This window comes from Zea mays, chromosome 6 (assembly GCF_902167145.1).
Source record: "Zea mays cultivar B73 chromosome 6, Zm-B73-REFERENCE-NAM-5.0, whole genome shotgun sequence".
In the NCBI taxonomy this organism is placed as follows: Eukaryota; Viridiplantae; Streptophyta; class Magnoliopsida; order Poales; family Poaceae; genus Zea; species Zea mays.
Window position 1 is genome coordinate 40,997,669 of NC_050101.1, and position 67,169 is coordinate 41,064,837.

At 50.2% G+C, this 67,169-nt stretch overlaps 2 protein-coding genes and 1 non-coding gene across 3 annotated transcripts; all 3 read right to left on the reverse strand.

Moving 5' to 3' along the window:
- Window positions 1–31,559: 31,559 nt before the first annotated feature.
- LOC100282909 (nudix type motif 22) lies at window positions 31,560–35,401 on the reverse strand. Its single transcript, NM_001155815.2, has 10 exons — window positions 35,226–35,401; window positions 34,568–34,642; window positions 34,429–34,485; window positions 34,095–34,183; window positions 33,908–33,966; window positions 33,466–33,614; window positions 32,743–32,880; window positions 32,413–32,571; window positions 32,223–32,327; window positions 31,560–32,062 (listed from the first exon to the last, which is right to left on the reverse strand). The coding sequence occupies exons 1-10, from the start codon at window positions 35,301–35,303 to the stop codon at window positions 32,054–32,056; spliced, it is 918 nt and encodes a 305-aa protein (NP_001149287.2). The 5' UTR covers window positions 35,304–35,401; the 3' UTR covers window positions 31,560–32,053.
- Window positions 35,402–39,073: 3,672 nt separating this feature from the next.
- On the reverse strand, window positions 39,074–39,147 carry TRNAR-UCG (transfer RNA arginine (anticodon UCG)). The gene has a single exon. It is a non-coding gene; the product is annotated as a tRNA-Arg (tRNA).
- Window positions 39,148–51,765: 12,618 nt separating this feature from the next.
- Window positions 51,766–52,193, reverse strand: LOC100193868 (uncharacterized). The gene has a single exon (NM_001328647.1). The coding sequence runs from the start codon at window positions 52,133–52,135 to the stop codon at window positions 51,866–51,868; it is 270 nt and encodes an 89-aa protein (NP_001315576.1). The 5' UTR covers window positions 52,136–52,193; the 3' UTR covers window positions 51,766–51,865.
- Between the last annotated feature and the right edge of the window lie 14,976 nt (window positions 52,194–67,169).

Here is a 67,169-nt window from a genome sequence, read left to right on the forward strand (position 1 = left end):
TTAGGAAAGGCGCGTGAGTGCCGCCGGAGCCTCGGGGGCCACAACCTCGAGCAAGATTTCGCCATGGTCGCGCCACAGGGCCCGGGAGATGCCCGATTCCAGACGAGCATCCCGTTGGCCGGAGTAGGCTACGTCGCCCTAACGGACCAACTCCGCGCGGCAGCGTGGCCAACCAAGTTTTGTCCACACCTGCTAGAAAAGTACGACGGTACGACAAACACGTCAAAATTCCTACAGGTCTACGTCACCACCATTACAGCGGCAGGTGGAGACACCACCGTAATGGCGACCTACTTCCACGTGGCTCTGACTAGGCCAGCCCGGACTTGGCTCATGAACCAAGCCCCAGGGTCCATATACTCTTGGGAAGAGCTCTGCGTGCGGTTCATGGCAAACTTCACCAGCGCCTACCAGCAGCATGGTGTAGAAGCACACCTCCATGCAGTAAAGCAGGAACCCAGGGAAACCCTCCGGGCGTTCATTTCCTGCTTCACCAAGGTACGTGGGACAATCCCCCGTATCTCAGATGCTTCCATCATCACAGCTTTCCGCCAGGGGGTGCGTGATGAAAAGATGCTGGAGAAGCTGGCCACACGCGATGTGGACAACATCAATACACTCTTCGCCCTGGCTGATAAATGTGCCAGGGCCGCTGAGGGCCGTGCTTGGCACTCGGCGCCACAAGCTGGGGTCACCCAGACGGGCGGTTCGGATGCTGACGCCCAAGGCGATGGCAAAAAGAAAAAGAGGAACAAGGGTCGCGGCCGCGAGAAGCAACATGTTGCTGCTCCGGTCATCGCTGTCGTGGCTGGAGGCCAGGGTAAGCGCTCATGGCCCCAAGAAGGCAACGACAGCACATGCCCAGTGCACCCCAACAGCCGCCACAGTGTCGCAGACTACCGGGAGATTATCAAACTCGCAAGGCGCGTCAGCAAGCGGCGTGAGCAGTCCTCCAAGGACGGCTCGTCGCCTCGTCGCTGGCTTCACAAGGAAGAGGCCGACGAAAGGGCTGCGGCTGTGGGGGACAGGACCTCGGCTACCAGTCGCCCGAGAGAAACCTTAAGGACATTTTCACCGAAGAAACCGACTCCGGCAACGACGACGACCGCCGCAAGAAGTTGTATGTCATGTACGGCGGAAGCTGGGAGCTCATCTCACGCAGGAGTGTCAAGACCCTGCGACGGGAGGTCCTGTCGGCAGTACCAGGAGTCCCCAACGATGGAGGAGCACCACCATCTCTTTCGGGGCACTCGACTGCCCCGACAACATGGCGGGGGCCGGCGTACTACCGCTCATCACCGCCCCCATTGTCGCCAATATGTGACTGCATCACGTGTTGATCGATGGAGGGGCTGGCCTCAACGTAATTAGCCATGCGGCGTTCAGGCAGCTGCAAATCCCGGGGTCCCGGCTGGGGCCCTCCCGCCCATTTTCCGGAGTAGCCCGCAGCCTGTGTATCCCCTTGGGAGCATTGCGCTCCTAGTTACATTTGGGACGGAGGAAAACTTCCGCACGGAGAACGTCCAGTTCGACGTCGTGGAGGTCAACCTCCCCTTTAACGCCATCATCGGGAGACCGGCTTTGTATCGGTTCATGGCCATTGCCCATTATGGGTACTTGGTCCTCAAGATGCCATCCCCCGCGGGAGTCCTCAACGTGCGGGGCAACCGCACCGTCGCGCTGGCGACCGTTGAGAAGCTACACGCCCTAGCGGCTGAGACCGCTCGGTCAGGCGGTGGAGGGAGAAGCCCCTCAGCCTCCGGTGCCAAAGCACCGAAGGTGCAGCCAACTGAAGCAGACGGCGGGCCCGCAAAGACCATCCTGGTCGGCGCAGACCCATCCCGGACCACCCGCATCGCGGGAAATCTGGGAGAGAAATAGGAACTCGCGCTCGTCACCTTCCTCCAGGCAAATGCCAATGTGTTCACTTGGGAGCCGTCGCAGATGCTTGGGATCCTCAGGGAGGTGATTGAGCACCATCTAAAGATCTATCCGGACGCCAAGCCGGTAAGCCAGAAGCCTCGGAGGCAGTCCGTGGAGCGGCAGGACTTCATCCGTGAGGAGGATCAGAAGTTGTTGCGCGCCGGCTTCATCGAAGAGGTCCATCACCCCGTGTGGCTGGCCAACCCGGTCATCATGCCAAAAGGAAACGGGAAACTCCGGATGTGCATCGACTACACCAGCCTGAATAAGGCATGCCCCAAGGACCCATATCCACTTCCACGAATAGATCGGATCGTGGACTCTACCTCGGGGTGTGACCTTTTGTCTTTCCTAGATGCCTACTCCGGTTTTCATCAAATCCGAATGTCTAGGGAGGACAGGAAGCACATCGCTTTTGTAACGGTAGATGGGCTATAGTGTTATGTTATGATGCCCTATGGTCTAAAAAACACCCTGCCAACATTTGTTCGGGCGATGAGTAAGACCTTCGGGGATCTGATCCGGGACAAGGTGGAGGTTTACGTCGATGACATCGTGGTCAAGACTAGAAGGGGGTCGACCATGGTGGAGGATCTGACCCTGGTTTTTGACAAGTTGTGGGCAACCCGCACCAAACTAAACCCAGAGAAATGCATCTTTGGCGTCTCTACAGGAAATCTGCTGGGTTTCCTGGTTTCATACCGGGGCATTGAAGCTAACCTAGAAAAGATCAAGACTATCGAGACAATGAGGCCTCCCGCCCGTGTCAAGGACATCCAGAAGCTTGTGGGATCTCTAGCTACCCTTAGTCGCTTCATTTCAAGGTTGGCTGAGAGGGCACTGCCTTTCTTCAAGCTTCTACAGAAATCTTGCCCTTTTTCTTGGACCAAAGAGGCAGAGCAAGCCTTCCAAGAATTGAAACAACACCTAACTTCTTTGTCGATCCTGGTCGGCCCAGAGCCAGGGGAACCACTGTACCTATACATTGCGGCGGCTGCGGAAGCAGTGAGCATGGTGTTAGTCGCCGAAAGGGCGACACCAGAAGGGCAGGGACCTGAGAACTTAGAACCAGCGTCGGGCGCCTGGACTATCCAGAAGCCGAATTATTACGTCAGCGAGGTCCTCCATGAAGTAAAGACCAGGTACCTCGAGACACACAAGCTCCTCTATGCTGTCCTGGTTGTGTCCAGGAAGTTGCGTCACTATTTCCAGGCACACAGAGTTGTGGTGGTGACCTCCTTTCCATTGAGGGCCATGCTCCACAACTCAAACGCCACTAGCAACATCGCCAAATGGGCAGCAGAGCTCGCTGAGTTCCAGCTGGATTTCCATCCCCGCCACGCTATCAAGAGTCAGGTCCTGGCCGACTTCATTGCAGAGTGGACTCCACCCCCATGCGCCCCTGGGGGCCTGGACCCCGATCCGGGCCCCACACCGGTGGAGCGAAGGAGTCGGGTCTTCACCGAGCCCCACTAGACGCTCTTCTTCAACGGGTCCGCCCGCCAACAGAGTGCTAGCGCAGGAGTGGTCCTCGTGAAGGGGGACTCTCAGCTAATCATCAAGCAGGCCCGCGGGGAGTGTAGCTGCAATGAGCCCAGACTCGCAGCTTACCTCCTCCATGTAAAAAAGCTGGAGAAGGACTTCGTAGCCCTAGAACTACGACACGTTCCCCGGGCCGACAACTCAGCGGCAGATGACCTCTCCCAGAGGGCATCAACTCAAGCACCCGTGCCTGAAGGCGCCTTCGAAAGGCAGTTGCAGAGACCCACCGCCCAACCTACTGAACTAGGCGAGGGGGGGCGAGACCGGCACCTCGAAGCCGGCGGTCCCGGTGGCATCCCAGGACCCACCAAAGTCTGTGTGTGCACTGGGGGGCTTCACCGACCCCCCAGCACCACAACCGACAACTCAGAGTGGTCCCGATGCATGGATCTCCGAGATCCGGGACTACCTGAAGGAAAATATCCTTCCTGAAGACCATGTCTCCGCAGAGCGCATAGTACGGTTGGCTAAACGCTACACAACTGTAGAAGGCGATCTCTACCGCCATGGCGCCAATGGTATCCTTATGCGGTGCATCACCCAGGAAGAGGGTCGTGAGTTACTCACGGAGATCCATGGAGGGGAGTGCGGAAGTCATTCTTCATCCCGCACGCTGGTCGGTAAGGCCTTCTGACATGGTTTTTACTGGCCAACCGCCCTCCAGGATGCGGCTGAGCTAGTAAAGTCCTGCGAAGCGTGCCAGTACCATGCAAAGCAGATACACACACCGGCTCAGGCCCTGCAAATGATTCCGCCCTCCTGGCCATTCGCCGTATGGGGGGTGGATATCCTGGGACAGTTTCCCAGGGCCGTCGGCGGCTACCGGTACCTATTTATCACCATCGACAAGTTCACGAAGTGGCCAGAGGCCACCCCTATGGTCAGCATCACCCAGGGCGCTGCTGTCGCCTTCCTCAAATCGATCGTCTGTAGATTTGGGGTCCCAAATCGTATCATTACAGACAACGGGACCTAGTTTACAAGTCGGATCTTTCAGGAATATTGCAAGGACATCGGCACCCAGCTCTCTTTGCATTCGTGGCTCACCCTAGGAGTAACGGACAAGCGGAGAGGGCAAATGCAGAGATTCTCAGGGGGCTCAAGACATGCACCTATGACTGCTTAAAGAAGCATGGCGCAAATTGGGTCGGTGAGCTCCCATCCGTGTTGTGGGGGAACCGGACCACGCCCAGCCGAGCCACCGGGGAGACCCCATTCTTCCTGGTGTACGGGGTTGAAGCTTGCCTTCCCCCGGAAATCATTATGGGCTCCCCGCGGGTCGAGTCTTTTGATGAGTCTGTGCAGGAACAGTAGCGGCGTGAAGATGTGGACTTCATCGACGAGCACAGGTGGCAAGCAGCAATCCGAAATGCACGATACAACCAGGCGCTCAGATGCTACCACCAACGGTTCGTGCATAGTAGGAAGCTTGAGGTCGGGGACCTGGTCCTAAGGTGAATCCTGAACCGAGAAGGGCTCCATAAGCTCTCTCCCAGCTAGGAAGGACCCTTCAAAGTGACAGAAATATGTCGTCCCAGATGTGTCCGCCTCGCCACAGCTAACGGAGTACCTCTTCCCAATCCTTGGAACATAGAGCATCTCCGTCGGGTCCCAGTTGGGGGTACCCCTTGGGGGGTCACGACACCAGTTCCTCCTTATGAATCCTGGCATCCAACCTCGACGCGTCAAAGCCATATCCCAGGGGGGCCGAGTACCAGAGAAGACGTTGGTAACAATGCACACAGCAAGGGAAAAGTGGCGTGCAGATAAGTTGTAATATCACCCGATAAGTAGTACCTAAAGAGTACCTTACGAAATCAAAAATATATTACAACCCGCTCTCCAGCGGAACCATCGTTTTTCTCCACGCAGGCCTGGCTACTCATCATCAGTGGGATCCCGCTGGAAGCGCCCGACCACCGCGTCCACAACGTCCTACACGCCCTCCCGGGCAGCATCTTCAGTATCGGCCACTGGACCTGCGATGACTGGCCCCAAGGAGGCAGCCGGGTCATGACTCCGGAAGCATGTCAAGACGTATTCTATCGCCGACCGGCAAAGTCTGCTGCCCTCGGCCTCCAAGCGGGCGCCAAGAATCTGATCCAGACGTTGAAGACGCTCAGCAGCGGAATCCAGTACCGGGAGCGTGTCGGAGATGGACGCCGGCTGCACCAGCGCCGGGATGGGGCTCACCCCCAACGGCACCAACGTTGTGCTTGCCTCACCAGCCTAGGTGGCAATGCGCTGGGCCCCGGCGCGTTGCTCAGCCTGGAGGTCATCGAGTGTATTCCTCATCACCTCCACCGCCTGGAGGCCTGAGCCCGTCTGCGTCGCCTGGGCAGCTTGCGCTGCCTGGAACTGACGGACCCGCTCCTCCAGTGCCCACACTTTTCCCTCCAAATGCTCCCTTCTCTCCTCCGCTTCGAGCTCAAGCTCATCCAGCAGCTTGTTCCGCCTTGCCCACATCTCCTCCCTGAAGGCAAGGTCCTCCTCCTGCCAGGCGAGATCAGTTGCCCGTTTCGCTAGGGAAGCTTCCCTCACCTTGAGGCTTTCCTCGGCGCGAGCAATGTTGCGGGCCTTGTCGGTGAGTTCCTGCTTCAGCTTCTGCAGCTTCACCTCAGCCGCAGCCTGCTTGTCCCGCTGTTTCTCTAGCATCGTATTGTAAGCTTTCAGCTTATCATGGAGTGCTGTGACGGCCTCCTCCCTTTGGTTTAAGCATACCTCCTTCCTGGCCAAACTTTTCTCCTTTTGGGTCAGCTCTTCCTCTCGGTCAGACACCTTGCGGATGTCCTCCTTGAAGTCCTCGCGCTCCTGCTCAAATTCGGCCCGCTCTGAGGCGAATTGGCAGGACACTGCCTTGGTGTGCTCCTTCAGTTGGGTGCACCAGTCGCCAAGGCGCTGGTGCTCGGTCTCGAGCGCCTCCCACTCCTGCCGAATAGCCACCTCGGTTTCCCGGAGAGCCTGGTGAGCGCGGGACAGCACTTGAGGGAGGGGAGTCAACGTTGCTTCAGGTTCGACGCCACATTGGAGCAGTCGCCTGAGGATAACCTCCCGAGCCTTTGGACTTGGCGGTGGGACAGAGCTGGACGCGCCTCCCACACCTGCCACCGATGGTACAACCGACGGTATCGCCGCCTCCGAGTCTGCAATAGCCGTTGGCAACGTTGCCACCTCCGGACCCCTAGCTGGAACTTGGGAACCCAAAGGCGTCGCCTCAGTGGTAACAGACGGATCCTGGGGGTTTGACGGCGCCACCTCAGCGCCAGCATCACCCTGCACGGTGGAGGCAAACGCAGCGGGAACCTCTTCGGCCACTGCCAATGCTGGGCTTGGCACTGACGCTGATGAAGCTGCGGTAGCCGCTGATGGATCGCCGGCGACGTCCCTAGCAGATGCATGCTGCTGGGAACCAGGCCCACTGGCGGCCACGGCAGTCGAAGGGGGACGAGCGTCCACAGAAGCTGAAGAAGGGGCCCTGTCAGGGAAAGGACGGGTCAAGACCTGTCGATGTAAAAGCTATGCTCGAAATTTGGCATTTGGAAGAGCCTAAGCTTACTTGGGACCGTGAACCTTCCAGTGGCCTTGGAAGTGGGGCGCCCGTTGTCGTTGTTGCTGTTGCTGCCATCCCTGCTGCCGCTGCTCCTGCGGTGACGGCGGCCGGTCTGACGTAGGCGGCGGCGATGGTGGTGTCGAACCTGAAGGAGGTGGCGGCGGAGGGCTCACGCCCCTCTGCTCATCCTGGACCCGAGGATCGACCTCCTTAGCCCCACCGGCTGTCTTCTGACGCTTCTGGGGGGAGTCCGAAACGAGGGGAAAGTCCGAGACAAAGGACCCATCGGCGCGACGCAGTCGGTGTCGCCTTACTCCCTCCGACCTCCCGGCGACGCCCGGAGTGGAGGAGCTGCATGCAGGCCCCTTGCCCTTGTCCGAAGAACTGGGGCCCGCAGGTGGGACTCTGGGGGCCACATCAGGAGGCTGGGGGCCTCCGACTGGTGCACCGGGAATATGGATCCCCCGGTGGGGGTCCCGGCCGCCGGTCTAGCGGACCGCCACCCCACTCTCATCAAGGGTGGGCAGCCGAGCCAGCACCGCTGACCGCAACCCTGGATTGTCGCAGAGCGGCGAAATGCCCTGGGGAGGCATCAAGGATTCGGGGATAAAAGCCTCACCAGTGATCCCCCTCACAAAAATTTCCAACTGCTCCCAAGTCAGGTCAGTCCCAAGCCCGCGCTGGATCCTGCCAATGTCGCTGGGGCCAGTAAACCAGCAACACAGACACGGCCTCCCCTGTAGTGGCATGACCCGGCGCTTCAGGAAATCGCCGAGTACGTGCATTAAGGTCAGGCCACCAACCGCCAGTTCCTTAATCCTGTATAGGATAGGCTCGAACTCCGGCACGAGGCATGGTTTTTCCTCCACTGCTTCCGGCCGAGTCTGGGCCCATCACTTGGAAGGGCAAGGCGGTCGCTGACCTCAGTAGTGGCAATCACCTAGTCGTGCTGCCAGTTCTCCCACCTCGCACCGCCGAGGGAGGCGATGTAGGTCACCGTTGGATCTGACCTTGTCTGGAAGTAGTAGGCCCCAAGGTGGTCTTTGCCCTTCCCAGACCTCACCAGTACAAAAAACTGGCGAAAAAGGGAAGTGCAAGCTGCCACCCCCACGAACATCTCACAGAAATGGACAAAGATGGCCACCTGGAGGATGGAGTGGGGCGTGAGGTGCTGGAGTTGGAGTCCAAACTCCTCCAGCAGCAGTAGGAAGAATGGCGAAATCGGCAGCGCCAACCCGCAGAAGAGGTAGGAGACGAAAAGCACAAACTCCCCGGCGGCGAGATCACCGAGGGGAGTAGTGTCGGCCCAGATCATCCCGGCGAACGCAGGCGAGCCCCATCCAAGCATGCAGCACACCGAATCGAGCACCTCCTCGGTCTAGTAATGATCGGGGTGAACCAGCATGGCCATGGCAACCACGGTGGCGGAAAACTGAGAAGCGTGAATGCGGAGAGGCGTGGAAGGCTCGGAGGCAGAAGGACAGAGCAGTTGGGGAAAATGCGAAAGCAAAACCACTGCACGTGGAAACCCCCTCTTTCAAGAGATGGCTCCCCACGCACCCTGGAAAAATCCTCCTAGCGCATACCTAGCGCCCGATCAACTCAGTCGCTGATAGAGGGACCCGGACCCGCAAGTCGCGTGGCTGGGGCACTGGTCTCCATGCGCAGGAGGAGCAAACCTCCACGCACGCTCCCACGTCGCCTCGGGGCCGCTGCCGGAAGATATTCTTAACATAGGCGGGGCCAACAGGGCGCCCCACGCACGCGGGGCACGACCAAACTGCCATGCGTGGGGGCCACACACCAGTCCGCCGCGAAGACGGGCACGACGGTTGGTATGACCAGTAGCAAACTGACAGCATGCTCGCACTGGGTTAGTGCGGCGCGCGCCAAAAGGATGCCCCGATCCCCGGTCACACAGAGCTTACGTAGGATTCAGGTTATGGCTCCACCTGCAGGCTCGCGCCCTCCCCTGAGATAGGCCTGAGGGCCACTGTCGGTACCTTGAGACAGGGGTACCCCTGTTTACAAGGTATAGACGTCGTGTCGGCGGTAAAGCCTCTAGTTGCACGGCAAGCGGCTCATCGTCGTGCAACATCAGCCGCCTTGGGGTCGCCACGCGGCCAAGGGAAAAAGCGTGCTCCGGACACACGTAGTAGGTCCGGGCCTGCCACGTGGAAAGCACCGGACCCCATGCATAGTGGGCGGACCTTCGAGAAAGATCTAGGACCCTTCCGTGTGGGGTCTGGACATATCATCACCGGGTCCCAAGATTCTGGGGCAGGGAATACCCAAGCCCCGCCCTGGAAGGGGTCCGGTGCTGGCACGTGTCCGGGGATCGCACCACGCTCCCCGCTCGGACAGAAACCTGCTGCTACCGCATGGCTTGTGGCTCATGACATAAGCCGACCAACGGAGTCTGACGTCAGGCCACTGAGGTCGTGCGGTCTCCGCATTTATTGCGGAGAGGATGCGCCGCCTGCCACCAAGCCGACGGACGATGTGCCCCCTCGGCATTTAATGCGTCCAGTCTACTCCACTAGCAGATGGCGTCAGACGGCGCGCCTGCCCAATCTATCATCGAACAATGCGCCCGTGCCATGTGGCGCATCGTGCTCATTATCCCTTCTGCAAGAAGCTTCCCCTGCACGCCGAAGATACACAGATCTTGGACGACAGGACACAAGAGGATTGCCCCGACAACAAATATTTATAGTCCCAAGTGTCATATTCTCTATGTCCCTGGGCCCACATGTCGGGGCCCAGTGCCTTTGTGCATGCCCCCTTAGCTATAAAAGGGGAGGCATGCGACGTTACAAAGTAGATCCAATCTCAGACTCACAATACATTACACAGTGGAGTAGGGTGTTACGCCCCGGTGGCCCGAACCACTCTAAACCCTTGTGTGCTCTCGTGTGTTCATCCACCAACCTCGTAACAAGCAAGACGCTTAGGCCCCTCCTCATTTTAGGAATTAGGGCGGGTGCAATCCGCCACCCGGCCAGAGAGATTTACTCTCCGACAAGCGTCATTTCCTCGTTGTCGAACTTGGAGGCGTCGATGGGGAGCCTACTTGATGTAGACTCTTCTTTCTTTTCCTCCGTCGCTTTGAATGCGACGGGTTGCACCTCGGGTGTGGAGGTGCCGCCTTGCTTGACGATTTGTTTTGAGCCTTTGATCATCAACTCAAAGCTCACAAACTTTCCTATCACTTCCTCGGGAGACATTAGCTTATATCTAGAATCACCACGTATTAATTGAACTTGAGTAGGATTACGAAATACGAGTGATCTAAGAATAACCTTGACCATTTCATGGTCATCCCATTCGGTACTCCTTAGGTTGCGCACTTGGTTGATCAAGGTCTTGAGCCAGTTGTACATTGCTTGTGGCTCCTCTCCTTGGTTGAGGATGAATCGACCGAGCTCCCCCTCGATCGTCTCCCGCTTGGTGATCTTGGTCACCTCATCCCCTTCATGCAGTCTTTAGTACGTCCCAAATCTCTTTGGCACTTTTTAGCCCTTGCACCTTATTATACTCCTATCGACATAGAGAGGCGAGGAGTATAGTAGTGGCTTGGGAATCAAAGTGTCGGATTTGGGCGACCTCGTCCGAATCATATCCTTCATCCCCTATGGATGGTACCTGCGCTCCAAACTCAACAATGTTCCAAATGCTAGCATGGAGTGAGGTTAGATGATGCCTCATTTTATCACTCCACATACAATAATCTTCACCGTAAAAAACCGGTGGTTTGCCTAATGGGACGGAAAGTAAAGGAGTGTGTTTAGAAATGCGAGGATAGCGTAGGGGGATCTTACTAAACTTCTTGAGCTCATGGCGCTTAGAAGTGACGGACGGAGCGTCGGAGCCAGAGGTGGATGGTGACGAAGAGTCGGTCTCATAGTAGACCACTTTCTTCATCTTCTTCTTCTTGTCGCCACTCCGATGCGACTTGACGCAGGGAGGTGATTCCTCCCTTCCTTTGGCGTCGGACTCTCTTGATGGAGCCTTCCCGTGGCTTGTGGCCGTTTCCATCTCCCTCTTGGCGGATCCTCCTGACATCACTTCGAGTGGTTAGACTCTTAATGAAGTACTGGGCTCTGATACCAATTGAAAGTAACCTAGAGGGGGGTGGATAGGCGAAAACTGAAATGTACAAACTTTAAGCACAACTACAAGCCGGGGTTAGCGTTAGAATAAAATCGAAGTCCGAAAGAGAGGGTGAAAAACTAATCAAGGCAAATGAAGCGGATGACACGGTGATTTGTTTTACCGAGGTTTGGTTCTTGAGAACCTACTCCCCGTTGAGGTGGTCACAAAGGCCAGGTCTCTTTCAACCCTTTCCCTCTCTCAAACGGACACTTAGACCAAGTGAGCTTTCTCCTTAATCAAATGGTCACTTAGACCCCACAAGGACCACCACACAATTAGTATCTCTTGCTTTGATTACAAATGCTTGAAGAACAAGAATGAGGAAGAAGAAAGTGATCCAAGAACAAGAGCTCAAAGAACACGAGCAAAACTCTCTCTCTAGTCACTATTTGTTTGGAGTGGATTTGGGACTTGGAGAGGCTTTGATTCTATTGAATTGTGTCTTGTATTGATTGCACTAACTCTTGTATTGAATGAGATGTCTAAAAACTTGGATGCTTGAAGTGGTGGTGGTTGGGGGTATTTATAGCCCCAACCACCAAACCAACCGTTGGGGAGGCTGTCTGTCGATGGGCGCACCGGACAGTCCGGTGCGCCACCGGACACTATCCGGTGCGCCAGCCACGTCACCCAACTGTTAGGGTTCTGACAGTTTTGACCGTTGGAGCTCTGGCATCTTAGGGCACCGGACAGTCCGGTGCCGCACCGGATAGGCACTATTCACTGTTTGGTGCGCCTTCTGGCGCTGCTCTGACTCTGTGTGAGCTATCCGCGCGCTGTTCACGTTGCAGGCGATCGTTGGAGTCGACCGTTGCGCTCACTAGCTGTTGCTCCACTGGCACACCGGACAGTCTGGTGACCCACTAGACAGTCCGATGAATTATTGCGGAGCTGCTCCCCAGAAACCCGAAGGTTAAGAGTTTGAGTCAATCACCCCTGGTGCACCGGACACTGTCCGGTGCACCAGACCAGGGTTCTCTTTGGTTTCTTTTGCTCCTTTCTTTTGAACCCTAACTTTGATCTTTTTATTGGTTTGTGTTGAACCATTAGCACCTGTAGAATATATAATCTAGAGCAAACTAGTTAGTCTAATTATTTGTGTTGGGCATTCAACTACCAAAATCATTTGGGAAAAGGCTAAACCCTATTTCCCTTTCAGCCTTTCTGATGCGAAATGTATTTTTGTACCAATGTGGCTGCAAAAGGTTTTGAATGTTTCAGCATCAAACTGAGTTCCGTTATCAACGGTTATAGCTTTCGGCACGCCGAAGCGACAAACAATATTTTGCCAAAAGAATTTCTATATTGTGGCCGAAGTTATTGTAGCTAAAGGCTTTGCTTCGATCCACTTAGAAAAGTACTCCACTGCCACCACAACATATTTCAAGTTGCCTTGTGTTGGTGGAAGTGGACCTAACAAATCCAAGTTCCACCTTTGCAGTGGCCAAGTTGGTTGTATTAGCTGGGTTAGAGACGAAGGTTGTTTCTGGTCTCTGGCACATATTTGGCAATTTTCACATTTTTGAACCAAATCTGATGCATCCAAAGATTCCTTCGGCCAGTAAAATTCTTATTTGAAAACCTTCCCCAACAGAGGCCTAGACCCAATATGAGCCTCACATAATCCTGCATGTATTTCCTTCATCAATTCTTGACCTTCAGCTCTGGACAAGCACTTGAGTAATCGAGAGTAGACTCCGTGTTTGTATAGGTCCCCTTCTATGATTATATATGGTCTTGTTCTTGCTTCCATTTTTTATTGTAAACCTCATCATCCGAAAGACAATTGCCTTGGAGGAAAGATACAATCTCAGTCCTCCAATCTTCACTATGTACTAGTGAAATTGTGAGCACCGCTCTTTCCATGAGCTCGATCGAAGGTGCTTTTATTGTTTCGAAGAAAAATTCTGAAGGTAACGGAAGCCCCTGTGCCGCTGATTTAGCTAGCAAATATGAGTGCTCATTTTCTACTCTTGGGATATTTTTTACAGAAAAACCTTCGAAGGAAGCTTCCATCCTTCAGACTGCATCCAGATATTTTTTCTATCTTCGGGTCTCTTGCTTTGCTGCTTTTGTCAACATGACCTGAGATGACCTGTGTGTCGGATTTAAGTATTGCCCTTCTTATTCCCATTGCCTTAAGCTTTTGGAGCCCCAAGAGAAGGGCTTCGTACTCTGCAATATTATTTGTGCAATTGAAGTCCAATCTTGCTGTATAGCAGGTTTTGATTTTTTGATGGTGAAATCAAGATAGCTGCTTCTCCTGCGCTGAAGGTTCCCCAAGACCCATCAAAAAATATTGTCCAGGCTTCGGCATCGGTTGTTTTCTCTTCGTCCTGAGCCCCTGGCGTCCAATCAGCAATGAAGTCTGCTAATGCTTGGGATTGGATCAAAGATCTATGAACAAAATCGATAGTGAATTCGTTTAGTTCTGCAGCCCATTTTCCAACTCTTCCTGTGGCCTCTCTATTTCTCATTATGTCCTTGAGAGGTTGTGAAGAAGGTACTATGATGTGGTATGCTTGAAAATAATGCCGAAGCTTCCTGGAAGCCATTAGTACAACATATAGTACCTTCTCTAACTCTATAATTTTTCTTTGATGCACTAAGCACTTCGGAAACAAAGTAGACTGGCACTTGTTTTCTTGCCTGGCCCTCCTGCTTCTCTTGCACCAGTGCTGCACTAACTACAGCGTGGGAAGCAGCTACATACAGCAGCAATGGAGTTCCTGAAGAAGGTGGAGTTAAGGTTGTCAGCTCTATCAAATATTGTTTCAGTTCTTCGAAGGCTTTTTGCTAATTTGGTCCTCATTGAAAGACTTCGGCTGACTTCAACACTTCAAAGAATGGCAAGTTTCTCTTTGCTGACCTTGAAATGAATTTGTTCAATGATGCCAGCCTTCCTGTCTATCTTTGGGCACCCTTTCTTGACTTTAGTGGCTCCATTTGAAGTATGGCTTCTATCTTACCTGGATTAGCTTTGATACCCTTTGTTGATACCAAGCAACCAAGAAACTTGCCCTTCTTCACTCTGAAGACGCATTTCTCTGGATTTAGTTTAATACTGGCCAGTCTGAAGTTGGAAAATGTCTCTTGCAAATCAGCAACGTAGTTTTTTTGCTTTGTGCTCTTTACTATGATGTCATCAACATATGTCAGCACATTTCTGCCAATTTAGGAGTGAAGAACTTTGGCAGTCATCCTGCTGAAGCTTCCTCTAGCATTCTTGAGCCCCTCAGGCATCTGAAGGTAACAATAGGTCCCACTAGGAGTTATGAAGCTTGTCTTCGGCTCATCCTCCTTCTTCATCCATATTTGGTGATAGCCTGAGTAGCAGTCCAATAAGCTCATGAGCTCCAAAGTAGCTGCTGCATCCACAAGGGAATCTATTCTTGGCAATCAGAATTCATCCTTCGGGCATGCCTTATTGAGGTTTGTAAAGTCGATGCACATTCTCCATTTTCCATTAGCTTTCTTTACCATCACAGTATTAGCCAGCCACTCTGGGTATGTCACTTCTCTGATAACACCGGCACTCAGAAGTCTTTTTTACTTCATTTCGTGCACCTTCGGCTTTATCATCGGACATTTTCTGAAGCCTCTGCTTTCTTGGTCTAAAGGCTGAATCTACATTGAGTGAGTGTTCAATGATATCTCTATTGACACCACAGAGATCATTGGCTGACCAAGCAAAAACATCCTTGTTGTTGAACAGGAATCTCAGCAAAGTCTTCTCTTGTTCGTCAGATAATTGAGATCCCAATAACACTTTCTGCTCGGCTATGTCTTCACACAAAAGCATGGGCTTTGGTTGATCTGCTGAAGCATCCTTTTCTCTTTTATGCTTATATTGCTGATGAGCTTCGGATTCATCTATGTTATGGATGGCCTTTGAATCCATCCAGCTTCCTCCGTCTCTCCTGGCGGCCTCTTGACTTCCATGTATAGCAATGGGCCCTTGTTCTGAAGGTATCTTCATGCAAAAATACGCTGAATGAAGTATTGCTTCGAAGGCGTTCAGTGTTCCTTGACCAATGATTGCATTAAAGGGATACTCCATATCGACAATGTCAAAGACAACATGTTCTGTCCTTGTGTTATGAACATAGCCGAAAGTGATTGGCATAGTTATCTTGCCAAGCACCACGATCTGTCTTCCTCCGAAACCGCAAAGGGGGTGTGTTGCATCATGTATCTTGTCATCCGGCTCTTGCATTTGCCTGAAAGCCTTCGCAACGATGATATCTGTCGCACTGCTCGTGTCCACTAGGACATTGTGGACCAGAAATCCCTTGATGACACAAGATATGACCATTGCATCGTTGTGGGGATAATCCTTGAGCTAAAGGTCTTCCTGGGAGAAGGTGATTGGTATGTGAGACCATTTGGACTTGATGAAGGGTCCTTGCACTCCAACATGTTGTACCCTTCTCCATGCTTCTTTCTTTTTGCTTCTTGTTGGCTGGTTCAGAACTTGAGCCGCCTGTGATTGGGAGCACCAGCTTCGTAGCCGAAGGTGCCGCAGCTTGGTTGATTTGCGAAGTCATTATCGCAATTGTGGAAGTGAGTTCACCGGAGGTGGGCACCAATGTTGGATACTTGTTCTCAAGTGCTTTGGAATCAAGAACAAGACAACACAATTGTTAATCATTAAGTACCTTCGCCCTTCGAAGCATTATTTCCTCAGGGGTATAATGCTTCGTCAGACGAAGGTCGAGAAGGATAAACCTTCATCATAGTAATGTATGAAAGGAAGTACGAAGAAACGAACATGAAAATCATATTCATGATAATTCATTTATTCTTGCATTCCATAATATGTATATGAATATCAACAATGTTAATATTACATTGATACCTTCGATTTGCTCGAAGGCGATGATGCGAGAAAGTGAATACAATCCAGCGTGAACAGTACGAGGGTACTGTTCATCTATTTATAGGCACGAGACACAGCCTGGGTGAGATTACATCCATGACCTTGAACATTTGTTTACAAGAAACTCAAACTAATAAGGTCTATCTAATCCTTTTTCCTTCTATGCTTGGTCTGGGTCGAAGCTACTGAGCTTCGGCTTTCTACATTGTTGCTTCTACGCAGAGTCTTTGTCTTGAGGACCTTTGGCAGAGAAGAAGACCCTCCAACAGTTAAATACATCAAAACAATCATGTATGCTTAGAAATGCTTTCATTTCAAAGTAACTTATGCACATCTAGCAAAATGCAAACTAGTTATATTTCTACACTTTATATTTGCTTTGGTTTGTGTTGACATCAATCACCAAAAAGGGGAGTGTCGGTACCTTGAAACAGGGGTACCCCTGTTTACAAGGTATAGACGTCGTGCCGGCGGTAAAGCCTCTAGTTGCGCGACAAGTGGCTCACCGTCGTGCAACATCAGCCGCCTTGGGGTCGCCACGCGGCCAAGGGAAAAAGCGTGCTCCGGACACACGTAGTAGGTCCGGGCCTGCCACGTGGAAAGCACCGGACCCCGTGCATAGCGGGCGGACCTGCGAGAAAGATCCAGGACCCTTTCGTGTGGGGTCCGGACAGATCATCACTGGGTCCCAGGATTCTGGGGCAGGGAATACCCAGGCCACGCCCTGGAAGGGGTCCGGTGCTGGCATGTGTCCGGGGATCGCACCACGCTCCCCGCTCGGATAGAAACCTGCTGCTGCCGCATGGCTTGTGGCTCATGACATAAGCCGACCAACGGAGTCTGACGTCAGGCCACTGAGGTCGTGCGGTCTCCGCATTTATTGCGGAGAGGACGTGCCGCTTGCCACCAAGCTGACGGACGATGTGCCCCCTCAGCATTTAATGCGTCCAGTCTACTCCACTGGCAGACGGCGTTAGATGGCGTGCCTGCCCAATCTATCATCGAACAATGCGCCTGTGCCATGCGGCGCATCGTGCTCATTATCCCTTTTACAAGAAGCTTCCCCTGCTTGCCGAAGATACACAGATGTCGGACGATAGGACACAAGAGGATTGCCCCGGCAGCAAATATTTGTAGTCCCAAGTGTTATATTCTCTATGTCCCTAGGCCCACATGTCGGGGCTCAGTACCTTTGTGCATGCCCCCCTTAGCTATAAAAGGGGAGGCATGCGATGTTACAAAGCAGATCCAATCTCAGACTCACAATACATTATACAGTGGAGTAGGGTGTTACGCCCCGGCAGCCCGAACCACTCTAAACCCTTGTGTGCTCTCGTGTGTTCATCCACCAACCTCGTAACAAGCAAGACGCTTAGGCCCCTCATTTTAGGAATTAGGGCGGGTGCAATCCGCCACCCGGCTGGAGAGATTTACTCTCTGACATTTGCCGCGCCAGGTAGGGGCATAGGCTTTTAGATTTTTGCTTGTTACTCGATCGACACCATGGTCCATATCACCGAGCACCAAGATGAGACCTCCGAAGATTTCCTCTTGGAGGAGGGGACCGCATGCGCTACGTCGCAGAATTCTGACTGCCCAGCGCCCGGCGCCACAGCTGTGCGCCCCGCACGGCAGCACACACTGGTGCAGGTGTCCCGGACTCCATCGGGGGTCGCTCCCGCCGGACCACTCTCTGCGGCTAGGGAGTTGCTGCGTCACCCACCAAGCTCCACAGCCTCGCCGGGGGCTATGGGACAATGGCGCGACGACATGGATTGCCTCCTTGGCATAGCACACATTGGCTCGGTCAGGCCCAGGTCTCAATTGTCCCGACGCCAGTATGAGGCGTCGGCCTCGGTGCGCTCGCCCTCGGTGAGGGCTGCGCCGACCAAAGATCTGCGGGCAGAGCTCAATCGCAGACGAGCGGCAGAAGATACGCAAGTCCCCCCGGAGAGACCAGAAGACCTACGGGACGAGCTCAACCACAGGCGGGCGGACAAGAATGCACGTCTCTCTTTAGGAAGGGCGCGTGAGTGCCGCCGGAGCCTCGGGGGCCACAACCTCGAGCAAGATTTCACCGCGGTCACGCCGCAGGGCCCAGGAGATGCCCAATTCTAGACGAGCATCCCGTTGGCCGGAGTAGGCTGCGTCGCCCTAACGGACCACCTCCACGCGGTAGCTTGGCCAACCAAGTTTCGTCCACACCTGCCAGAACGACAAACCCGTCAGAATTCCTGCAGGTCTACGTCACCGCCATTACAGCGGCAGGTGGAGACACCACCATAATGGCGACCTACTTCCACGTGGCTCTAACTGGGCCAGCCCGGACTTGGCTCATGAACCAAGCCCCGGGGTCCATATACTCTTGGGAAGAGCTCTGCGCGTGGTGCATGGCGAACTTCGCCAGCGCCTACCAGTAGCATGGTGTAGAAGCACACCTCCATGCAGTAAAGCAGGAACCCAGGGAAACCCTCCGGGCGTTCATTTCCCGCTTCACGTGCGACTGCATCACGTGCTGATCGATGGAGGGGCTGGCCACAACGTGATCAGCCATGCGGCGTTCAGGCAGCTGCAAATCCCAGGGTCCCGGCTGGGGCCCTCCCGCCCATTTTTCGGAGTAGGCCCGCAGCCCGTGTATCCCCTCGGGAGCATTGCGCTCCCAGTTACATTTGGGACGGAGGAAAACTTCTGCACGGAGAACGTCGAGTTCGACGTCGCGGAGGTCAACCTCCCCTTTAACGCCATCATCGGGAGACCGGCTTTGTATCGGTTCATGGCCAATGCCCATTATGTGTACTTGGTCCTCAACATGACATCCCCCGAGGGAGTCCTCAGCGTGTGGGGCGACCGCACCGCCGCGCTGGCGGCCGTTGAGAAGCTACACGCCCTGGCGGCCGAGACCGCTCGGCCGGGCGGTGGAGGGAGAAGCCCCTCAGCCTCCGGTGCCAAAGCACCGAAAATGTAGCCAACCGAAGCAGACGGCGGGCCTGCAAAGACCATCCAGGTCAGCACAGACCCATCCCGGACCACCCGCATCGCAGGAAATCTGGGAGAGAAATAGGAACTCGCGCTCGTCACCTTCCTCCGGGCAAATGCTGATGTGTTTGCTTGGGAGCCGTCGCAGATGCCTGGGATCCCCAGGGAGGTGATTGAGCACCATCTGAAGATATATCCGGACGCCAAGCCGATAAGCCAGAAGCCTCAGAGGCAGTCCGTGGAGCGGCAGGACTTCATCCGTGAGGAGGTTTGGAAGCTGTTGCACGCCGACTTCATCGAAGAGGTCCATCACCCCGTGTGGCTGGCCAACCCAGTCATCGTGCCAAAAGTGAACGGGAAACTCTGGATGTGCATCGACTACACCAGCCTGAATAAGGCATGCCCCAAGGACCCATATCCACTTCCACGAATAGATCAGATCGTGGACTCTACCTCGGGGTGCGACTTTTTGTCTTTCCTGGATGCCTACTCCCGTTTTCATCAAATCCGAATGTCTAGGGAGGACAGGAAGCACATCGCTTTTGTAACGGTAGATGGGCTGTACTGTTATGTTGTGATGCCTTATGGTCTGAAAAACGCCCTGCCAACATTTGTTCGGGCAATGAATAAGACCTTCGGGGATCTGATCCGGGACAAGGTGGAGGTTTACGTCGATGACATCGTGGTCAAGACTCGACCGTGGTGGAGGATCTGACCCTGGTTTTCGACAAGCTGCGGGCAACCCGCACCAAACTGAACCCAGAGAAATGCATCTTCGGCGTCTCTGCAGGAAAGCTGCTAGGTTTCCTAGTTTCATACCGGGGCATTGAAGCTAACCCAGAAAAGATCAAGGCTATCGAGACAATGAGGCCTCTCGCCCATTTCAAGGACATCCAGAAGCTTGCGGGATCTCTGGCTGCCCTTAATCGCTTCATTTCAAGGTTGGCTGAGAGGGCGCTGCCTTTCTTCAAGCTTCTACGGAAATCTGGCCCTTTTTCTTGGACCAAAGAGGCGGAGCAAGCCTTCTAAGAATTGAAACAACACCTAACTTCCCTGCCGATCCTGGTCGCCCTAGAGCCAGGGGAACCGCTGTACCTGTACATTGCGGCGGCTGCGGAAGCAGTGAGCATGGTGTTAGTCGCCGAAAGGGTGACACCAGAAGGGCAGGGACCTGAGAACTTAGAACCAGCGTCGGGCGCCCGGACTGTCCAGAAGCCGGTTTATTACATCAGCGAGGTCCTCCATGAAGCAAAGACCAGGTACCTCGAGACACACAAGCTCCTCTATGCTGTCCTGGTTGCATCCAGGAAGTTGCGTCACTATTTCCAGGCACACAGAGTTGTGGTGGTGACCTCCTTTCCATTGAGGGCCATCCTCCACAACTCAATCGCCACTAGCAACATCGCCAAATGGCCAGCAGAGCTCGCTAAGTTCCAGCTGGATTTCCAGCCCCGCCACTCTATCAAGAGTCAGGTCCTGGCCGACTTCATCGTAGAGTGGACTCTACCCCCATGTGCCCCTGGGGCCCGGACCCTGATCCGGGCCCCACACCGGCGGAGCGAAGGAGTTCGGTCTTCACCGAGCCTTACTGGATGCTCTTCTTCGACGGGTCCGCCCGCCAACAGAGTGCTGGCACAGGAGTGGTCCTCGTCGGCCTAGACGGGGACCAGATGAAGTATGTGGTACGCCTCGAGTCAAAGCCACCAACAACATGGCAGAGTATGAGGCGCCGATCTTCGGCCTATCCGTGGCCCTATCCCTGGGGGTCCGCCAGCTCCTCGTGAAGGGGGACTCTCAGCTAATCATCAAGCAGGCCCGCGGGGAGTGTAGCTGCAATGAGCCCAGGCTCGCAGCTTACCTCCTCCATGTAAAAAAGCTGGAGAAGGACTTTGCAGCCCTAGAACTACGACACGTTCCCCGGGCCGACAACTCAGCGGCAGATGACCTCCCCAGAGGGCATCAACTCGAGCACCCGTGCCCGAAGGCGCCTTTGAAAGGCGGTTGCTGAGACCCACCGCCTAGCCTGCCGAACTGGGCGAGGGGGGCGAGACCGGCACCCTAAAGCCGGCGGTCCCGGTGGCATCCCAGGACCCACCAAAGTCTGTGTGTGCACTGGGGGGCTTCACCGACCCCCCAGCACCACAATCGACAACTTAGAGTGGTCCCGATGCATGGATCTCCGAGATCCGGGACTACCTGAAGGAGAATATCCTTCCTGAAGACCATGTCTCCGCAGAGCGCATAATACGGTTGGCTAAACGCTACACGACGGTAGAAGGCGATCTCTACCGCCGTGGCGCCAACGGTATCCTTATGCGGTGCATCACCCAGGAAGAGGGCCGTGAGTTACTCACGGAGATCCATGGAGGGGAGTGCGGAAGTCATTCTTCATCCTGCACGCTGGTCGGTAAGGCCTTCCGGCATGGTTTTTACTGGCCAACCGCCCTCCAGGATGCGGCTGAGCTAGTAAAGTCCTACGAAGCGTGCCAGTACCACGCAAAGCAGATATACACACCGGCTCAGGCCCTGCAAATGATTCCGCCCTCCTGGCCATTCACCGTATGGGGGGTGGATATCCTGGGACCGTTTCCCAGGGTCGTCGGTGGCCCGTTACCTATTTATCGCCATCGACAAGTTCACCAAGTGGCCAGAGGCCACCCCTGTGGTTAGCATCACCCAGGGCGCTGCTGTCGCCTTCCTCAAATCGATCGTCTGTAGATTTGGGGTCCCAAATCGTATCATTACAGACAACGGGACCCAGTTTATAAGTCAGATCTTTCAGGAATATTGCGAGGACATCGACACCCAGCTCTGCTTTGCATCCGTGGCTCACCCTAGGAGTAACGGACAGGCGGAGAGGGCAAATGCAGAGATTCTCAGGGGGCTCAAGACGCGCACCTATGACTGCTTAAAGAAGCATGGCACAAATTGGGTCGGTGAGCTCCCATCCGTGTTGTGGGGGAACCGGACCACGCCCAGCCGAGCCACCGGGGAGACCCCATTCTTCCTGGTGTACGGGGTTGAAGCTTGCCTTCCCCCGGAAATCATTATGGGCTCCCTATGGGTCCAGTCTTTTGATGAGTCTGCGTAGGAACAGCAGCGGCGTGAAGATGTGGACTTCATCGACGAGCATAGGTGGCAAGCAGCAATCCAAAATGCACGATACAACCAGGCGCTCAGACGCTACCACCAACGGTTCATGCATAGTAGGAAGCTTGAGGTCGGGGACCTGGTCCTAAGGCAAATCCTGAACCGAGAAGGGCTCCATAAGCTCTCTCCCAGCTGGGAAGGACCCTTCAAAGTGACAGAAATATGTCGTCCTGGATGTGTCCGCCTCGCCACAGCTAACGGTACCTCTTCCCAATCCTTGGAACATAGAGCATCTCCGTAAGTTTTTCCCATAAAAACAGAATTGGGGGTTCGGTCTCTTTCCCTGTAACCAAGGAGCGCATTTATATGCGCCAGCTTGGAGAGGTCTGTCCTCAATAAACCCGGTCTGTTGGCCTACACTCGTGTATATCCAGTTATAAGGAAGGGGTTCGACCCACAGAACTGTTTTTATGTCGATTTTATTTCTAAAGTTTGCGACCATTATTACTATCTCACCGCCCATGCAGTTTCCTTCCCTGGCTGGTGTAGCGACATCCGAATTGAGTAACCAGACCCGGCAACCAGACGGTGGGGTGGTTTGGGGCCATGAAGTCGCTTGGTATGGTCAAGTACCGTAAGCCTACATGCCCCACCGCCCTGTGGTCGGTCTTGTTGCGTGAATCAAAGGATAAGAAATACCAGCTGGCGGACCCTATGGGTGCGCTACTAAACATACCTAGCCAAGACTGTGTGCAGGTCGGGTCCCAGTTGGGGGTACCCCTTGGGGGTCACGACACTAGTTCCTCCTTATGAATCCTGGAATCCAGCCCCGACGCGTCGAAGCCATATCCCAGGGGGGCCGAGTACTAGAGAAGAAGTTGGTAACAATGCACACAACAAAGGAAAAGTGGCATGCAGATAAGTTGTAATATCACCCGATAAGTAGTACCTAAAGAGTATCTTACGAAATCAAAAATATATTACAACCCGCTCCCCAGTGGAACCATCGTTTTTCTCCATGCAGGCCTGGCTACTCATCGTCAGTGGGATCCCGCTGGAAGCGCCCGACCACCACGTCCACAACGTCATGCACGCCCTCCCGGGCAGCATCTTCAGTATCGGCACCGGACCTGCGATGACTGGCCCCAAGGAGGCAGCCGGGTCATGACTCCGGAAGCATGTCAAGACGTATTCTATCGCCGACCAGCAAAATCTGCTGCCCTCGGCCTCCAAGCGGGCGCCAAGAATTCGATCCAGACGTCGAAGACGCTCAGCAGCAGAATCCAGTACCGGGAGCGCGTCGGAGATGGACGTCGGCCGCACCAGCGCCGGGATGGGGCTCACCCCCAACGACACCAACGTCGTGCTTGCCTCACCAGCCCAGGCGGCAATGCGCTAGGCCCCGGCGCGTTGCTCAGCCCGAAGGTCGTCGAGTGTCTTCCTCATCACCTCCACCGCCTGGGGGCCTAAGCCTGTCTGCATCGCCTGGGCAGCTTGCGCTGCCTGGAACTGACGGACCCGCTCCTCCAGTGCCCGCACTTTTCCCTCCAAACGCTCCCTTCTCTCTTCCGCTTCGAGCTCAAGCTCATCCAGCAGCTTGTTCCGCCTTGCCCACATCTCCTCCCTGAAGGCGAGGTCCTCCTCTTGCCAGGCGAGATCAGTTGCTCGTTTCACCAGGGAAGCTTCCCTCGCCTTGAGGCTTTCCTCGGCGCGAGCAATGTCGCGGGCCTTGTCGGTGAGTTCCTGCTGCAGCTTCTGCAGCTTCACCTCAGCCGCAGCCTGCTTGTCCCGCTGTTTCTCCAGCACCGTATTGAAAGCTTTCAGCTTATCATGGAGCGCTGTGACAACCTCCTCCCTTTGGTTTAAGTGTACCTCCTTCCTAGCCAAACTTTTCTCCTTTTGGGTCACCTCTTCCTCTCGGTCAGACACCTTCCGGATATCCTCCTTGAAGTCCTCGCGCTCCTGCTCAAATTCGGCCCGCTCTGAGGCGAATTGGCAGGACACCGCCTTGGTGCGCTCCTCCAGTTGGGTGCACCAGTCGCCAAGGCGCTGGTGCTCGGTTTCGAGCGCCTCCCACTCCCGCCGGATAGCCACCTCGGTTTCCCGGAGAGCCTGGTGAGCGCGGGACAGCACCTGAGGGAGGGGAGTCAACGTTGCTTCAGGTTCGACGCCAGATCGGAGCGGTCGCCTGAGGATAACCTCTGGAGCCTTCGGACTTGGAGGTGGGACAGAGCTGGACACGCCTCCCACACCTGCCACCGACGGTGCAACCGATAGTATCGCCGCCTCCGAGTCTGCAACAGTCGTTGGCAACGTTGCCACCTCCGGACCCCAGCTAGAACTTGGGGACCCGAAGGCGTCGCCTCGGCATTAACAGGCGGATCCTGGGGGTCCGACGGTGCCACCTCAGCGCCAGCATCACCTTGCACGGTGGAGGCAAACGCAGCGGGAACCTCTTCGGCCACTGCCAATGCTGGGCTTGGCACTGACGCTGATGAAGCTGCTGTAGCCGCTGACGGATCGCCGTACTCGTCCCCAGCAGATGCATGCTGCTGGGAACCAGGCCCACTTGTGGGCACGACAGCCGAAGGGGGATGAGCGTCCACAGAAGCTGAAGAAGGGGCCCTGCCAGGAAAAGGACGGGTCAAGACCTATCGATGTAAAAGCTACGCTCAAAATTTGGCATTTGGAAGAGCCTAAGCTTACTTGGGACCGTGAACCTTCCAGTGGCCTTGGAAGCGGGGCGCCCGTTGTCGTTGTTGCTGCTGCTGCCGTCCCTGCTGCTGCTGCCGCTGCCCCCGCGATGACGGCGACCGGTCTGACGTAGGCGGCGGCGGTGGTGGTGTCGAACCTGAAGGAGGTGGCGGCGGAGGGCTCACGCCCCTCTGCCCATCCTAGACCCGAGGATCGGCCTCCTTAGCCCCACCAGCTGTCTTCTGACGCTTCTGGGGCGAGTCCAAATAGAGGGGAAGGTCCGAGACAAAGGACCCATCGGCGTGACGTAGTCGGTGTCGCCTTACTCCCTCCGACCTCCCGGCGACGTCCGGAGTGGAGGAGCTGCATGCAGGCCCCTTGCCCTTGTCCGAGGAGCTGGGGCCCGAGGAACTAGGGCCCGCAGGGGGGGACTCTGGGGGCCACATCAGCAGGCTGGGGGCCTCCGACTGGTACACCGGGAATATGGATCCCCCGATGGGGTCCTGGCCGCTGGTCTGGCGGACCGCCACCCCACTCTCATCAAGGGTTGGCAGCCGAGCCAGCACCGCTGACCGCAACCCTGGATTGTCGCAGAGCGGCAAAATGCCCTGGGGAGGCATCAAGGATTTGGGGATAAAAGCCTCACCAGTGATCCCCCTCACAAAAATTTCGAACTGCTCCTAGGTCAGGTCAGTCCTAGGCACACGCTGGATGCTGCCAATGTCGCTGGGGCCAGTAAACCAGCAACACAGACGCGGCCTTCCCTACAGTGGCATGACCTGGCGCTTCAGGAAATCGCCGAGTACGTGCATTGAGGTCAGGCCACCAACCGCCAGTTCCTTAATCCTGTCTAGGACGGGCTCGAACTCCGGCACGAGGCATGGTTTTTCCCTCCACTGCTTCCGGCTGAGTCTGGGCCCGTCACTCGGAAGGGCAAGGCGGTCGCTGACCTCAACAGTGGCAATCACCCAGTCGTGCCGCCAAATCTCCCACCTCGCGCCGCCGAGGGAGGCGATGTAGGTCACCGTTGGATCTGACCTTGTCTGGAAGTAGTAGGCCCCAAGGTGGTCTTTGCCCTTCCCAGACCTCACCAGTACAAAAAACTGGCAAAAAAGGGAAGTGCAAGCTACCACCCCCATGAACATCTCACAGAAATGGACAAAGATGGCCACCTGGAGGATGGAGTGGGGCGTGAGGTGCTGGAGTTGGAGTCCGAACTCCTCCAGCAGCAGCAGAAAGAACGACGAAATCGACAGCGCCAACCCGCAGAAGAGGTAGGAGACGAAAAGCACAAACTCCCCGGCGGAGAGATCACCGAGGGGAGTAGTGTCGGCCCGGATCCTCCCGGCGAACGCAGGCAAGCCCCATCCGAGCATGCGGCGCACCAAATCGAGCGCCTCCTCGGTCTAGTAATGATCAGGGTGAACCAGCATGGCCATGGCAACCACGGCGGCAGAAAACTGAGAAGCGCGAACGCGGAGAGGCGTGGAAGGCTCGGAGGCGGAAGGACGAAGTAGTTGGGGAAAATGCGAAAGCAAAACCACTACGCACGGAAAACCCCTCTTTCAAGAGATGGCTCCCCGCGCACCCTGGAAAAATCCGCCTGGCGCATACCTAGCGCCCGATCAACTCAGTCGCTAACAGAGGGACCCGGACCCGCAAGTCGCGTGGCTGGGGCACTGGTCTCCATGCGTAGGAGGAGCAAACCGCCGTGCACGCTCCCACGTCGCCTCGGGGCCGCTGCCGGAAGATATTCTTAACATAGGTGGGGCCAACAGGGCGCCCCACGCACGCGGGGCACGACCAAACCGCCATGCATGGGGGCCACGCACCAGTCCGCCGCAAAGACGGGCACGACGGTTGGTATGACCAGTAGCAAACTGACAGCATGTGTGCGCTGGGTTAGTGCGGCGCGCGCCAAAAGGATGCCCCGATCCCCGGTCACGTAGAGCTTACGCAGGATTCAGGTTATGGCCCCACCTGCAGGCTCGCGCCCTCCCCTGAGGTAGGCCCAGGGGCCACTGTCGGTACCTTGAAACAGGGGTACCCCTGTTTACAAGGTATAGACGCTGTGCTGGCGGTAAAGCCTCTAGTTGCGCGGCAAGCGGCTCACCGTCGTGCAACATCAGCCGCCTTGGGGTCGCCACGCGGCCAAGGGAAAAAGCGTGCTCCAGACACACGTAGTAGGTCCGGGCCTGCCACGTGGAAAGCATCGGACCCCGTGCATAGCGGGTGGACCTCCGAGAAAGATCCAGGACCCTTCCGTGTGGGGTCCAGACAGATCATCACCGGGTCCCAGGATTCTGGGGCAGGGAATACCCAGGCCCCGCCCTGGAAGGGGTCCGGTGCTGGCACGTGTCCGGGGATCGCACCACGCTCCCCGCTCGGACAGAAACCTACTGCTGCCGCATGGCTTGTGGCTCATGACATAAGCCGACCAACGGAGTCTGACGTCAGGCAACTGAGGTCGTGCGGTCTCCGCATTTATTGCGGAGAGGACGCGCCGCCTGCCACCAAGCCGACGGACGATGTGCCCCCTCAGCATTTAATGTGTCCAGTCTACTCCACTGGCAGACGGCGTCAGACGGCGCGCCTGCCCAATCTATCATCGAACAATGCGCCCGTGCCATGCGGCGCATCGTGCTCATTATCCCTTCTGCAAGAAGCTTCCCCTGCACGCCGAAGATACACAGATCTCGGACGACAGGACACAAGAGGATTGCCCCGACAGCAAATATTTATTGTCCCAAGTGTTATATTCTCTATGTCCCTAGGCCCACATGTCGAGGCTCAGTGCCTTTGTGCATGCCCCCTTAGCTATAAAAGGGGAGGCATGCGACGTTACAAAGCAGATCCAATCTCAGACTCACAATACATTATACAGTGGAGTAGGGTGTTACGCCCCGGCGGCCCGAACCACTCTAAACCCTTGTGTGCTCTCGTGTGTTCATCCACCAACCTCGTAACAAGCAAGACGCTTAGGCCCCTCCTCATTTTAGGAATTAGGGCGGGTGCAATCCGCCACCCGGCCGGAGAGATTTACTCTCCGACAGGGAGATTGAAAGGGAAATGGTCTCACCATTTCCTATAATCGATTTTGGTGTTTGACGACCATCACAAACCTAATGGACTAACTAGTTTGCCTAGTAGATATATTCTCAGGTGCTTAAAGTTCATATAAGCATACAAAAGAAATGACCTTGGGGCAATTCTGCAAGTTTGGGGCAAAACAGACATGCTGCTTCCTGAGGCGCACCGGACTGTCCGGTGTGCTTCGGACAGTGTCCGGTGCCCAGGCTGGAGCACTCTGCGAACTGGCTCCTCTCGGGTTTTCTCAGCGCTCGTCCACTAAAAATCACCGGACTGTTCGGTGTGCCACCGGACTGTCCGGTGAGACCACGGAGCAACGGTCAACTTCTCCAACGGTCGACTGCGCAGCAGTCTGAACGTGAGAGGTCAGAAGACAGTTTGCGATGTCAGATCGCACTGGACTGTTCGGTGTGCACACCGAACTGTCCGGTGCACCACGAGGACAGATGACTTCAACAATCAACAGCTCCAAACCCCAATGGTCGGCTGACGTGGCACTCACCGGACAGTGAACAGTGGAGTGTCCGGTGCACCACCGGGCTGTCTAGTGTGCCCATCGACAGAGAAGTCAGCCAATGGCTAGAATAGTGGTTTGGGCTATAAATACCCCCAACCACCACCATTCAAGCCATCCAACCATCCCACTCTCTTCATTCAATACAAGAGCAAAGAATATACTCCAAAGACACATTCAAAGCCATTTGATCCTCTCCAAGTTCCATAATCAAGTCAAGCAATCAAAAGTGTTTAGTGACTTAAGAGAGGGTGATTTGTGTTTCTTTTGTTGCTCTTGTTGCTTAGTTGCTTTCTTCATCTCTCTCTAATATTTCTAAGTGATTTGTAAAGCTAGCAAGAGACACCTAATTGTGTGGTGGTCCTTGCGGGGTCTTAGTGACCTGTGAAATTGAGAAGAAGCACTCGACCGATTTAAGTGACCGATTGAGAGAGGGAAAGGGTTGAAATAAACCCGGCCTTTGTGGCCTCCTCAACGGGGAGTAGGTTCTTTGGAACCGAACCTCGGGAAACAAATCGCCATGCCCACTTGTGTTGATCTTCACCATTTGATTTGTTTCTCCCCTCCCCTCTCCTCCACATTTATATTCTTTACTCAGAAATAAATGAAAATTGTAGTAATGTACGGACAATTTGCTAGTATTGATTAAGGGTCGGTTTGGATTCCATGTACTAAACTTTAGCAGGGTGTTAACTCTTAAATGGAGAGCTAGAGTTTAACACATGAGTAATGTTTGGATGCAACTGCTAAAGTTTAGCACATGAATATAAAAGACATCCATACCCCTAATTAATGTAAGATGGGAAGAGAGTGTAAGGTGCCGAGGGTAGAAGATGTATTTTCCTGACCTTAGACTACTTTTTAGCATACCATGTGGAGCTAAACAACCAATGAGTGTTGTTGGTCACCTACTTAGGTTCCTATAGGAAACCAAGGGAGAACAACCTTCTTCCCTATGCTCATCCATGGTGAAGCATGATACGAAAGGAAAGATAGTCAGATAAATATAATTTAAAAAAGAAAGTAGACTAGTAGTCACATGCTTGTCACGGAGTGCGATTTTTTTCACTCTTACATCTTCATTTTTATCGTCGCAAGCTTGTTGCAGCATTTTACCTTTTGGAATACAGAGTGATTCAAGTCGATTGGATTGCAAGTGCCACCTAAATGAGTGTTTACTCTTCTCCATATAGGATGGAGATCACGTGCAGCTCTATATCAAATTACGTTAATATCCCTAATTATTGTTATGCAGATCGAGCGAGCATAGAGAAGACTCTTCTGGAAGTACGACCAAGGTCGAGGCGAAGCTGGCTGGCGCGGGGCTACGATCGCCTGGCTCGGGGTCTCAGCCACCCAGCGTGCAGGGGCCCTGCGTGGAGGCGTGGAGCAGTAAACAGAGTGGCAACTGGCAAGGGAGCGAGCGTGGACACAGAGCATTTCGAACTTCGAAGTACTAGTTGGATTTTCAGAATTAAATATATATGGTCAGTTTGCACTCGTGGGAGGGATGAAATATTAGTACGAACTTCGAAGTACTTGACGAACACAAAAGAGCTACAAAGAAATTGAGATGTACATGGTGCCTCATCTAATAACTTTGATTCTTAATAAAATTAAAACTTGGATACTGAAATTGCATCTAATAAAAAGGCCCACAGTAAGAAGGCCCAGAGACACATAACAATAAGCTACATGATCATCAGGCTATCACTCATGCACATGGGTACCATAAACGTTTGCAATTTACACATCCTCTCTGTGGTGACTCCGTCCATTCACATTACACTTATCTTTAGCTTCTCCAATATATAATTTAGCCCCCATCTGATTTGTTTCTGAATCCGTCACTGCACAAGCATATTCAGTTCTTCGCTTCCATAGCGTCACTGGTGCTCTTCGGCTCTTTTGAGGCACTTCATCTTAACACCAATGACGAAGCCATCCCTTCTTTCTTCGAGTTATGAAGATTCTCCGGACAAAGATCATACCATTAAGCCTAAAACAAACTTGGGAATAACTAGAACACACTAGTCTAAGGACTTTCGGCTAATATACACTTTCAAAATAAAGTAATAAACTTTAGCACCATAAATTCAAACAGGCATGATTCCTCACTCCCACCTATTATGTTTTAAGTATAAAAATAGGCGTAATATATATCTCTACTAATGTAATGTAACGTAATATAGGAGTTTCTTCCTTCATGCGTCATCCCTCTCCCTACATGCTCACGAAAAATCCAAAAATTACGCACTCACTAGGTTTGAACCTAGGTTCCAATAAACAAATTACCGCAACCTAACCACTGTACAACTTGTTAGTTTGTGCTATATAAAGGATGTGTATTATAAATATATACTAATAATTCTAAAATAAAAAAATCGGGTCAGACCGAACCAACACTACTGGTCAAGAAGATGGCCTAGGCATGCCACGAGCCTACTTTAAATCGTATCAGACCAGACCGTGACACTATTAGACCATGTCTAGCTTTACCCATAATTTATCCAAAACATTATTTTTGTATTGTAGCTGCACTGTTCATATAGTGAAGTTTGAATATATGTATGAAGATGAGTAAAATGCTGAAGATAATGTTGTGCCTCAGGTCAACCCACTAGACACAACTCATTTAGTCATCTATAGCTTAGTAGCTTCTACCTTATTGTCCCTAATCTCGCGAGCATGAAAAAAAACAAGAGAAAAAACTTCATCTCATTTGACTCCATACCTCGTCGTTCGCACTCACACGAGTTTTTATCATGTTTAAATAATTATCTCATTTAAGCATTGTCTGCTTATATGCCAACTAACTAATTATTATTATTTTTAAGTTTGATAATAACTGATGCAAACAAACAAGTCTTAGATGCAAGGTCTTAGATGCAAGCAAGCCTTTTGATCCGTCGGACCACGATCCAATTGTATATTGTTGAGCTCATTCGCTCCCAACTCCCAAGTGTTCGGACTGAAAGGAGGTTGAGTCTGTCGTCGTGCTCTTACAATTGTTGAGCTACCCTCTTCCTTTCAAGAATCCAACCAGCCAGTCAAAGAAACATCCACAGGCTATACTCGAATTCACCAAGATGGCAATTGTGTGAAGCGATAAAAGTCAAGATGAAATATGTAGAATCCATACCCTAGCACGAACTAGTATATCCATACCAAAGGTAACAAGTATATAAACGTTCTCAGAGCAAAGTAATGTAAGCTTCACCTTCGGTTCCTACATACTCCTAGTACACCGCTACAGCAGAAACCAACAGAAGAACAGCTGACAGATTCAGGCATCACTTGCCCAGGAAATTCAATCCTGAAAGAACATTACAATCCACGGGTCATCTCACCATGTAGATTAGCATCATGATGCCGCTCTGGTGTGCCTCCTTTGGTGGTACATCCGGAGATGAAATTTATTCCGGTAGTATTCAGAGGAAACTTTAAGCTTCATGCTCTTTGTGGGCACTTATGCAGCGGTCTAAGGAGACCTATGTCAGGCTCAACAAACATGGAAATGGCACATATCTACTGCAAAGAACAGCAATCTGATGGATGTCACATGCAGTGTTCTGCACGGGTGTTTGTACGAGATGCGAATACCTCCACACTTGTTTGTGGTGTAATAACACCATCAGAACTATTCATCCTGCAAAGCAAAGACAGTCGAACTTAAACTGGCGTCGGGAGGTGACATGCCAATAGGGATAAACCAAAAATAAAACTAGAAAGAAGGCCATAAATTTTGCAGCTTTGCAAGTGTTTAACATACACAGCTGAATAAAATTTATTAATTTAACTATACATACAATGACATCTTCACTTTTTTTTGCAGCATTCCTCATCAACTCATACAGAGCAATACCACCGTTGTGGCATCCAGGCATCCGCTGCCTCATTCCTTGTAGCTCTTCCTGTAATTCAAAAGCATCTTTAGTGGTTAGAAGCATCCAAAAGCAAGCTAACGATCAGAGAGCTGTTAGAGTGTCTAAAACTCACAACGGATACTGTGTAGAGTTTAGTAGATTCATAGCCATCTTGAGCTCTAGAATAAAGCTCGCTTACGCCACTGGAATCAATGTTACATTTTGTAAAAAAGAACGCAGTCGGCCTAACGTTAACTTCTCGGCGGGAAACTCCAATGAAGACAGGATCAGTCTGCAGAATAAAATATTGATAGGTAATGAACATACTAGGAAAGTCGTGAAGTGAACAAATCTTTCTTGAATGAAAATTAGAAACAACTAAAAACTCTTTTCTATTGGATCCTGTTCATGTAGCAAACCACTATACTACACTACATGACATACTGTTTAGACCTCTACTTACTAGGGAGCTAGCAGGAACTCCAGTTTCCTCAACCACTTCACGGATGACTCCGTCAAACATTTCTTGTGAAACTCGTTCAGTGAGACTAGCAAAGTCTTCTTCATCAGTTTGATGACCCATGATTCCAATTTCTTGCGGCTGGTATAAACAAAATGAAGATCAATAATATGACATGCATTTTACAGATCTGACACAACCGATTGTTTCAGGCTTAAAAACTAAAAAAATTCTCATACACCCTCCCCTGCTCCAACTTCCTCCAAAAATGAAGCCATGTTTCCAAGTTTTAATTTTGATTCCTCTTCTAAAAATAGCTTCATAGTCAGCATGGTAACTGACAGGGGAGAAGAAACAATTTTAAGCAATAAATCGGTGAGCAATTAATGATTTATAAATTTCAGTTAAATTTCAATATACATTTTTCTTAGTCCATAATTATAACATACAGTTTCCTTCTTGAGAAGTCACTTCAAATAAACATGCTACCTCAAAAAGAAAATCTCAGCATGCTCACTGGCAGAAGAAACCACTAGATCCCACAGTACTGCAGCCTGCAGTAATGTTGTTATCATCTTTATTTTGCAGCATAAGAGAAACTATATTACACCTGGTGCTACATTTCTCAATTAGCTCTAAAAAAACTAAGTTGTACATCAAATATCTACACAGATCTTTGCTTTCATCATCTGCACTCGTATTGTCAAGCAGTCTTGAAGAATTTACCTCCGAGTGTCCTCCAGGGAAAACATAGTATCCTGGATAGTCCGCCACATTGTAGCTCCTTTGCAATACAATAATCTTTTTGTCAGATGTTTCAACTATAGCACCATTTCCCAGTGCATCTGACAAGTGTTGGCAATGTACAGAATCATCTATCAAAAGAGGAATTGTGTTGGTCAAGGCTGATCATTCTTACAGTTCTTTACAAAGATTGACATAATGTTGTCTTAGCGCACAAAATACTAAGACAGTCACTGTACCAGAGCAAACTTACTAGAAAATGGAAGGCGAAACAGATGGACGTGAATATACTTATCAACAATTTAAATTTCTGAAAGCTAAAGCAATGGAAGAAACTAGAGGACTACAAAGTTTAGATTAGATAAAAAAAAAAGGCTCTGATACACACAACCAACTGTAACTAAGCTATAAGATTACAAATTACCTTCAGATGGAACCAAAAAAAATTCCCACAATGGATTGAGATTTGTTCCCACAAATGTCCTATTTCGTGCAAGTAGAAACGATTGTTAATTCAAGGTGTTAAGTCAAAATATCGCAAAGAAACTTATAGGCTGCCAAAATTTTGGTTTAAATGTCTGTTGGAAATGAACACAAATGGTCAAACCAACCTGTAGTCTGTGAGACCCAAATGAAGTGAGACACAGTACTCAAGATCATGATCTGAGTCATCTTTGTAGTGCAAGGCATTTCCTCCATACTGAAATTCTTGATTGTTGTCAGTATTTACATTCTACTACCTGCTGGTGAATGCAGTAGAACAGATACATATACAGAGAGATTGTCTTTCTATAAAGCATGCACCAAATCACTTAACATGCAAGAAGCTTCCAGTTTTCTTTAGTTAAATACGTGTTTACCAGTAAATTGTAGCATCTTCAGGACTTCAAGTATCAACGGAGCAGAAAAAAACGAGCATACCAAGGTAGAGCTAAAAATACATACCCGAAACTTTGTACCGCTGTATAGATATGGGTTCCGCTGAAGGCTTTGGTCCCACACCTAAAAGGTCAACAAACATGAAGAATGGCAATGGACACATGCATATGTCAGATAGACGTATGATATTGGTAGGCAACATTACCTCACTTATAGATTCCTCCAAGGCTGCATCAGGATGGGGAATCCTGTCGAATGACCGACCAAACTTCACCGAAACCTTCAGTTCATAACATGAGCTCAATCAGAATGTTGCTGTGTTGTAAAGCAAGAGTGTAAAACACACTTGGTACTTCCTCCATTCAAAGAAAAAAAAAGTCCATCTAGATTTGTCCTAAGTCTTCACTTTTTTTAGTATAGGAAATTTTATAAGGATTGGTAACACAAGAGTTAGCATGACAAGATCCGTACTTCATAATATTTGAGGGCCTATTTAGATCAAGACCTGACAAATTTGCCTGGCCAGACAGCTCCCACAGGCCTAATATACGAGCGCCTGTTGTACTGTTTCTGGCCGCGCTACAGAAATATAACATCAGTTATTAGCACCCCACACACTCCTGAACGAGCTAAAGAAATACATCACGGCAGTTGATGGCAGCAGCAGCACATCCAAACACTTGGGGCTAAGCTTGTCATCCAGGATCTGGGGAAACCGATGCAAAAGTCGGTGTTGCCGCCCGCGCGGTGGTCGGACCGATGGAGGAGACGCCGTTCCGTGCAACCAAATGGACCATGCAATCGGGATGGGGACGGAGGCGAGGGGGAGGAGGAAGAGGGGGAAGAGTTTAGGGTACACGCACGCGGGAGCGAGGGAGGCCGTCGGGGCAGGAGAGGAGTATCTTGAACGCCGTGCCCGGATATGCGCCGGAGGCGGCCATACTGGGTCCCGGTGCGGGTGGCGCGGCGACGGAGACGGTCGAGGGGCGCGGGGTTGGCCGGTGCGGCGGCACGTGGATAAAAACCTACGGGTTTGAGTGATAGTTTGTACCGTGGCTTTCTTGGTATACGTGCCAACACATGTACACGTAATAAATGTATGTGTATAATTATGTGATCGTGAGTATATCCGCAGGTTTGTAAACGCTCCATCCGTTGGTTTCTAGTCAAGTTTGGGTCGTGCTCGCTGAACTAGTACGAGCCTGACACGAAATAGATAGCATGCAGCCTGGCCCAGTACAAAATAGAAAAAACCGAGCCAGCACGACACGTTAGACGGGCTGGGCCGTGCTCCGGTTGGTGGCCCGATGGTCCAAATAGCCCGGCACGGCATCATGGGCCGTGCTCGGGCTAGCCCGGCACGAGTTAGGGTTAGGGAACGACGGTCTCGTGTCGCGCGATATATTTCCAGCCCCAGCCGTTCGTTCCTGTGGTGGCGGTCTCGGTTTAGGCCTTTAGGGTTAGGTTCTCAGCGCATCGTTTCCTGTGGCGGCGACTCCTTGGCTTCTCTTCCGCGACTAGGAACGCCACCGCCAGTCCGCCACTCCGCCAGTCTGCATTCGCAAGCGGCCAAGCCCGCCGTCGCTCCTTCCCTCCTCCTCCTCGGTTCCTCGGCTGAGCAACTCCTCGGTCCCTTCTGCGACTAGGAACACCGCCAGCCGCTGCCGCTCCTTCCCTCGTCCTCCTCTTCCTCGACAGTCCAGCCGCGACCGTCGGATGCCCAGATCCCAGGAAACGATGTGCCATGCGACCGCGACCGCGAGTTCAACCGGCCCACAGCCCACTCACAGCTCCAGCAAGGTTTGTTCACATCCTCTTCGTCAGATTATTGTTAATTCCTTGGTCCGTTCACATCTGTGGCTATGATTCATGCCCCCCCGCCCTGGGAGGTCGAGCTCTTTATATACGGTTGTTTTGATTCATTCCCCACTGAATCTGATTACTTAGTTCATGAGCGTCTGACCTTACAAATTACAATGGGGAGGAAGAGGACAGCTACTAGAAAACCTTATGCTAGTAGGACGATAGATGGTTCCAGCAGTCCTTGCGCACTCGCCCCAACCTTGGAAGGTAGATCTGATGATGGTAGTGCAATAGATAATGCCTCATTACCAGTACATGGTGCTGGAGGTGTACCTGTTTGTAGTGGTAGTTCTTCCTTACCAGCAGATGGGGGTGGAGGTGTACCTGTTTGTAGTGAAAGTTCTTCCTTACCAGCTGATGTGCTAGTGCAAAGTGCTGCTAAACCATCTGTTTCCAGGGCAGAGTGCTGGAAACATATGGATAAGCGGGAGATTGTTGAAAATGGTATAAAAAGTTATATTGTTGTATGTCATTATTGTAAAACTGAGTTGAGTGCAGATTCTGCTGGTGGCACTGGACATCTGAATCGACATTTTAGAGCTTGTTTGAAGAAGGTAGGGCAAACTCTTGGTGCAGGTGTGCAAACTCAACTTAACTTCGCTGTGGATGGCACTGTAAGTACATGGGTTTACAATCCACAAGTAGCACATGAAGAAATTATTAAATACATTGTTTCTGAAGATTTACCTATTATGATGGGTGAAAGCCCTAATTTTAAGAATCTGATTCAACGTGCTTTCTGTCCACAATACCAACCTATATATCAGTAGAACTACTATAAAATCTGATTTAATGTTGCAGTATCGCAAACATCTTGCTGCCCTTAAAGATAATTTTAAAAAAGTTCAGTTTTCATTTGCTTTAACTTCAGATATTTGGACTTCATCACATCAAAAAACTAGCCACATTTCTGTTGTTGCACACTATTTGGATAATTCATATTGTCTTCATAAGCGTGTTATAGGTTTTAGAGTGATGAATGATTCACATACTGGTTCTGCAATTGCTAAGCATATTCTTGAGGTGGTTAATGATTTTGATATAAGTAATAAGATTCTGTCTATTACTCTTGATAATGCTTCCTCAAATACAAATACAATTGAATCCCTATCCCCTCACCTGCATTCATACATAGATGGTTATATTGTCTACCAAAGATGTGTGTGCCACATTATTAATTTGGTTGTTCAGGATGGCATAACAGTAGTTAGCAAATATTTGGATAATGTCCGTGCTGCTGTTCGTTTCATAACAAGTACCCCTCAAATGATTACAAAATTCGGTGAGTATTGCAAGGCAAATAATATGAAACAAATGAAATTTGGCCTTGATATGAAGATAAGATGGAATTCGACCTATCTTATGCTTAAGAAACTACAAGGTTATGAGAAAATTATAACTATTTTTGTGAATGCTAATGCTCTTGATCTTGATTTGGTGCTAACTGAAGCTGATTGGTATATGGTTAAACATTTTAGAGAGTTTTTGATGCCCTTTTATGTAGCCACAAATGTTCTATCAGGTGTTTACTATCCTACATCATGCTTAGTCATTGATTACATTTGGTTAATTGTCGAGTCATTTGCTAAGCACAGATCTGATTCCCTTCTTTGCACTGTTGTTGCTCCAATGGAGTTAAAATTTCTAAAACACTTTGATAACATATCCCATATATATTGCTTTGCAACTATTTTGGATCCTAGAAAAAAAACTTGATGGGTTACAAACTGCTTTAGAAAGAATTGGCGACTTGCTAGATATGGACTATTCGGATGCTTTTAATCATGTGAAAGATGAATTATTTCGTGTTTTTGGCTTTTACTATAACAAATATGGTGAAAGTAATGTTACAGGAACAATGGGTGAACATGACATAGAACATTCAGATAGTTCTTTGACAGCCCACTTATGGAAGAGATCTAAGGGGAAAGAATCTTCTAACTCTACAACAAATCAAAGGTGGAATCCTAATGCTGAATTGAATCATTATCTATCTACTAACTTTGCAGCGACTGATCGCACCTTGAAGGGTGATAAGGTAAAATTACTTGAATGGTGGAGGGAACACAAGTACAGTTTTCCAGTATTATCTCATTTTGCTAGAGATATTATTCTTGTTCCTGTTTCTATGGTTTCCTCTGAAGCAACATTTAGCACAGTTGGTAGAATTATTGAAGAAAGGAGGTCCTCTCTTGCACATGAGACAGTGGAGGCCATCACCTGCCTTAAGGATTGGAAAAGAGCTGACGATAGAAAACAACATCAACTTGAAGATCCTGAGGTTGAACAAGCTTTTGCTGATTTCAGTCATGATTAGTGTTTCTTTTATCTAGTTCATTCTATTAATGTGGACTGTTATTGTAATATGGACTATTATTGTAATATGGACTGTGGACATTAAAACTTTTTCCGATCTATACTCTTTTTCTTACAGAGGGAGCCCCACATTGGGGTGTAAGGTTTTTAACGAGGCAGATCGAGGAATAAAAAGTAGTTTCCCTCAAAATTTTGTTTGTGTTGTCTAATTTATTGTAACAGTTTATTTAAATATATGACTTGTTTTCCTCAAATTTTTATTTATGTTGCTTAAAGGGTTTTGGACTTATTTCTGTATATGACTTAGTCACCTGAAGCACTCTTACGGGTCGGGTCTGAGCCAACACGGGCCGATATAAGCCCGCCATACTTTAGGGCTTACATTTTAGAACATGAGCATGATTTAGCCTGAAGCACGATGGGCCCGTGCCGGGTCACGCCCAACCTGCAGTACTATTGGTTTCAAACCCATTTTCATCTCTCGCGGTCCTGGTCAATTAATGCAAAACGAGTGGGAAAAAGAAAATTAAGTCGACCACAGTGGGAGTCGAACCCACGACCTTCTGATCCGAAGTCAGACGCGCTAATCCACTGCGCTATGCGGTCGTCGTTGTGTCAATCAAGCCTCCATTTTTTAAATTGATAGTATTACGCGCATTCTGCCAACTAGAAATGTCAAGGTGCGTATGGGGATCCGACCTACGCAGAATTCTCCATTATGGTTATTAGGATTAGAGTAAGATTTTAATCTTTATTATTATAGATTTGAGAAAAATTATTTCCTCAAGTATGTGAGTGTGGGTATGAAAAAGCAGAACCTAATTAACTATGGATAATATTTATCTTGTAAAATTATGTGTGCACCCATCCACCCATCGCGAGGAGGATAACTAGCCGCCCCACCCACCCTTTGTTTTTGTTGTTTTGCATGAATAAACAATATTTTCTTATTAGATATCGGATTTTTTTATGATGTATTGTTGTTGTGTGTTGGAACTTACACACGGGCACAAGTCGATCCAACGGTAGGGGGAATGTAGGCACAAACAGGGTTTTAGCACGTGATGGCAAAAGCACTGTTTTTCTGGCTTCTCACGGGCACTGTACAGGGGTATTTATAGGTACCTGAGCGCGCAGTGCCTTGAGCTAAGGACGCATGTGCCCTCAGCTACCTAGATTATCCCCGGAATATTCCCATAAAGCGGGGTTACAGACCGTAATTACAGGGATGTCTTCACAAATTAGGCTCGTAACGCACGGCGGCCACGCGGGGCCCGTAGCAATGGGCCGGATCACACGTGGGCCTCCGAGCTGGACGAAGCTGCGCTGTGGGGTGCCCCTCGTCGCCAGTCTTCGTCTGATGCGGTACATGCGAAGGGTGTCTCTGCCTGCTTTGTCTGTTGGCTCAGTTGCTGCAGCGAGGACATCGAGCGAAGGGAAGACTTCGAGCGAAGGGTGGCGCCTATGCCTTCGCCCCAACATTTGCCCTCCGAGGGACCAGTTCGACAAAGTCACCTGGTGCCGAAGACGTCGCTAGATGGCGGAGACGCTGCCCTCGCTCGAAGTGGTTCCGCGGGGGTTTTTGATATGACCGTTGATTGACGGCGTACTGTTGGATTGCGGGTTTCCCGAAGCGCCGCGCCCTACCTATAAAAGGGGGGCGGGGGCCGGCGCTTTTTGAACTTTACTTTCCGCGCTCCGCGAAAACCCTAGCCGCCCGCCGTCTTGCTGCTCGTCTGCCCGCCGCGCTCTTGTTCGCCGGAGATCTGGCGCGAGTGAAGCAGACTGCCCGCCGCCGCCGACGGTACGTAGCGATGCCGTCTTCCTCTTCTTCCGCTGCCGCTACGCCGCCGGCCGGTTCCTCGCCGCCGGCCGCCGCCTCGTCGGAGGAGACGCTGAGCAGTTTGATGCCGGAGGAGCTACGCGCCGGCGATACTGTTGATTTCGGCGTGTCGCGAATGTCGTCGGCCCGCGTGGAAGATATGCAGCGGTTGGGCTACTTCGGCGGCGGAGTTGCCCGTGCCCCGGGGACGGAGAAGGTCCCCGAGCCGGAGGGCGAGTTGGTTGTTTTCGAGGCGTTTTTTGCCGCCGGTCTCCGCTTGCCTGCGCATCGGTTTGTTGGCGAAGTCCTGCGCAGGTTCAACGTGCAAATACATCAGCTGACGCCGAATGCCATGGTGGCCCTGTCGAAGTATGTCTGGGCGACGACTTCGTACGGCGGACAGCCCTCGGTCGAAGTTTTTGCGAAGCATTATTGTTTACACTGGCAAAAGAGGATGATCGGGGACGAAGTTGCTCAGTTCGGGTCCTGCACATTCACGCCGAAGACCGGCAAGACCACGATGCCGGTAGTCGAGTTGGTCCCTTGCGCCCGCAACAAGTGGGGCAACTGGAATGAATTTTGGTTTTACGTTGCTGAGGGTATCGTCGAGGGCCACAAGGGACTTCCCGTGTCCGAAATGTGCTCTCATTTTTACTCGGCGTACCCGCCCTTTGAAGTGGCGGAGGATGATGTGGACGAAGGGGCCCTTCGGTATGCCGCCGGCCAGAGCAGCGGGCGTGACTTGGTTGAAGAGTTTGTGGCGTACGGGGTATGGCCCTTGGTGCATGGTTGGGCGTTGGGCGAAGTATGCCCTCGTCAGATGCCTTTCTGTGGTGGAGAGATGGTGCGGAGTCCCGCCTTCGCGCTAAATCTGCGAAACCGTGATGCGGCCGCCTTTGTGCGTGAAGCTGAGGATGAGGCGGTGCGGCTTGTTGGGCGTTATGTGCCGAGGACCGAGGGCCAGCGCAGCTGGGAGATCCGCGGGTCGAACGACCGTTTGAATAGGGTCTTCGAATTGAACCAACTGCCATATGACGGCTATCCAGGTCAAGACGACGCGGACCGCCGGGGGAAAAAACCGGTGGTGGAGACTAAAGACGACCCTGCGTCGGCGGCCGCCCCATCCTCTAAGAAGAGGAAACTAGGTACTGCCATGGGAGGACTTGGGGTGTCCGATGGGTTTGCTAGAGAGTTGATGAGGACATGCGCGGCCCCGGGGGAAAGGATGTCTTCGCCCGAGCTCCGGGTGTCTTCGGCTCGGATGCTGAAGGTTACCGGGGGTTGCTGGCCTAGGAATGTTCCTATCCCCCGCGCGGCCAGCGGGGACGTTTTTACATCTCGGATGGTTCGTGAATGGAGAGTTTTTCCTTACGGGCGAAATATTGCTGCTGTTGTGTCGGCAGTGATGGACAAGGATCGCCAGGGGGCTGCCCAAAAACGGCAGGCGGCTATCAGGATTGTTGACGCCAGGCCAAAGAGGCAAAAGCGGGGGTCGGCGACGGCTGCGGCCCCCGGCGGAGGGAAGCCGCCGCTGGCGGCGAAGTCAGGCGTCCCTGCATCTAGCAAGGCGCCAGAGGCAGCGGCGGGCGCCGGAGGCTCCAAACCGGCGAAGGCTGTGCCGCCGCTCAGCAGGGTGGCGGAGGCCGCGAAGGCGGCCCGAGCGTTGCCGCCGGCAGGCAAGCGTGTCGCCGACTTCGCCACCGACATTTGTGTGGATGACTATCTTGGTGGTAAGTCGCTGGCTTTCTCTCTCTTTTTTTTTAATTTCGTTGGTGCATTGCAGGGTCGGACGAGGGCCAGCTTGCTACAGCTGCGCCTGACGCGGCGGTCGCGACGGCTGCCATAGTGCCGAAGGCAAGGGGCGAGACTCTTGGCTCCGGGGGCGAGGCGGCGGCCCTCGCGGTTGTCAGGGACGAGGCGGACGCAGCGATCCGCTGGCTGAAGGAGGTGTCGGAGGCGCTGAGTCAGGTCTGCTGGGCTATACTCTCTCCCCCCCCTTTTTCTTTTGGGGCAACGGCCTTACGTGTGCTCTGCATGTGGCTGACTTCACCAGCCGTACTGCGTCGGGGGCCCTCACGGCAGCTGTGTCTGCCGAAGTCGAGAGACTTCGGACGCAACATGCTGACGCTGTCCGTGAGAAATCAGCCTCCGACAGCAAGTGCCGTAAACTGGCGGACAAGGTGGCCGCGTTGGAGAGGGAGAAGGCTAACCTCCGGCGCCAACTGGCGGCGGAGAGGAGGGAAGCCAACGAGGCCGTCGCCAAGGAGCAGGCTGCGCAGGCGGAGGCCAAGCTGGCGCGGGCGGAGGGCAATCTTGCCAAGGAGCTCGCCGAACATCTGCAAGAGCGGCTCACCGCCCTGGAGAGTCGCGCGAAGGGGGCCGAGGCCGCGATGCGTGCGGAGGCCGAACGGACGCGCACGCAGCTTATGGATACATATCGTGAGCTGGGTGCACGGACTGGTGACTTCGAGGTGCCGGACCGAGAGCCCGGGCTTCGTTGTCTGCAATGGGTGCAGGAGGAGCTGCTGGAACTCCCAGCCGTCGCGGGGGGGTTGATGTCGTACGCCTCCCTGGTCACCTGCGAGGGGGCGATGAATGCGCTCTCCCGCGAAGGGTGCCGGCACTTCGAGGCCTTCGACCAGGCGGATGAAGATTTTGAGCGAGATATCTATAAGGTCGAAGACCCCGTGGTGAAGGAATCCACCGGGGCCCTCTATGACCGGATGTGGGGTCTGTACGGTCGTGAGGTGGTCAGGAAGCGGGCGGAGGCGGCGATGGCTCAGGTAACATTTTCGTTTGCTTGGCGTTTGTTGGATGTGGGGCGCGCGTGTGGTTGCTGAATTTTGCATGCTTTGGCTTAGGCGTTGCGTGGCGAGCGGGTGGACGACCTCGGGGCGCTGAACAGTGCGCTGCCTGATCCGGAGCCGACCCCTGCGGAGGCCGCGTCCGGGGTCGCCCTGGAGCCAACCCCGGAAACCGCGGAAGACGCGCCGGATGCCCCCACATCCGCAGCGGCCGGCGAAGACCTGCCCCCGAAGGTGGCCGAAGGCGCACCTGATGCCCCCGCGGCGGCTGCGCCGAGTACTGAAGATCCCACGGTGGTGGTGGCGGAGACGACAGCGGAAGCAGCGGCGGAGCCAAAGGCGGAGGCCTCCGCAGCGCCAGGGCCTTCGCAGGTGGCGTAGTGGGTGTAATAGGGTTGGGGAATTTTGGATATGTTACTGAATTTTGGTTGCTGCGCAGGTTCAAGATTTTGGGCCTGCGCACGCAACCGCTACTGCTAAATTTTTGGCGGCTTCGGCCGCGGAAGGTGGTAATGAATGTGGTGGATCTGGATCTGAATTTTCTGAGTTTTTTGGTGTTGCTGATTCTGGGAGCTCGGTTGAGTGGACTGAGGAGTCGTTGGAGGAGGATTTGGACTATTTCGCGGCTTTGGATGTGGCTGCGGCGGAGACCTCGCCGCGCGCTGCGGACGCGCAAGATGTGCCAGGTCCTAGCACCGGGCGCCGACGGCGAAGGGCGGTTGCAAAGCGTAGAGTTAGCACGGAGGAAAGGTCTCGGCTTCGTGTGAGTAGGGCTGGTCGGCAGGAACTGTTGTCTTTGCCGGCCGCCGCGAGTACAGGGGAAGGGGAACTGCGGAGTCTTTTTGCGGGTGAGGAGCTTAGGATAATGTTGTTTAATTATAGGGAGATGGGAATTATTCCTAAGGTTGAGCCGATGTAGGGTGTGGCGCCCTCGCGCGTATATGTGTAAAGGCTTATACGATGAAGTTGTGTGCCCTCGCTCGCCTGTGCCTGCGGAGGCGTTGTGTATTTTGCCTAGTATGTTTTGTTATGCTGTGCTGGTGTGATTATAGTCGGTTTTAACGCGGACGGTTTGATGCTGTCGTTTCTGCCTTTGTTGTACTAGTTCGGCTGCGCCTTTTAGGCGGCTTCTGCGTGGATGGTCTTCGTGGTAGACTTCGGGGTTTTTCGCACTTGTTGTGCTATTTCGGCTGCACCCTTAGGCGACTTCTGCGCGGATAGTCTTCGCGATAGACTTCGTGTTTGTCGCACTTGTTGTGCTAGTCCGGCTGCACCCTTAGGCGACTTCTGCGCGGATAGTCTTCGCGATAGACTTCGTGTTTGTCGCACTTGTTGTGCTAGTCCGGCTGCACCCTTAGGCGACTTCTGCGCGGATAGTCTTCGCGATAGACTTCGTGTTTGTCGCACTTGTTGTGCTAGTCCGGCTGCACCCTTAGGTGACTTCTGCGTGGATAGTCTTCGCGATAGACTTCGTGTTTGTCGCACTTGTTGTGCTAGTCCGGCTGCACCCTTAGGCGACTTCTGCGCGGATAGTCTTCGCGATAGACTTCGTGTTTGTCACACTTGTTGTGCTAGTCCGGCTGCACCCTTAGGCGACTTCTGCGCGGATAGTCTTCGTGATAGACTTCGTGTTTGTCGCACTTGTTGTGCTAGTCCGGCTGCACCCTTAGGCGACTTCTGCGCGGATTCGTCGCACGCGAGGGTGGCTAGCGCTTAGCCTCGCGGTGACCTCGAATTGGTCGAATGTCGAAGACCGTCGTCGCGGTCTTTTTTCGACGCATGTTTTTGCGGGGGATTTTTCACACATATATTACATGGCTCCGCCTCGTTAAAAACCTCACCCCCTGGGAGGAAAAGAGTGCGGGCCGGTACAAGATTGTTTTTGGCGAATTACAAGGGCGAAGTCAGCCCTAATGAGTCAAACAAAAAATTTGCGAAGGTTGTCGATGTTCCAGGAGTGCTCCAGGTCCTCGCCGTTTGGCGTTGTGAGCCTGTAAGCGCTGGGGGAAGCTTTTGTCTTGACTATAAAGGGGCCCTCCCACTTGGGCTCCAGCTTGCCCCTGGACTCCGTCCGAGCTGTTCGGACGAGTACGAGGTCCCCCTCGCTGAACTCCCTCGGGATGACTGCGTGGTCGCGCCATGCTTTGGTCTGGGCTTGGTATTTGTTTAGGGCCTGTAGGGCGAAGACCCGGTCTCTGTCGATGAGATCTTTTGAAGTTGGCTCGTCCACGTCGGGGACGGCTGACGGGACTGTTCGCGGGGACCCATGCTTTATTTCTTGCGGGGTCATGGCCTCCGATCCGTATAGAAGGCGGAAGGGAGTGAACCCGGTCGCCCTGCACTCAGTCGTGTTTAGTGCCCATATTGCCTCTGGTAGCAAATCGGTCCATCTGCCCTTCTTTTCATCAAGGAGCATTTTCTTGACAGCTGTGAAGATTTTCCCGTTGGCGCGTTCCACGACCCCATTGGACTGCGGATGATAGACTGAAGCGAAGGCAGGCTTGGTGCCAATGGAGAAGCAAAAATCTTTGAAGTCTTGATTATCGAACTGCTTGCCGTTGTCAACTGTCATCTCAGACGGTACTCCGAAGCGGCAAACAATGTTCTGCCAGAAGAATTTTTGGGCAGTCTTTGATGTTATTGTAGAGACAGCTCGCGCCTCGATCCATTTGGTGAAGTACTCGACAGCGACGAAGGCGAACTTAAGGTTCCCCTGAGCGGTGGGCAGGGGCCCGACGATGTCCAGGCCCCAACGCTGGAGAGGCCATGTATGGGCGATCAGCTTTATATACTGCGAGGGGCTGCCTGACCGAGGAGAAAACTTCTGGTAGGCCTCGCAGGACCGGGTGACTCGATTTGCGGCGCAAATCATTGCGGGCCAGTAAAAACCCTGGCGGATCACCTTAGCAGCTAGGGCCCTTGGCCCTGCGTGTGAGCCGCACGTGCCGCTGTGGACTTCGCGTAGGATCTGCATGCCTTCGGCTTCGGTGACACACTTCAGCATTGGTTGGCTGACCCCTTTTTTGTAGAGCTGGCCTTCAATCAGTGCAAAGTCTCGGCTTCGATGTTTGAGGCGCTTGGCCTCACTGACGTCGGCTGGATGATAATACCCCTGTAGGAACAGGGTTATTGGTGCCCGCCAGTCCTCGGTCATGATAAGGTTGACTATGCGGTGGCCCTCGCTGTCGTTGGTTATTTGGAGCCCTTCGGGGCTCCGGACGGCTGGCGTGCCGATGATGTGGAAGAACACGTCGGAGGGCAGAGTTTCGCCCCTGGCGGCAGCCTTGGCCAATGCGTCGGCCTCTTCATTCTTGGCCCGATCCACGTGCTGCAGGGTGAACCCCTTGAATTGCCTCTCGAGACTTCGGATGGCCGCAAGGTACTACATGAGCGAGGGGTTTTTTGCCGCGTAGTCTTTCTCGACTTGGCCGACAACTACCTTGGAGTCTGTTTTGATGATGCAGGTGGTGACTCCGAGGGCCCTCAGCTTGCGGAGGCCGAGGATGACTGCTTCGTATTCTGCTATATTGTTTGTGCATCTGTCGGATTCCAGATTGAAGCTGAGTCGTGCTGCATATCTGTGCTTGACCCCGACTGGTGAGGTGATGACTGCAGCGACGCCAGCCCCCGCATGGCACCATGCGCCGTCGCAATGGATCGTCCAAACCTTCCCTGCGGATGGGTCTGGCTGTGTTGTTGGCCCAGTCCAGTCGACGACGAAGTCTGCCAGGACTTGAGACTTTATTGCTGTCCTGGGCTCAAAGCAGATGTGGTAGCCGGAGAGTTCGGCCGCCCACTTGGCAATCCTCACCGACGCCTCCGGGTTTCTGAATAATTCGCCGAGTCCCCTGTTTGAGGTGACCCGGACCTTGAATGCTTCGAAGTAATGGCGCAGCTTGCGCGACGACATGACGACTGCGTAGGCAATCTTCTCCAGCTCTGTCATGTTGCACTTGGACGGTGTCAGCACTTCGGAGACATAGTATACGGGGCGCTGCCTGACAACGCCTTCGACAGTCTGCTCCTGCACTAGTGCCGCGCTGACCGCATGTGGCGAAGCCGCGACATAGAGCAGCAGGGGGAGCGAGGGGTCGGGGCTGGTGAGGACGGCCAACTCTGTCAGGTACTGTTCAATGAGGCGAAGGCTGCCGCCTGCTCTGGTCCCCAGGCGAAGTCCTTTGCGCCACGGAGTGTCTTGAGGAAGGGGAGACTTCGCTCGGCGGACCTGGAGATGAATCTGTTGAGGGCGGCCAATCTGCCTGTTAGTCGCTGGACATCCCTGACGGACTGCGGAGGCGTCATGTCTAAGATGGCCTGAATCTTTATTGGGTTGGCCTCTATGCCGCGGTGTGATACCAGGTAGCCCAATATTTTGCCTTGGCGAACGCCAAAGACGCACTTTTCCGGGTTTAGGCGGAGTTGTGCGTCTCGCATGTTCGCGAATGTTTCAGCGAGGTCGGCGAGGTGGTCCTCCTTGCTCTTGCTGGCGACGACGATGTCGTCCACATATGTAAATATGTTCCTGCCGATTTGCCCTTCGAGCACAGTTTTGGTGAGCCGGGAGAAGGTGGACCCGGCGTTCTTGAGTCCCTCCGGCATTCGGATGAAGCAATATGTGCCGAAGGGTGTTATAAAGCTGGTGCTAGCCTTGTCTTCTTCCTTCATGTATATTTGGTGGTAACCGGAGAAGCAATCGAGGAGGGACATGACTTCGCATCCGGCCGCGCTATCGACTATTTTGTCGATCCGTGGCAGCGGGAAATTGTCCTTTAGGCAGGCTTTATTGAGACTGGTGAAGTCGATGCACATTCGCCACTTCCCGCTTTTTTTCTGCACCATGACGACATTGGAGAGCCATGTGGGGTAAGCCACCGGCTCGATGAATTTGGCCTCCAGGAGGCGGTGCACCTCTGCCTTGGCGGCCTTCGTCTTCTCGTCGGACATTTTGCGAAGGCGCTGCTTTTTCGGCTGCACCGAAGGGTCGATTCCCAAACTGTGCTCAATTATTGAACGGCTAACCCCGACCAGGTCGAGGGCCGACCAGGCGAAGACATCTTTGTTCTTGGCCAGACAGCAGAGGAGCTTCTCTTCTTCATGCGAAGTAAGGTCTTCGCTGATAATGACTGTCTGCCTGGGCGTGGCCTGGTCGAGGGGGACAATCTTGGTCCCGTCGTTGCTCTGCAGCTGGGCCTTGTCGTGCTGCTTATTGGTTGGGCTGGCAAGCGCGGGGACCTCGCGCTGGGCCGTGAGGCAGTGCACGTTTCTTTGACCGGGCACGAAGTCTCGCTCTATGTTGCGCGCAGTCTGTTGATTGCCGAAGACTGTGATGACGCCTAACGGGCCTGGTATCTTCATGCATAGGTACAGTCCGTGAATGGCTGCTTCGAACTTATTAATGGAGCCCCGGCCCATGATGGCGTTGTAAGGATATACCATGTCCACAATGTCGAAGGTTATCTGCTCGCTTCGGGCATTGGGTGCTACACCGAAGGAGAGAGGCAGCTCTATTTTGCCGACGGGGAAGGTGCCCTTGCCACCGAAGCCATACAGCGGGTTGTCCGAAGGCTTAAGCAGGCTGTGGCTTATGCCCATGCGATCGAAGGCGTGAAGGAAGATAATGTCCGCCTGACTGCCGTTGTCAACTAGGACTTTGTGCAAGTCCCAGCCTGCCACGCTGCAATTGATCACCATGGCGTCGCAGTGGGGGGCACTGCGCAAGTCGACGTCCCGTGCGTCGAAGGTTAGTGGTATGTGGGACCACTTAGTCTGCACAACTAGACCCGTGACGGCGACATGGTTGATGCTGCGGTAATGGTCCCGCTTCTGCGGTTTGGTGTCGAAGTCAGTGCTGGACCCCCCAGTTATCATGTGGATGACTCCGCGATATGGTTGATCGGCGAAGTCCTCCTGCTTTGGGGCATTGGGGATGTTCTGATGTTGCTGGTGTGGTGGTGGGGGTGGAGGAGGTACGATTTGTACTTCCTGATGGTGTTGGTAAGCGTGGTGCGGTGGATGCGGGGCGGGAGCGTGGATATATGGTGGAGGGGGTTGCTGGTAATTGTGCGCGACAATTCTGGGGTTGTCGGCTGGCTGCGCCCGTGCCATCCTCTCTCTGGTAGCCTTCGTTTCGGGGCAGTCCTTGGTTTGGTGGGCGCAGTCTTCGCCGTGGAAGAGGCAGTAGAATCGGCGCGGCGGCTGTGTGCGCCCTCGGCCCCTACCACGAGTGCCATTTCCGTGGCCCTGGGGGGGATATTCCTGGCGGCGAGGGGGGTCAGCAGCGGGATGCTGGTTGGCGATGTTGTGCACTTGCTGCTGGCTGCGGCCGTCTCGACCGGAGTCTGGCTGCGGAGTCCTTGTCCACGTGCGGCTGGACTGTGGGACATCTTTTGGCTTCCTTTGGGACTCAATCTTGCACTGGTGGAGTTCTTCGGATCTGGCGTACTTTTCAAAAAGCTGATATAACTCCTGGAGGCTCTTTGGCGGATCTCTGATGCAATGGCTGTATAGGACACCGGCGCGAAGGCCACTGATAGCATAGTGGATGGCAATCTGGTCATCGACTGAGGGCAGCTGTGATTTGAGTGTTAAAAATTTGCGGTAATACTCCCTCAGAGTCTCCTTCTCCAGCTGCTTGCATAGCGAGAGTTCGGCCAGGGCGTCGGTGTCTGGGCGGTACCCTTGGAAGTTGAGCAGGAACTTGTCCCGGAGACTCCTCCAGGAATCAATGGACAGCGGAGGCAACCTGGTGAACCAGGTGAGTGCCGGGCCCTCGAGGGCGATGATGAAAGACTTCGCCATTGTGGCGTCGTCCCCTCCGGCAGATGCAACGGCGACCTGATAACTCATTATGTATTGAGCCGGGTCGGTGCTGCCGTTGTACTTGGGATAAGTCCCTGCCCGGAAGTTAGCTGGCCAAGGTGTCACTTGCAGGTGTGGCGCCAGGGGACTTCGCTCATCGAGATAGTTGACCCCTTGGAACGACGCGGCGTGCGGGAAGGTGAAGTCGCGCTGGGGGAAACGCAGGTCCTCCGGTTGGGCGCGGTGTTGCAGGGGGGGCCCATGCTGCAGGCCGAAGTGGCCTTCGCGCGTGTCTTCGAGTTATGCGCGCTGCTGGGTGGGTGCCTCGTGCTGCAGGCCGGAATGGCCTTCGCGCTGCATCAGCGCAATCTCCCGCTCGAGTTCTTGGGCCTTCTGCTCTTCGTCGCGTATCATTTGCCGCACTTTGGCTAGTGCGGACACACGCTGGCGCTTGGCCTCCAGTATCTCCTTCTGCCTCTGGAGATTGTGGTTCTTGAGGCGCAGGGCGCGGAGCTGTAGCTGTTCTTCTGCTGAGACGCCGAGGACTTCACCGTCCTCGGTGAGGTCTGCGCCCTCCGGTGGTGCGAAGCCTGAGGGCGGCTGCGGTTGTCCTTCAGGGTCGCAGGTGCGAAGGGGGCCGTCTTCGCAGGCGCGAGGAACGTTGTCTTCAGTGGCCTCTTGGTGGGTGGAGTGGGTGAGGGCGAGGGCCTTGCCCTTTCTTGCGGCGAGCAGTGCTGCCTTCGCAGCCTCGTCAGCCTTCGGGTTAGCTCTCTTGGGTGCCATCGCGGGTGGTTTTCTCGTAGCACGAACGGTGGGCGCCAAATGTTGGAACTTACACACGGGCACAAGTCGATCCAACGGTAGGGGGAATGTAGGCACAAACAGGGTTTTAGCACGTGATGGCAAAAGCACTGTTTTTCTGGCTTCTCACGGGCACTGTACAGGGGTATTTATAGGTACCTGAGCGCGCAGTGCCTTGAGCTAAGGACGCATGTGCCCTCAGCTACCTAGATTATCCCCGGAATATTCCCATAAAGCGGGGTTACAGACCGTAATTACAGGGATGTCTTCACAAATTAGGCCCGTAACGCACGGCGGCCACGCGGGGCCCGTAGCAATGGGCCGGATCACACGTGGGCCTCCGAGCTGGACGAAGCTGCGCTGTGGGGTGCCCCTCGTCGCCAGTCTTCGTCTGATGCGGTACATGCGAAGGGTGTCTCTGCCTGCTTTGTCTGTTGGCTCAGTTGCTGCAGCGAGGACATCGAGCGAAGGGAAGACTTCGAGCGAAGGGTGGCGCCTATGCCTTCGCCCCAACATTGTGTGTCGTGTGTATGTTAATGTCATATAAAATATAATATAATTATATTTTTTTTATCAAGAGGATGGGGAACCATTAAAAACCGGATACTCGAATGGAGATGTGTAGGGATGAATTCTATATCCATGATGGGGATAGGGATATGGATATGTATAGGTTTATGAGAATGGGTATGGGATGTTTAAACCTCTCCATTGACATTTCTACTCCCAACAGCAAGGATGTTTAAATCTGACGAGGCTCCATTGACATCTCTACTCGCAACGGCAAGAATATTTAATTTCCTTATAGAAAACGTATCATAATAATCGGTAGGACTAGGACCGTAGGGGATCTGCGTTTCAATTTAAGATGGAAACGAAGGAGTTGGCTCGGTTTATATAACAAAAAGAATCAGGTTCAAAAACCTTAAGATCCAGATAATTTTCAAACAAACGAAGGAGAACATTTAGATCGAGATGATATATAAAACACAAGGGAAATGATCAAGACCCTGCGCTCTTGTTGATTATTCAAGCTCGTTCTCGCAAATGGCATTATACATCACCAGCATTTCTCATCCATCACCACTCCTCCTCACACTCAATTACCGCGATCGACTGTCGCCTCCGCAGGCGGTGGCGGCGACGGCTCGTCGTCGGGGCTCCAGAAGTCGCTGGGCCCAGAGGGCGGGATGATCTTACGCGGCAGCAGATCCCCAACCACGCCATGTGACGTCGTCGACGGAGGCAGCACGCCGTCCAAGCAAGGCCGTGCATTCGCCACCGTTGCCAGGAGCGTCGCCGCTACTAGTACCAACACCGCCACCGTCGCCGTCGCCCTGGCGGCGGCAGTGTTCTTGTTGCTAGTCATGGCTTCTGTTCCTTCCTTTGTTTTTGTATAGGAGAGTGTACCGTGGTGGTGCCCTGGTGATGGACTACTCGTAACGTGTAATATATATATGGTTGAAAAAACGGCAGATTTTGGCTTCTGTTCTTGTGGAGAGAAAAAAAAACGGCAGATTTTCAATGCACCGCCGCCGTGGTTTGGCACTCATTTATATCTTCCTTTGTCGTTTTTTTCTCTTCCAAATTCAGTTTCTTCTGGTGAGCTGGGAATTCGGTTTGGTGGGGGTATCATGAATCGCCTATAGCTAAAGACGATGATATGTATTTGTTGGCCTCCAACTAAAGTTTAGCTGTCCCTGTTTGATTCCTAACGGCTATATTTTGACAGCTAAATTTTAGCTAGTGGCAAGTTTCAAACTAATTCTTATCTACCCGTTGTAAGCTCATGGGATCCAAACAAACTCACACAGAAGTAGAGAGAGGATTACGACGGCATCAATCAATACATGGCAGGTCGTTCTCGCATCTCCATTAGTTCCTATAAAATGCTCCCTAAACTCAGATTATACGATGAACAAAAAATAACTCTAGCCTTCAACGGTTCCTAATTCTTAGGTTGTTAAATATTTTTAAATCATGCTAACTCAGTTTTTATAGTTATTTGCTTACAGATTTAAATTTGGTTCCGTTTGTACGATAAAATTCAATATTCATTATTTTTCTGTTGAATATTATTTTTATTCATATGAATCAGGATTATATGTTTTTCTCTAAATTTTTTGATAGGTTATCTTCTGACTTCTCAAACGAGGATGATGGAATCAACTTTTTTGTAGCTCAAATTATTTAAAGTGCATCACTTGTACACGAGCACGAACTCGATGTCAGACAAGTCATTTCTCAGTGCAATTGACACATAAAATAGGCGATTGGGAGTGCCAAACACCCTAGGGGACTAAATAGGGATATTTAAAAAGTCGCTATATTTGGAGGTCGTATTTAAGGAACGACTCGACCATGACTTGTTAATAACATACTAGTACAATGTCCGTGCGTTGCCATGATATACCAATCATATTTGATGGTATAGTGAGATACCCGAGGGTCCAGTGATAAGACCAGTACGAGGGCCCTCGCACAAAAAATAAATCTAATATTAAAGTGGACCATACTCATAAATAAATTAAAATTAAAGTGAACATATGACCCACGTATCATATATTAAATGGTGCACTTTATCTTAGTCAAAAGTCCAAGAGAGGTATGAGTTTGAAAAGGAGATCTGCTCTTTTTTTATAGCTCGCTCGGTCGCTTGTCCTACTTTGAGTTAGCGAAGTGGTATTATTGTGGAGCGTTGTGTTGCGTATGGCTTCATGTCTTGTTGAGCTCGACCTATATAGAAGGTAACAAACAGTTTGTTCGGGGAGACGTGGGAAAAACATATTTACTCTACACACCTTATGTGTGACGTATGATGCACGAAACTTGTGCTTTAAAGGAGTACTAGTACAATACTCATACGTTGTGATGATACACCAATCATATTTAACGATATAGTATTACAATTGTACAACATCCGAGGGTCTAGTGGCAAGCTAGTGTGATGTACCCTCTCCACAAAAATAAATTTAAAAATAAAGTTGATCCTCCCAAAAAAATAAATTTAAAATTAAAGTCGACATATGATCCACATACCAGATTCAAAGTGCGATGCACTTTATCTTAGCCAAAAGACAGAGAAGGGTATGAATTAAAAAGAAGACCTGTCGCTCGTCCTCCTTCTACTAATAAGGTGGTACTATTTGGAAGCATTGTGCAGCGTGTGGCTTTGTGTCATGTTGGTTTTGGATGTTTTCTCATGGCCCATCTGAGAAGTAACGACATGATTGTTTGATTTTTTTTGCAATTTAACCCTTTTCTCATAATATTTTTACTTTTGGTCTCTTGGAAGACTTATTCTTGTTTTTGAACCCTTTGCTCGGTGCTACAAGCCACGACGCCGAGGTAACACGGCTCAGCACCATGACTTATGGTGCTGAGGTATGGGGCATTGTGCTACATTGGCGCTTATGTGGCGCCTAACTCAGCGTCACATGTAATGACACCGAGCTCGCAAAAATACAATCTATCATGTTTCAGGTTTTTACAATAGATATCAATGAAACAATAATATGTTTTCTCTTTTGTAATGGCTTATGTCTCACCTTCTTGATTGTACAAGGTAAATATTTTATATGGTTCTTATATACATGTTACATTTTCAATACCTTACGTTTTAAATGTATGAGTGCCTATCATATAAGTGGATTTTTTTGTGATGACATATTCATTGGAAGAGGCCAGTCACCACCACCACTGCACAATTGTCAACTGTTGTTGTTTTCTCTATTTTTTATTTTAAATCTTTGATTGTTTTTCCTTCTTTGTCTGGTTGGTTAAATGTCTAAATCTGCATAGAGAAATATGAAAACCAAAATAGCATCAAGGTTGCATTGACATATTATGAAGTTAGGGTGTTAGGGAAGGCACCTATTAATATGGAGTGTTTGTTGAATGAACATTTATATGATATTATGGAGTGTTCGTAGAAGGAACATTTGTATGGTATGATAGTGTTTCTCGATCGATTAATGGTTCTTGTGTACACTAATTTAATATATTAAGGGCTATTTTTACGAGCTCGGCGTCACGGATCTTAGTCTTCGTCTACCACAAAAGATTTATCTTGTTCAATTAGAAAAGTGAGATAGTGGCAATTACAAAAGAGAAAACAAATTATTATTTTGATGATACTTATTGTTAAGACCTTAGAATGACATTAAATTTTAAATGGTCATTATTGTATTTTTGTGAACTTTCTGTCATAACATGTGGTACCGTGCTAGGCGCCAACGCAGCACGTCCATACCTCGGCGCCATAACTGTGTTATCTCAGCGCTAAGGCTTATGATGCTAAGCAAAGGGTTAAAAAACGAGAATACACGTGACCACAAATATTTTATAGAAAGAGTTAAATTGCAAAAAAAAGTTCTAATTATGAGTTGAGACGTGAAGAAAAAATAGATCTACTCTATGTGTTTTAGCCGTGACTTATGATAAACGAAACTCGTGCTTCGAAAAAGTAGAGAAGAAAAAGACTAAATTATTTTTAGATATTTTTTAAACTAGTGGAGATGCTCTAACAGAAAATCGACCGGACACCTTGTGTCACACCCGGATTTAAGTGACAAAGCTGGGTGCATCTCATACATGCGCCAAAGAACACAACATATATAATAACAGAGTGTATAAAGATAAATGTCACAATATAATCAGAGTACTTATTACATAGTGGAAGTCTTACAAAATAAAATATAAATATAGATCGGACTAAAATCCATCCTTGGCGCCAGAAAGTCAACTGGGAGACGCCACCAAGATCGAATCGAACTCCTCGTTGCGTGGCTCCTCTTGAACCACCTGTTCGTCTCCTATGGGGGTGTGAGACAGCAAAGGTGAGCTCACACATGTTCATCGCTCAACAAGTTGTGGGGAATAATGTGGCATGAACTCACCAAAGGTGGGAGTTCATGTGATGTGTAAGGCTGATCAACAATAGTGGTTAAAGCTGAGCATTGCTTTTAATAAGTTGGTCAAATTTTATTAGCAATTACTAAATGTAAGTAAATACCAAACCATAATAAATAATCTCATGCAATGCAAATGACAAAGTGAATTTAAGTTCCATAGATTAATCAAGCGAGAGTCTTAAGCTGTTCATGACCGTGAGCTCGGCTAGTATACCAGTTTTACACTCCGCAGAGGTTGTACCCTGTACCCACAAGTCATGTACCCCATGTCGCCAGGGTTAGCTAGACCCTTAGACACTACCGAGGTGAATGGCTAGGTATCCACTAAGAGGCCTTTACAAAGTTCCACTAGCTTCCGAAAACCCGCTATAGTTTATGGGAAGAGCACTTGCAAGAATCCCTCGTCTGACCGCCATCGCAGCAAAATCAACCCGAGAACCTCCTTGCATGCAACTCCCCTAATGTCCTTGCCCCTTTCGGGTAAGGTAGTCTTCCACTAGCTTTCCTAATTAGTTAGCCAAGGGCGCCCCATTCCACCCTTGTGGTGGCACGTGTTTCTTAAGTTAAGCTTCATGTTCTAATTAAAGATAATGATCTTGACATGAACATAAATGACATAACATAATAATTGGAACATGGATATAATGCAAAACCATATAATGCAATAGCATAACTACCCAAATGATTCAGGGGTAAACAAGGTAAATAGGATAAACATACTAGGCTGACCTATTGCGTCCCATCAAAGTTAAACCTATGCATGAATAAGTGATATTAAAGAACATTATTGGGTAAAAAGTGGTCAAGGGCACAACTTGTCTGGCACTTGAGATTCCAGTTACCAGGGTGATTCTTCAGATTCTCGTAACCTTGCGCTAGTCGTAGCAATACAGACATGGTATAGACAAAATTAACATCACACCAAACATAAGAACATACTGCATAATAATGATCTACGCGTGCTACGGGATCGTGGGAACGAGAACCACTAAAATCGGTGTTACAGTTAAGGAGTTATGATTTTATAGAGGATTTATGTGATTAAAATGTTAAACTATATTATAAATTGGTTAATATAAATTGAAAGTCGCCTAGAGGGGGGTGGATAGGCGGAATCTGAAATTTATAAACTTAAGCACACACTACAAACCGGGGTTAGCGTTAGAATTAAATTCGAGTCCGAAAGAGAGGGCAAAAACAAATCAACAAAGAAATAAAGCGGATGACACGGTGATTTGTTTTACCGAGGTTCGGTTCTTGCGAACCTAGTCCCCGTTGAGGTGGTCACAAAGACCGGGTCTCTTTCAACCCTTTCCCTCCCTCAAACGGTCACCTTGACCGAGTGAGCTTTCTCCTTAATCAAATGGATCACTTAGACCCCACAAGGACCACTACACAATTGGTGTCTCTTGCTTTGATTACAAGTCATTTGAAGAATAAGAATGTGGAAGAAGAAAGCACGATTGCGAAAGCCAAGCGACAAGAGCGACAAATAACACACATATCACTCTCTTTCTCAAGTCACTAATCACTAATGATCACTTGTCTCAATTGTGGAACTTGGAGAGATTGGAAGCTTTGATTGTGTCTTGGAATGGAATGCTAGCTCTTGTATTGAATGTGGAAGATTGGAATGCTAGGGTCAAGTGAATGGAGGTGGTTGGGGTTGTATTTATAGCCCTCAACCACTTCCTAGTCGTTGCTCCTTTCTGTTGACCGCGGACGGTCCGCGCCCCTGATTCGGACGGTCCGCCCCTGCACATCAACGGCTGAAATCGCAACGGTCAGCAGTAACGGCTATATCAATGGCTATATAGCATTTAATGTGTCATCAGATGTCAGATAAAGGCAGTCACGGACGGTCCGGTCGTGCACCCCGGACGGTCCGCGAGGACGCTAAAAATACATTTTACCGAACCTGTCACCTTCAGGTTTTTTCTGGTTTTCACCGACTGGACGGTCCGCGCCTGAGGCCGGACGGTCCGCGCTTGGTTTCGGACGGTGCTCGCTTCTCCATCGAACGGTCCATAGTGTAGACTTGCGTTTATGCAGTGTTCCTGTCCAAGGCTCACTTTGGTGTCGCGGACGGTCCGCGCTTAGTCTGTTTTTCCAAAAAGCTTCTCCTATCCGGAATAATCTATGGTATTTCGGACAGTCAATTTAGAATAGTTGTAGATGAACTTACGCACCTGTGAAATGATCAACTGGTCAAACTGGTTAGTCCACAAGGTTTGTGATGGTCATCAAACACCAAAATCGATTATAGGAAATATTGAGATTATTTCCCTTTCAATCTCCCCCTTTTTGGTGATTGATGCCAACACAAACCAAAGCAAATATAAACTGTAGAAATGTAACTATTTTGCATTTTGACAGATGTGCATAAGTTATTTTGAAATAAAAGCATTTCTAAGTATATAAGTTTGATTTGATATTTAACATTTTGGACCACATTTGCACCACTTGTTTTGTTTTTGCAAATTCTTTTGGGAAAATCTTTTCAAAGTCTTTTGCAAATAGTCAAAGGTATATGAATAAGATTTGAAATTTCTCCCCCTGTTTCAAATGCTTTTTCTTTGACTTGACCAAAAACTCCCCCTGAGTGAAATTCTCCTCTTAGTTTTCAAGAGGTTTTACCAATTGGAAATATATTTGAGATGCTAGATAAAACTTATTCCAATTGAAAATGTCATACCCATTTGAAATATATTAATAACAAGATACCAATTGAAAACTAAAGTTTTGAAATTTGTGGTGGTGCGGTCCATTTGCTTTGGGCTAATTCTCTCTCCCCCTTTGGCATGAATCGCCAAAAACGGAGACTTTTGAGAGCCCTTTTTACTTTCTCCCCCATTGGTAAGTAAAATATGAGTGAAGGTTATACCAATCGAAGAGTGGTGTGGAGTGACGGCGAAGGGTAATTGATACCGATAGAGTGGAGTGGAAGCCTTATCGTCACCAAGGACTCTATTTCCCTTCCAATCTTTGACTTAGTAGAAATACACTTGAATACACATTAGTCATAGCCTTGGTACATAAATAATACGAAATTTGCATTTGTACCAAAATGAAAGAGATATGATCAAAGGTATATAAATGAGCTATGTGTGTAATGTTTCAATCAAAATTTCGAGAATCAAGAATATTGAGCTCATTCCTAAGTTTGGTAAAGGTTTTCTCATCTAATGGTTTGGTAAAGATATCGGCTAATTGTTCTTTGGTGTTAACATAAGCTATCTCGATATCCCCCTTTGTTGGTGATCCCTCAGAAAGTGATACCGAATGTCTATGTGCTTAGTGCGGTTGTGTTCAACAGGATTATCCGCCATGCGGATTGCACTCTCATTGTCACATATAAGAGGAACTTTGCTCAATTGGTAGCCATAGTCCCTGAGGTTTTGCCTCATCCAAAGTAATTGCGCGCAACAATGACCTGCGACAATATACTCAACTTCGGCGATAGAAAGAGCTACTGAGTTTTGTTTCTTTGAAGCCCAAGACACCAGGGATCTCCCCAGAAACTGACAAGTCCCTGATGTGCTCTTCCTATCAATTTTACACCATGCCCAATCAGCATCTGAATAACCTATTAAATCAAAAGTGGATCCCTTGGGGTACCAAAGACCAAACTTAGGAGTGTAAACTAAATATCTCATGATTCTTTTCACGGCCCTAAGGCGAACTTCCTTAGGATCGGCTTAGAACCTTGCACACATGCATACGGAAAGCATGATATTCGGTCGAGATGCACATAAGTAGAGTAAAGATCCTATCATAGACCGGTATACCTTTTGATCTACGGACTTCCCTCCTGTGTCGAGGTCGAGATGCCCATTAGTTCCCATGGGTGTCTTGATGGGCTTGGCATCCTTCATTCCAAACTTGTTAAGTATGTCTTGAGTGTACTTTGTTTGGCTAATGAAGGTGCCCTCTTGGAGTTGTTTGACTTGAAATCCTAGAAAATACTTCAACTCCCCATCATAGACATCTCGAATTTATGTATCATGATCCTACTAAACTCTTCACAAGTAGATTTGTCAGTAGACCCAAATATGATATCATCAACATAAATTTGGCATACAAACAAATCTTTTGCAATAGTTTTAGTAAAGAGTGCAGGATCAGCTTTACCGACTTTGAAGCCATTAATGATTAGGAAGTCTCTTAGGCATTCATACCATGCTCTTGGTGCTTGCTTAAGCCCATAGAGCACCTTTGAGAGCTCATAGACATGGTTAGGATACTCATTATCTTCAAAGCCGCGAGGTTGCTCAACATAGACCTCTTCCTTGATTGGTCCATTGAAGAAGGCACTTTTCACGTCTATTTGGTAAAGCTTAAAGCCATGGTAAGTAGCATAGGCAAGTAATATACGAATTGATTCAAGCCTAGCTACGGGTGCATAGGTTTCACCAAAATCCAAACCTTCGACTTGTGAATATCCCTTGGCCACAAGTCGGGCTTTGTTCCTTGTCACCACACCATGCTCGTCTTGCTTGTTGCGGAATACCCATTTGATTCCTACAACATTTTGGTTAGGACATGGAACTAAATGTCATACCTCATTCCTCGTGAAGGTGTTGAGCTCCTCTTGCATTGCCAACACCCAATCCAAATCTCTTAATGCGTCTTACACCCTTTATGGCTCAATAGAAGACACAAAAGAGTAATGTTCACAACAATGTGCGACTCGAGATCGAGTTGTTACCCCCTTATGAATATCACCGAGGATGGAGTTCACGGGGTGATCTCTTTGAATCGCTTGGTGGACTCTTGGGTGTGGCGGTCTTTGACCTTGATCATCTTCCTTGTCTTGATCAACTTCATCTCCCCCTTGATCGTTGTCCTCCTCTTGAGGTGGCTTATCTTCTTGATCTTCATCAATATCATCTTGAGCCTAATCCTCATCTTGAGTTGGTCGAGATGCTTGCATGGAAGACGATGGTTGATCTTGTGCTTGTGGAGGCACTTCGGATTCCTTAGGACACACATCCCCAATGGACATGTTCCTTAGCGCGACGCACGGAGCCTCTTCATCATCTAGCTCATCAAGACCAACTTGCTCTACTTGAGAGCCATTAGTTTCATCAAACACAATGTCACAAGAAACCTCAACTAATCCTGTGGATTTGTTGAAGACTCTATATGCCCTTATGTTTGAGTCATAACCAAGTAAAAAGCCTTCTACAACCTTAGGAGCAAATTTAGATTTTCTACCTCTTTTAACAAGAATAAAACATTTGCTACCAAAGACTCTAAAATATGAAACATTGGGCTTTTTACCGGTGAGGAGTTCATAAGATGTCTTCTTGAGGATTCGATGAAGATAGAGCCGGTTGATGGAGTAGCAGGCGGTGTTAATTGCCTCAGCCCAAAACCGGTCCGGAGTCTTGTACTCATCAAGCATGATCCTTGCCATGTCCAATAGAGTTCTATTCTTCCTCTCCACTACACCATTTTGTTGAGGTGTGTAAGGAGAAGAGAACTCATGCTTGATGCCCTCATCCTCAAGAAACCCTTCAATTTGAGAGTTCTTGAACTCCGTCCCGTTGTCGCTTCTTATTTTCTTGATCCTCAATCCGAACTCATTTTGAGCCCGTCTCAAGAATCCCTTTAAAGTTTCTTGGGTTTGAGATTTTTCCTGTAAAAAGAATACCCAAGTGAAGCGAGAATAATAATCCACAATTACAAGACAATACTTACTCCTGCCGATGCTTATGTAAGCGATCGGGCCGAATAAGTCCATGTGGAGTAGCTCAAGCGGCCTGTCGGTCGTCATGATGTTCTTGTGTGGATGATGGGAACCAACTTGCTTCCCTGCTTGACATGCGCTACAAACCCTGTCTTTCTCAAAATGAACATTTGTTAGTCACAAAATGTGTTCTCCCTTTAGAAGCTTGTGAAGATTCATCATTCCAACATGGGCTAGTCGGCGATGCCAGAGCCAACCCATATTAGTCTTAGCAATTAAGCAAGTATCGAGTTCAGCTCTATTAAAATCAACTAAGTATAGCTGACCCTCTAATACTCCCTTAAATGCTACTGAATCATCACTTTTTCTAAAGACAGTAACACCTATATCTGTAAAAAGACAGTTGTAACCCAATTTGCATAATTCAGAATCTGAAATCAAATTGTAATCTAAAGAATCTACAAGAAAAACATTGGAAATGGAATGGTCAGGTGATATAGCAATTTTACCAAGTCCTTTGACCAAACCTTGATTTCCATCCCCGAATGTGATAGCTCTTTGGGGATCTTCGTTTTTCTCTTAGGACGAGAACATCCTTTTCTCCCCTGTCATGTGGTTTGTGCATCCGCTATCAATAATCCAACTTGAGCCCTGTTGGGGACTTGTTCTCAAATGCTATGAGTTAAGAACAAGGCAACACAAAAAATGTTAAACGTTAAAATCCTTCGTCCTTCGAAGCATTATTTCCCTTGGGATATAATGATTTTTGAACGAAGGTTATGAAGGACATACCTTCATAAGCGCAACATATAATAATGAAGAGAGAATCATATGAGATATAAAAGATAACATGAATAATTATATATTATTACCAACTCATTTCTATTTTATTATTATGGAAAAAATAGAAATGATATCAAGTTACAAATGTACCTTCGGCTCGAAAGAAGGTAAGGGTACAAGCGTGACGCAAAAGCAAAATGCCAAGTCAGTGTGAACAGTACGGGGGCACTGTTCATCTATTTATAGGCACGGGACGCAGCCCATATAAAATTACACTCATACCCTTTACATTTGCTAATGACTCTATAGTAATCCATCGAGGTCTGAATAGCCTTTTCCCTTTTAAGTCGGTTCCCCTTTCTGCTATCACGCCGAAGGTCCCCTGCGCATAGCTTCGGCTCTGCGCCAACCTTCGTATTCTTTGTACTTCTTCATATTGTGGTTCATATCCAAGTCTGAAGGTACCTGTTCATGTATTATACTCCAGAAACGTTGTTAAATCATGTTTTTGAGGACCTTCGGAAGACGAAGGCCCCCAATAGTAGCCCCTCGCAATGTTAATTTGTTAGAATAGCGAATTCAGATTGCGATATGGACAACGACCCTAAGCCGAAGGTCCAAAAAACACCTTCCCTTTGCTAGAATAGCAACAGTCAATGACAACCGGGGCCCTCCAACTTGGAGCGCGCTGGGCGTATAAATAAGAACTCACCCCGAGCATATTTGGTATGCTTACTTTGCTTTGCTTGATTTCTTAACTCTTGCTTTCCAACAGTTGCTTTGTTTCTTAAGTTTTCTGAGCTTCGGATTAAGGACATATTTTCGTCAGTTCTGAAGACAAGATGTCTCAAGACAAGAAGACAATTACTGAAACGAAGCTAACCGAAGAGGAGAAGCTTCTTGAGGAAAAGACTGCTGAATTCATTGAGTCAATTGCAAAGACAAATAAAGAAAAGATTATGAAAGAAATTCTAGAAGGCTTATCTGAAGATACCGATGACAGCGATAGTTATGATGTAGAAAGCGGGGGCGAAGACTCCGAAGATCGGCCCTGGCGACCAAGTCACGCAGTTTTCGGGAAATCGACTATCAGATAGAGCCATCTTGATAACATGAGAGGAAGGTATTTTCGAGACATGTCTATTGTGAGGGCTGACAACGGAGACAAGACTGTTCCCGTTCCTGAAGAGAATGAAGTCGTAATCTACCGAAGCTTCTTCAAGGCTGGGCTTTGGTTCCCCTTAAGCAGATTTGTGGTCGAAGTTCTAAAGATATATGAGATTTTCCTTCACCAGATTACCCCCGAAGCAATTATCAGAATGGGGATCTTCGTCTGCGCCGTGAGGAGTCAAGGTTTGGAGCCAAGTGCAAAATGTTTCTGCAGCATGCACGAACTTTTATATGAGACGAAGCCCTGGGGTAAGGAACAGTATCATAACAATTTTGGTTGCTACAGCTTCGTTGCTCGTTCAGGCTCAAGCTGCCCAGTGCCAACCTTTCGGAAGAGATGGCCTGGAGACTGGATGAAAGAATGGTTCTATGTGAAAAATGATTTAAAGGCGAGGGAAGACATTACAGAGATCATCATGCGCCCCATTTGGTCCCGCTTCGGCCTTCGGAAACCGAAGGTAGAAATTGATGAAGCAGCCGAAGGATGCCGAAGGGCCTTTGGCATAGTTTGTTCTTTCATCGGGACAAGGGACTTAGTCCAAGAACATGTGGCCTACAGGATATGGCCATTGGTAGACAACTGGGAGATGCCAAAAGAGACCATCAGCAACCCTAACGAAGGTGGTTTGGTTCGTTTGAAATATACCTTCAGGTTTAGAGACCAATTTATCGAACCAGACGATGACTGGCTGAAGTGTGTTGAAAACACTAGTGATGAACTACTTGGAGCCTACTCCAAGTCTGAAGATAACGCACTATCTACGGCCTTCGAGAGCCAAAAAAAGAAGAGGCTAAATAGAGTTTTTGATGCTATTGGATTCATGTACCCTGACTACCGCTACCCGCCACGGGGGCAGAAGAGAAAGAGTGCAACTTCCGGGAAGGATGCTGCTTCAGCTACTCCAAGCGAGCCCGCACCGAAGAGGAAAAAGGTGAAGGTTCTTACTCACCGACCGCGATATATTGAACCGGCCACAGTGCCTGTATTTGGCGGTGAGACCTCTTCGGCTACTGAAGCCAAAGAACCTGCGCTTACGTAGAGGATTGAAGAGTCGGCTGCAAAGACGAAGGCATCCCTAGCCGAATTAGCTGAGCCGAAGGCCGATAATATTGAAGAGATAGAAGTCGAAGGAACGAAAATATTAGAAGTTGTAATCCCTTTGGCAGAAGTGACAGTGCCGAAGGCACAAAAAGGTCTTACAGCGACCCCCAAGAGGAAAAGAATGACCAGTGTACTAGATGTGCTGGAGACGATAAAAACTTCAAGCTCTACTCCAGGGAAAACTACCAAAGCTTCAAAAGTGCAAACTGAGACAAAACTGACCGAAGCCGAAGCTGCAAAGAGCCAGGCCGAGACCAAAGCTGGGCCTTCAGAGCCCGCCAAGGAGAAATCCTTGGAAACCGGAGAAAAGGAAACGAAAAAAGAAGCTGTAGAACAAATTCTGTCTGAAAAAACTGCCACTCCTACTCCCGAAGCACCTTCCGAAGTTCTTGATTATATTGTACGACACGCTTCGGGAAAAAGATTATCTGAAGAAGAGATTTTTGAAGCTAAACACTATGCCCGAGAACTGAAGTATCCGAAAGGGGCCTTAGTGTTCAATGGCACAGACGAAGATGACTTCTTATACTGCCTCCCAGACAACAAAGAATTATCTGTCTGCCGGGAGATGGCTAGAAGTATGGGGTTCCCAAAGCTTGAAGCTGGCCTCTGTGCTATGACGAAGGACGATCTTGCAGATAGCCTCGCATATAATAGTCTGAAGGTACGAAAGTTGTATATCTGGAAGTTTATAAATTTTGAATTATACTTTTGCTCCTATACTAATTCTTTTCATATAGTGTTTAATACTTAGCAACGCCTTGAGGGCGCAAAAGAATGCCAAAGACGAGAGCTACACTATTGCTTTCAACAACCTTCGAACAGAGGTTATTAAGCTAAGGAACGAAGCTTTGGAAAAAGATAAAATTCTACTTACATTGATAGACAAGGTAAAGGGGGATGAAGCTAACTACAAGGCCCTCAAAAGAAAGATGTTATGGAAAATCTGTAGAATGTGTGAAAAAGATAAAAACTAGCTTCGCCAATGTTGGCGCATATTCAAGTGAAGACAACTTCGTACGGGGCGATCCCGAAGGCCCAATTGAATGGATCAGCGGCGAGGCCGAAGCCTTTGAGGAGATTTTAAATGACCGTGGAGACGTCTGTGCCTTCTCTGGTGCAAGAGGAGTCGCAGCTATTTTGGAGAAAGCAGGGTGCGAACATGTGAAAATTCTGGCCCAAGCCGAAGATGCTTTCTCTGTTAACGATACAAAAGACCCCTCGGCCGAAGCAAGCTTAACTGGTGGAAAATTCTTCACTGACATTTGGGAAAACGGCGGCCGAGGGATGGCCCACGAAATAATAAAGAAGAGCGAAAAAGATACTCATGATGCTAGGGAAGCAACAAAAGCGGCTGAAAAAGCTGCGGAACTTGAGAGACAGATAGGTATTGCTTAATGGGTTTTAACTTTATTGTTTATTTTTGTGGCTTCGAACTGATTCACATTTTCTACCGCAGCTGAACTATCTCCTATCCCTGAGCCCTTCGAGTCTTTGGCCGACCCAGAGGCAAAGGAGTCAGCAGAAATTACTAGCATGGCCGAAACTATTATGGACGAAGCTGTTACTCAGCTGCTGACCGAAGCTGCAGATAAAGTTTTGAAAGAAGAAGAATAGCTATTTGTAAAAACATTGCCAAAATATGAATATAACATTTGCTGGACTATGCTTGTAATATTTGGTGCTCATGGGTTTTGAATGTAATATATAAATGGTTTTGTAATTCAATTCTTTGCGATGCATGAAATTTTTATGTACATGCCGTTTTTGAGCCTTTGGCGAAAAAACATCTTCCCTTCTTTTCATGCTTCGTAAAGAAGAGCTTTCATGCTTCGTGAAAAATCCTCCAATCGTCGCAAAAATTTTAATGCTTCATCAACAATAGATTTTTTCCTCCATATCATAGCTAATGAAGTTGTATTTCGTCAACAATTTCACTTTTTTGAAGCATTCTCCGAAGATCAACATTGTATCCCCTTCTTATGTCATTGATGCAACATGATGTATGATGTTATGTTATGCAAAATGATGTGATGATGTTATGCTATGCAAAATGATATTTGTGCCGAAGACACACACACATCCCCATAGTGGAATACACAATCTCTTTGCTGTTTATTTTTTGGCTTCGCCGCTTATTTTTCGGTGTATCAGCGCCGACTTTTCGCTGTAAGTTCTGCATTCCCTTAGGAACGTCTTTTGAACTTCTTTGCCTTCTATTTCGGCGGTATTCGCGTTGACTTTTCGTGCTTCGCCTTATATTTCGGCGGTATTTGGCTCTGCATTCCCTTTGGAATGACTTTTGAGCAGAAAACTTACACTGTGTTCCCTTAGGAACGACTTTTTGTAGTTTCGGCAGACTTACGCTGCGTTCCGTAGAATGACTTATTGTAGCTTCGGAGATACTTGTGATGTACTTTTTAGCCGCGCGTTCTCTTATGAACGGATTTTTGTGCTTCAGCGACTTTTTTAGACTCCGTAAGTCTGTGGAGAAGATATATTTTCATTATGGCAAAAACGAAGCTATTACAAGGAATTGAAAACGACAAAAAAACTAGGTTTTCAATAATTGTTCCTTAGTAAGAAAGAAAATGACAATGAATGTAAAAACTGTTTCAGGGGTAGGATATCTCTTAATAGATATGCTTTGATTCTGGCATGGTACTGTTGACTGTGCGAGCTTCGGACTCCTCCCTGAAATCTCGCTGTTGGTGGGTCTGTTGGCTCCCTTCTGGCTGCTGGC

Bases quoted from the DNA above. Each gene is read 5' to 3' on its own strand.
- LOC100282909 (NM_001155815.2), bottom strand. From the start codon at position 35,303: ATGGCCGCCTCCGGCGCATATCCGGGCACGGCGTTCAAGATACTCCTC. The intron at 34,486-34,567 runs GTAATGTTGCCT...TTGACCTTTTAG, and splicing joins TGGAGGAATCTATAAGTGAG to GTGTGGGACCAAAGCCTTCA. The intron at 32,328-32,412 runs GTGAGTTTTAGA...TTTGAATTACAG, and splicing joins AACTCTACACAGTATCCGTT to GAAGAGCTACAAGGAATGAG.
- LOC100193868 (NM_001328647.1), bottom strand. From the start codon at position 52,135: ATGACTAGCAACAAGAACACTGCCGCCGCCAGGGCGACGGCGACGGTG.